The 72,089-nt window shown below is 47.6% G+C and overlaps 1 protein-coding gene and 1 long non-coding RNA gene across 8 annotated transcripts in view; one reads left to right on the top strand and one right to left on the bottom strand.

Annotated features, from left to right (window-relative positions):
* Window positions 1-1,874, bottom strand: part of TRIM8 (tripartite motif containing 8) — a 129,547-nt gene extending 127,673 nt beyond the window's left edge. Inside the window, exons 1-2 of one of the 6 annotated variants that reach the window (XM_063961931.1) lie at window positions 1,144-1,874; window positions 1,006-1,043 (exon numbers count right to left, since the gene is read on the bottom strand). The gene's annotated coding sequence lies outside the window, so the exon portion shown is untranslated. Of the gene's footprint in view, window positions 1-570 lie in introns of all 6 variants that reach the window. The other 5 variants (XM_063961928.1, XM_063961930.1, XM_063961927.1 and 2 more) reach the window with 5 other exon arrangements.
* Window positions 1,875-19,874: 18,000 nt separating this feature from the next.
* Window positions 19,875-40,218, top strand: LOC135058165 (uncharacterized). Of its 2 annotated transcripts, XR_010244651.1 has the most exons (5): window positions 19,875-20,544; window positions 20,701-20,743; window positions 35,901-36,400; window positions 38,358-38,473; window positions 39,923-40,218. It is a non-coding gene; the product is annotated as an uncharacterized LOC135058165 (long non-coding RNA). The 2 variants fall into 2 exon arrangements; XR_010244650.1 differs by lacking the exon at window positions 20,701-20,743 and having other exon boundaries at window positions 19,878-20,544.
* Window positions 40,219-72,089: the final 31,871 nt, after the last annotated feature.

The raw sequence follows: 72,089 nt of genomic DNA, 5'->3' as shown, positions 1-72,089 counted from the left end.
TAATAGGACTCCTTTAAAAATTAGCCAAGCAGCCAGATTCTTGAGGTGGTTTCCATAGAGAGTGATCCCGAATGTGGCTCTGAAAGACAGTTCAGTCTTGCAGATCAAATTCCAGCCTAGAGCAAGAAAAAACCCTCCCACCTCTTCCTTGTTTCGCAAATGAGAGGAGGGTAAAAAAATAAAATAAAAAAAAAAAGAGAGAAGAGAGGGTATACAAAAATTGCTTTTAAGCTCTGCGCAGAAGGCAGCTGGCTGATATACCTCTCATTTCTTATCACCTGTAAACAAAAGCCTAATAGAAAACAAAAATGCAAAATAACAAAAAGCAAAAAACAAAACAAACAAGTTGGATAGGGATCAGTGGATTAGGCTTTGCATGCCTTGATCAAACTGAAAAGGAATTTCTCAGCAGCTAATCACAACCCTCCCCCCTTCTGTCTCCCCCCTCCTGACATGAAAGCTATTTCTGATTTTGCATTGAATCTGCAAAGAGTAGTGTCAGCGGGCCAATGAGCGAGACAGACAGAAAATTAGCACATTCTGTATTTTAAAAAAAATTGCAATTCTTACCATGAATATTCAAAGTGCTCTTGATTAGAACTTGTGTAATGCACCATGCAAAAATGAATAGAAAAAAAAATTGTATATTTAAATTAATAGACAGGCGCCCCCTTTTCTATGCTCCTTTTATAGATGAATTCTGTTTAAAGGAAACTTCAAACTGGTCTCACAGCTGCCTAGTCTTTTGGGATTATCAACAGATCATCACAAAAAAAAAAAAAAACACCACACACTGCTACATTCAGCCATCTTGTTTCTAAATCCTTTTAATAAAATATATATCTATTGCCCTATCCCAGTGATAGATGTAAAAAAAAAGAAGAAAAAAAAGGAAGAAGATTAAAGGGTTACTGCCTCCCAGTCGTTGAGTAACAAAATAACAAAACAACAGCAAAAATCTAAAACAAAAAAATCAAAACACAATAATAATCCGTTTTAAATCACCGTTTCAGTAGAACAGAGCTGGTCAGCAGGGGGAGGCACTGCATAAAAAAAAAAAAGGTTCATAAATAAAAATATATTAGATTTAATAGAAAATATTTATGCAGGCCGAGCATGCAAATATTAAAAAAGGAGACGCACAACGCCCTTCCTGATGCATGGAGAATGATCAATATGATAGAATAGGGTTTCCGGTGTCTCCTTTCGCAGCAGGTTATTTGTTAAATTCCAAGAAATTAGTTGTTTTGTCTTTTTTGTTACAAAATGAGATTTGCAAAAAAAAAAAGTAATTATGTTTCTTGCAATGTCAAGATAGGGGGATATCAGATCACCATCTGTATTATTCCTCCAGCCAGAGAATCGCACACACATATAAAAACACAATCAGTCCCAGTTATTGTGCTTCCCTCGTTGGATTGTGAACGGGGATCCACATCTGCTGCAACCACCTTGATACCTGTCTATTTAAATGTCCCCCCAGGTCCAGTCACACAGGAGAGCCAGTCCAGCAGCACATGAAGGCACCTCTCTTTCCAGTGGAGAGATTGATATTACAGATTCCTCGGTGCAGTCTGCAGAGCTGCTCTGCTGCTGAGATGCCTGGGATTTCTCAGTGTGCCCCCCAGGCCAGAGGCAGATAGATCCAGAAGGAGGGAGGAAGGGGGGATCGAACCCGTGTCACCGCCTCAGCCAGTCTGTGCAGAGATCACCAGGGAAGAAGCAGCAGAAGCAGATTACTTCCCAGCCAGCTCCGCCCCCTCTGCTCTGCCTGCGTCACTGCTCTCCTCTCCATGCAATGCACGCTCAGCGCGGCTCAGCAGCGACCCCTATCTTTACTTTCAGTTCTGCCAGGGCTTCTGTCCTGCTGCCAGAGCTGTTTCTCTGCTCTTAAAGGAGCACTGACAGCCACGTTTGTTATTTTGTCTGGGATGATTTCCTGCAGCAAACATTGCAATGAACTGAACTTTGAGGAAGGACGGATGTAGGGGGAAAAAAAAAAAAGTCCCCCAGGTCAGACCCTCCAACATGACCCGCCCCACTAGGTACAAAATGCTCTGTTTCTGGACTTCCCTCTTAATTTATGATTTCCATCACCTGTGTTGAACTTGATAAGATGTATAAGAAAGCTGTTTCTTCACAGGTGATGGCAATAATAAATTAAGAGGGAAGTCCAGAAACAGAGCATTTTGTACCTAGTGGGGCGGGTCATGTTGGAGGGTATGCCAGGTATCTAAATTGACTTCACAAAAATAGATGCTGCCTGTTCTGATGTGTCCTGGAAAACAGGGAATAATAAGGACTCAAGGCCTAAGCTCTCCAGAAGGTTGCAGGACATGTATAGAAGTGGGTGTGGGTTAGCTGGAAAGTAAGGGTGGCGGTTTGTTCAAGTCAGCGTTGGGATTTAATCGGATAAATGTTTGGGGCTATGTGAAGGGGGATAATACATACATGCACAGTAAGTCACACAGAGTATACAGGCACTAGCTTTCATCTTGTAACTTGTGCTACATTCTAAGCTGCTAGGTTGCTGTGGATTACTCAGTGTTGTTAATAAATAATCAACCCTGATGTTTAATGCAGACTTTCATTTACTGTCAGGATGCACTAGCTGTAATGGGTTTTATGTGGCATGTCTTACATTAAAGCAGCACTCCCACCCTGTCTAGTGGAAGGGAGGGGGGAGGACTAGTCGGTTGCCACGATATTGCAGTTTTTATTGGTCCATCTTTAATTACACACTTTTGCTGCCCCACATTCCCTTTCATTGTCAGATAGCCGTACCTTAATATTTTTGTAGCCTGCCTGAAAGCTGTCTCTGTCATTGTCCACCCCCAGCCCTCCCCCTTTGGGTGTATGTTTACCATTGTCTCCAATATTTCATGTGTTCCACTTTTCTCTCATTTACTCCAACAAGCTACTGTCCACTTGCATCACCTCATCTCCCCCCTTAACTTCTTTTTCTCCCCTCTTTAAACTTTTGCTTCCTCCTTGAAGTGTCAGGCAAACCAAGTGCTGGTGGCTGCTGAGCAGGAGCTACATGGACAAATGGGAGACAACCATGTCACCAGCACACAGCTGAAGGACGATAGGCGAGCACAGTTTTCTTATTTAAAATAAGATTTTACTTACCGATAAATCTATTTCTCGGAGTCCGTAGTGGATGCTGGGGTTCCTGAAAGGACCATGGGGAATAGCGGCTCCGCAGGAGACAGGGCACAAAAAGTAAAGCTTTTCCAGATCAGGTGGTGTGCACTGGCTCCTCCCCCTATGACCCTCCTCCAGACTCCAGTTAGGTACTGTGCCCGGACGAGCGTACACAATAAGGGAGGATTTTGAATCCCGGGTAAGACTCATACCAGCCACACCAATCACACCGTACAACTTGTGATCTAAACCCAGTTAACAGTATGATAACAGCGGAGCCTCTGAAAGATGGCTTCCTTCAACAATAACCCGAATTAGTTAACAATAACTATGTACAATTATTGCAGATAATCCGCACTTGGGATGGGCGCCCAGCATCCACTACGGACTCCGAGAAATAGATTTATCGGTAAGTAAAATCTTATTTTCTCTATCGTCCTAGTGGATGCTGGGGTTCCTGAAAGGACCATGGGGATTATACCAAAGCTCCCAAACGGGCGGGAGAGTGCGGATGACTCTGCAGCACCGAATGAGAGAACTCCAGGTCCTCCTTAGCCAGAGTATCAAATTTGTAAAATTTTACAAACGTGTTCTCCCCTGACCACGTAGCTGCTCGGCAAAGTTGTAATGCCGAGACCCCTCGGGCAGCCGCCCAAGATGAGCCCACCTTCCTTGTGGAGTGGGCCTTTACAGATTTAGGCTGTGGCAGGCCTGCCACAGAATGTGCAAGTTGGATTGTGCTACAGATCCAACGAGCAATCGTCTGCTTAGACGCAGGAGCACCCATCTTGTTGGGTGCATACAATATAAACAACGAGTCAGATTTTCTGACTCCAGCTGTCCTTGCAATATATATTTTTAATGCTCTGACAACGTCCAGTAACTTGGAGTCCTCCAAGTCACTTGTAGCCGCAGGCACTACAATAGGCTGGTTCAGATGAAATGCTGACACCACCTTAGGGAGAAAATGCGGACGAGTCCGCAGTTCTGCCCTGTCCAAATGGAAAATCAGATATGGGCTTTTGTAAGATAAAGCTGCCAGTTCTGACACTCTCCTGGCCGAAGCCAGGGCTAGAAGCATGGTCACTTTCCATGTGAGATATTTCAAATCCACCTTCTTTAGTGGTTCAAACCAATGAGATTTTAGAAAGTCCAAAACCACATTGAGATCCCACGGTGCCACTGGAGGCACCACAGGAGGCTGTATATGTAGCACTCCCTTAACAAAGGTCTGGACTTCAGGGACTGAAGCCAATTCTTTTTGAAAGAAAATCGACAGGGCCGAAATTTGAACCTTAATAGATCCCAATTTGAGACCCATAGACAATCCTGATTGCAGGAAATGTAGGAATCGACCCAGTTGAAATTCCTCCGTCGGAGCACTCCGATCTTCGCACCACGCAACATATTTTCGCCAAATTCGGTGATAATGTTGCACGGTTACTTCCTTCCTTGCTTTAATCAAAGTAGGAATGACTTCTTCCGGCATGCCTTTTTCCTTTAGGATCCGGCGTTCAACCGCCATGCCGTCAAACGCAGCCGCGGTAAGTCTTGAAACAGACAGGGACCCTGCTGAAGCAAGTCCCTCCTTAGAGGTAGAGGCCACGGATCTTCCGTGATCATCTCTTGAAGTTCCGGGTACCAAGTCCTTCTTGGCCAATCCGGAACCACTAGTATCGTCCTTACGCCTCTTTGCCGTATAATTCTCAATACTTTTGGTATGAGAGGCAGAGGAGGAAACACATACACCGACTGGTACACCCAAGGCGTTACCAGCGCGTCCACAGCTATTGCCTGCGGATCTCTTGACCTGGCGCAATACCTGTCCAGTTTTTTGTTGAGGCGAGACGCCATCATGTCCACCATTGGTCTTTCCCAACGGGTTACCAGCAAGTGGAAGACTTCTGGATGAAGTCCCCACTCTCCCGGGTGAAGATCGTGTCTGCTGAGGAAGTCTGCTTCCCAGTTGTCCACTCCCGGGATGAACACTGCTGACAGTGCTATCACATGATTCTCTGCCCAGCGAAGAATCCTTGCAGCTTCTGCCATTGCACTCCTGCTTCTTGTGCCGCCCTGTCTGTTCACATGGGCGACTGCCGTGATGTTGTCCGACTGGATCAACACCGGTTTTCCCTGAAGCAGAGGTTCTGCCTGGCTTAGAGCATTGTATATTGCTCTTAGTTCCAGAATGTTTATGTGAAGAGACGTTTCCAGGCTCGTCCATACTCCCTGGAAGTTTCTTCCTTGTGTGACTGCTCCCCAGCCTCTCAGGCTGGCGTCCGTGGTCACCAGGATCCAATCCTGTATGCCGAATCTGCGGCCCTCCAATAGATGAGCACTCTGCAACCACCACAGAAGAGACACCCTTGTCCTTGGAGACAGGGTTATCCGCAGGTGCATCTGAAGATGCGACCCTGACCATTTGTCCAACAGATCCCTTTGGAAAATTCTTGCGTGGAATCTGCCGAATGGAATTGCTTCGTAAGAAGCCACCATTTTTCCCAGGACTCTTGTGCATTGATGTACAGACACCTTTCCTGGTTTTAGGAGGTTCCTGACAAGCTCGGATAACTCCTTGGCTTTTTCCTCCGGGAGAAAAACCTTTTTCTGAACCGTGTCCAGAATCATCCCTAGGAACAGCAGACGAGTTGTCGGCATTAACTGGGATTTTGGAATATTCAGAATCCACCCGTGCTGTTTTAGCACTTCTTGCGACAGTGCTAATCCCATCTCTAGCTGTTCTCTGGACCTTGCCCTTATTAGGAGATCGTCCAAGTATGGGATAATTAATATGCCTTTTCTTCGAAGAAGAATCATCATCTCGGCCATTACCTTTGTAAAGACCCGAGGTGCCGTGGACAATCCGAACGGCAGCGTCTGAAACTGATAGTGACAGTTTTGTACAACGAACCTGAGGTACCCCTGGTGTGAGGGGTAAATTGGAACGTGGAGATACGCATCCTTGATGTCCAAGGATACCATAAAGTCCCCCTCTTCCAGGTTCGCTATCACTGCTCTGAGTGACTCCATCTTGAACTTGAACTTCTTTATGTACAGGTTCAAGGACTTCAGATTTAGAATAGGCCTTACCGAGCCATCCGGCTTCGGTACCACAAAAAGAGTGGAATAATACCCCTTCCCTTGTTGTAGAAGAGGTACCTTGACTATCACCTGCTGAGAGTACAGCTTGTGAATGGCTTCCAAAACCGTCTCCCTTTCGGAGGGGGACGTTGGTAAAGCAGACTTCAGGAAACGGCGAGGTGGATCTGTCTCTAATTCCAACCTGTACCCCTGAGATATTATCTGCAGGATCCAGGGATCTACCTGCGAGTGAGCCCACTGCGCGCTGTAATTTTTGAGACGACCACCCACCGTCCCCGAGTCCGCTTGAGAAACCCCAGCGTCATGCTGAGGCTTTTGTAGAAGCCGGGGAAGGCTTCTGTTCCTGGGAAGGAGCTGCCTGTTGCTGTCTCTTCCCTCGACCTCTGCCTCGTGGCAGATATGAATAGCCCTTTGCTCTCTTATTTTTAAAGGAACGAAAGGGCTGCGGTTGAAAAGTCGGTGCCTTTTTCTGTTGGGGAGTGACTTGAGGTAGAAAGGTGGATTTCCCGGCTGTAGCCGTGGCCACCAAATCTGATAGACCGACTCCAAATAACTCCTCCCCTTTATACGGCAAAACTTCCATATGTCGTTTTGAATCCGCATCGCCTGTCCACTGTCGCGTCCATAAAGCTCTTCTGGCCGAAATGGACATAGCACTTACCCGTGATGCCAGTGTGCAGATATCCCTCTGTGCATCACGCATATAAAGAAATGCATCCTTTATTTGTTCTAACGACAGTAAAATATTGTCCCTGTCCAGGGTATCAATATTTTCAATCAGGGACTCTGACCAAACTACCCCAGCACTGCACATCCAGGCAGTCGCTATAGCTGGTCGTAGTATAACACCTGCATGTGTGTATATACTTTTTTGGATATTTTCCATCCTCCTATCTGATGGATCTTTAAGTGCGGCCGTCTCAGGAGAGGGTAACGCCACTTGTTTAGATAAGCGTGTTAGCGCCTTGTCCACCCTAGGAGGTGTTTCCCAGCGCTCCCTAACCTCTGGCGGGAAAGGGTATAATGCCAATAATTTCTTTGAAATTATCAGCTTTTTATCAGGGGCAACCCACGCTTCATTACACACGTCATTTAATTCTTCTGATTCAGGAAAAACTATAGGTAGTTTTTTCACACCCCACATAATACCCTGTTTAGTGGTACCTGTAGTATCCGCTAAATGTAACGCCTCCTTCATTGCCAAAATCATATAACGTGTGGCCCTACTGGAAAATACGGTTGATTCGTCACCGTCACCACTGGAGTCAGTGCCTGTGTCTGGGTCTGTGTCGACCGACTGAGGCAAAGGGCGTTTCACAGCCCCTGACGGTGTTTGAGTCGCCTGGACAGGCACTAATTGATTGTCCGGCCGTCTCATGTCGTCAAACGACTGCTTTAGCGTGTTGACACTATCCCGTAGTTCCATAAATAAAGGCATCCATTCTGGTGTCGACTCCCTAGGGGGTGACATCCTCATATTTGGCAATTGCTCCGCCTCCACACCAATATCGTCCTCATACATGTCGACACACACGTACCGACACACAGCAGACACACAGGGAATGCTCCTAACGAAGACAGGACCCACTAGCCCTTTGGGGAGACAGAGGGAGAGTTTGCCAGCACACACCAAAAGCGCTATATATAACAGGGATAGCCTTATAATAAGTGCTCCCTTATAGCTGCTTTATATATATCAAAATATCGCCATAAATTTGCCCCCCCTCTCTGTTTTACCCTGTTTCTGTAGTGCAGTGCAGGGGAGAGACCTGGGAGCCGTCCTGACCAGCGGAGCTGTGAGAGGAAATGGCGCCGTGTGCTGAGGAGATAGGCCCCGCCCCTTTTCCGGCGGGCTCGTCTCCCGCTATTTAGTGAATCCAGGCAGGGGTTAAATATCTCCATATAGCCTCTGGGGGCTATATGTGAGGTATTTTTAGCCTTTATATAGGTTACATTTGCCTCCCAGGGCGCCCCCCCCCAGCGCCCTGCACCCTCAGTGACTGCGTGTGAAGTGTGCTGAGAGGAAAATGGCGCACAGCTGCAGTGCTGTGCGCTACCTTTAGAAGACTGCAGGAGTCTTCAGCCGCCGATTCTGGACCTCTTCTGACTTCAGCATCTGCAAGGGGGCCGGCGGCGCGGCTCCGGTGACCATCCAGGCTGTACCTGTGATCGTCCCTCTGGAGCTGATGTCCAGTAGCCAAGAAGCCAATCCATCCTGCACGCAGGTGAGTTCACTTCTTCTCCCCTCAGTCCCTCGTTGCAGTGATCCTGTTGCCAGCAGGACTCACTGTAAAATAAAAAACCTAAGCTAAACTTTTTCTAAGCAGCTCTTTAGGAGAGCCACCTAGATTGCACCCTTCTCGGCCGGGCACAAAAATCTAACTGGAGTCTGGAGGAGGGTCATAGGGGGAGGAGCCAGTGCACACCACCTGATCTGGAAAAGCTTTACTTTTTGTGCCCTGTCTCCTGCGGAGCCGCTATTCCCCATGGTCCTTTCAGGAACCCCAGCATCCACTAGGACGATAGAGAAATAATGTTTACTTAGTATTATAATAGCAAACTTTTTGCTTAGTAGTGCCATTACAAAAATAGTAAAATTTCATGGGTGCTCTGATCTGGGAAAGATTAGGAACCACTGCCAGAGTCATTTTAGTGGGAACTCATTGTCTTACCGCATAGGATAAGTGGGAAATCACCAAGCATAGCCCAGCTGTTTAATGAAATTGCCTTCATTTCTTCCATAAAAACTCCATGCCATATACTCCCACTAAGGGGTCTATTTACTAAGCCTTGGATGGAGATAAAGTGGCCGGAGATAAAGTACCAGCCAATCACCTCCTAACTGACATGTCACAGGCTATATTTGAAAAAATAAGAATTTACTCACCGGTAATTCTATTTCTCGTAGTCCGTAGTGGATGCTGGGTACTCCGTAAGGACCATGGGGAATAGACGGTCTCCGCAGGAGACTGGGCACTCTTAAAAGAAAGATTAGGTACTATATCTGGTGTGCACTGGCTCCTCCCTCTATGCCCCTCCTCCAGACCTCAGTTAGGGAAACTGTGCCCGGAAGAGCTGACATTACTAGGAAAGGATTTGGAATCCCGGGTAAGACTCATACCAGCCACACCAATCACACCGTACAACTTGTGATAACTATACCCACTTAACAGTATGAATAACAACTGAGCCTCATTCAACAGATGGCTCAGAACAATAACCCTTAGTTAAGCAATAACTATATACAAGTATTGCAGAAAATCCGCACTTGGGACGGGCTCCCAGCATCCACTACGGACTACGAGAAATAGAATTACTGGTGAGTAAATTCTTATTTTCTCTGACGTCCTAGTGGATGCTGGGTACTCCGTAAGGACCATGGGGATTATACCAAAGCTCCCAAACGGGCAGGAGAGTGCGGATGACTCTGCAGCACCGAATGAGCAAACTCAAGGTCCTCCTCAGCCAGGGTATCAAACTTGTAGAATTTTGCAAAAGTGTTTGATCCCGACCAAGTAGCAGCTCGGCAAAGTTGTAAAGCCGAGACCCCTCGGGCAGCCGCCCAAGAAGAGCCCACCTTCCTCGTGGAATGGGCTTTTACTGATTTAGGATGCGGCAGTCCAGCCGCAGAATGTGCAAGTTGAATCGTGCTACAGATCCAGCGAGCAATAGTCTGCTTTGAAGCAGGAGCACCCAGCTTGTTGGGTGCATGCAGGATAAACAGCGAGTCAGTTTTTCTGACTCTAGCCGTCCTGGAAACATAGATTTTCAGGGCCCGGACTACGTCCAGCAACTTGGAATCCTCCAAGTCCCGAGTAGCCGCAGGCACCACAATAGGTTGGTTCAAATGAAACGCTGATACCACCTTTGGGAGAAATTGGGAACGAGTCCTCAATTCTGCCCTGTCCGTATGGAAAATCAGATATGGGCTTTTACAGGACAAAGCCGCCAATTCTAACACACGCCTAGCTGAGGCCAAGGCCAACAGCATGACTACCTTCCACGTGAGATACTTCAACTCCACGGTCTGAAGTGGCTCAAACCAATGTGATTTTAGGAAATCCAACACTACGTTGAGATCCCAAGGTGCCACTGGAGGCACAAAAGGGGGTTGAATATGCAGCACTCCCTTAACAAACGTCTGAACTTCAGGCAGTGAAGCCAGTTCTTTTTGAAAGAAAATAGACAGGGACGAAATCTGGACTTTAATGGATCCCAATTTTAGGCCCATAGTCACTCCTGACTGTAGGAAGTGCAGAAATCGACCCAGCTGAAATTCCTCTGTTGGGGCCTTCATGGCCTCACACCAAGCAACATATTTTCGCCATATGCGGTGATAATGTTTTGCTGTCACATCCTTCCTAGCTTTTATCAGCGTAGGAATGACTTTAACTGGAATGCCCTTTTCCATTAGGATCCGGCGTTCAACCGCCATGCCGTCAAACGCAGCCGCAGTAAGTCTTGGAACAGACAGGGCCCCTGCTGTAGCAGGTCCTGTCGGAGCGGCAGAGGCCAAGGGTCCTCTGAGATCATTTCTTGTAGTTCCGGGTACCAAGGTCTTCTTGGCCAATCCGGAACGATGAGTATAGTTCTTACTCCTCTCTTTCTTATTATCCTCAGTACCTTTGGTATGAGAGGAAGAGGAGGGAACACATAAACCGACTGGTACACCCACGGTGTCACTAGAGCGTCCACAGCTATCGCCTGAGGGTCCCTTGACCTGGTGCAATATCTTTTTAGCTTTTTGTTGAGGCGGGACGCCATCATGTCCACCTGTGGCCTTTCCCAACGATTTACAATCAGCTGGAAGACTTCTGGATGAAGTCCCCACTCTCCCGGGTGGAGGTCGTGCCTGCTGAGGAAGTCTGCTTCCCAGTTGTCCACACCCGGAATGAACACTGCTGACAGTGCTAGCACGTGATTCTCCGCCCATCGGAGAATCCTTGTGGCTTCTGCCATCGCCATCCTGCTTCTTGTGCCGCCTTGTCGGTTTACATGGGCGACAGCCGTGATGTTGTCTGACTGAATCAGCACCGGCTAGTTTTGAAGCAGGGGTTCTGCTTGACTTAGGGCATTGTAAATGGCCCTTAGTTCCAGAATATTTATGTGTAGGGAAGTCTCCCGACTCGACCATTGTCCTTGGAAGTTTCTTCCCTGTGTGACTGCTCCCCAACCTCGGAGGCTTGCATCCGTGGTCACCAGGACCCAGTCCTGAATGCCGAATCTGCGGCCCTCGAGAAGATGAGCCCTCTGCAGCCACCACAGCAGAGACACCCTGGCCCTCGGGGTCAGGGTGATCAGCCGATGCATCTGAAGATGCGATCCGGACCACTTGTCTAACAGATCCCACTGAAAGATCCTTGCATGGAACCTGCCGAAGGGAATTGCTTCGTAAGAAACTACCATCTTTCCCAGGACTCGCGTGCAGTGATGCACCAACACCCGTTTTGGTTTCAGGAGGTCTCTGACCAGAGATGACAACTCCTTGGCCTTCTCCTCCGGGAGAAACACCTTCTTCTGTTCTGTGTCCAGAATCATGCCCAAGAACAGCAGACGCGTCGTAGGAACCAGCTGCAACTTTGGGATATTCAGAATCCAGCCGTGCTGTTGTAGCACTTCCCGAGATAGTGCTACTCCAACCAACAACTGCTCCTTGGACCTTGCCTTTATAAGGAGATCGTCCAAGTAAGGGATAATTATAACTCCCTTCTTTCGAAGGAGTATCATCATTTCGGCCATTACCTTGGTAAATACCCTCGGTGCCGTGGACAGACCAAACGGCAACGTCTGGAATTGGTAATGGCAGTCCTGTACCACAAACCTGAGGTACTCCTGGTGAGGTGGGTAAATGGGGACATGTAGGTAAGCATCCTTGATGTCCAGCGACACCATAAAATCCCCCTCTTCCAGGCTTGCAATAACCGCCCTGAGCGATTCCATTTTGAACTTGAACTTCCTTATATAAGTGTTCAAGGATTTTAAATTTAGAATGGGTCTCACCGAACCGTCTGGTTTCGGTACCACAAATATTGTGGAATAGTAACCCCGTCCCTGTTGAAGGAGGGGAACTTTGATTATCACCTGCTGAAGGAACAGCTTGTGAATTGCCGCCAGTACTACCTCCCTTTCCTTGGGAGTAGCTGGCAAGGCTGATTTGAGGTAACGGCGAGGGGGAGATGCCTCGAACTCCAGATTGTATCCCTAAGATACCACTTGTAGAACCCAGAGATCCACCTGTGAGCGTACCCACTGGTCGCTGAAGATCCGGAGACGGGCCCCCACCGCACCTGGCTCCACCTGTGGAGCCCCAGCGTCATGCGGTGGACTTAGAGGAAGCAGGGGAGGATTTTTGTTCCTGGGAACTGGCTGTCTGGTGCAGCTTTTTCCCTCTACCCCTGCCTCTGGGCAGAAAGGACGCGCCTCTGACCCGCTTGCCTTTCTGAGGCCGAAAGGACTGTACATGATAATACGGTGCTTTCTTAGGCTGTGAGGGAACCTGAGGTAAAAAAGTCGACTTCCCAGCTGTTGCTGTGGATACGAGGTCCGAGAGACCGTCCCCAAACAATTCCTCACCTTTATAAGGCAAAACTTCCATGTGCATTTTAGAATCAGCATCACCTGTCCACTGCCGAGTCCATAATACTCTCCTGGCAGAAATGGACATTGCATTAATTCTAGATGCCAGCCGGCAAATGTCCCTCTGTGCATCCCTCATATACAAGACTACGGGGTAAATTTACTAAGGTCCCGATTTTGACCGAGATGCCGTTTTTTCTTCAAAGTGTCATCTCGGTAATTTACTAAGCAATAATCACGGCAGTGATGAGGGCATTCGTAATTTTTTGGAAGTCCAACAAAAAAATTACGAATGAATACACCATCGGTCAAAACGCGGCTGTTTAACTATGAATCTCGGTAATTTACTAAGAAGTGCAAAGCAAAAAACAAACAAACACTGCCGTGAAAAATTACAACTCGTAAAAAAGTGCTAAAAAAAAACAGACCTGCTTTTTTTTCCCGTGATTGGATAGGCATGCACGGATCCATGAGATCCGTGCATGTATATCAGTGGGAAGGGGTGGGAAAGTGGTTATTTTCCCAAAAAAAATTGCGTGGGGTCCCCCCTCCTAAGCATAACCAGCCTCGGGCTCTTTGAGCCGATCCTGGTTGCAGAAATATGGGTAAAAAATTGACAGGGGTTCCCCCATATTTAAGCAACCAGCATCGGGCTCTGCGCCTGGTCCTGGTTCCAAAAATACGGGGGACAAAAAGAGTAGGGGTCCCCCGTATTTTTAAAACCAGCACCGGGCTCCACTAGCTGGACAGATAATGCCACAGCCGGGGGTCACTTTGATATAGTGCCCTGCGGCCGTGGCATCAAAAATCCAACTAGTCACCCCTGGCCGGGGTACCCTGGGGGAGTGGGGACCCCTTCAATCAAGGGGTCCCCCCCCCCCAGCCACCCAAGGGCCAGGGGTGAAGCCCGAGGCTGTCCCCCCCCATCCAATGGGCTGCGGATGGGGAGGCTGATAGCCTTTTGTGATAATGAAAAGATATTGTTTTTAGTAGCAGTACTACAAGGTCCAGCAAGCCTCCCCCGCATGCTGGTACTTGGAGAACCACAAGTACCAGCATGCGACGGAAAAACGGGCCCGCTGGTACCTGTAGTACTACTACTAAAAAAATACCCAAAAAAAGACAAGACACACACACCGTGAAAGTAAAGATTTATTACATACATGCACACAAACATACATACATACTTACCTTATGTTCACACGAGGGTCTGTCCTCTTCTCCAGTAGAATCCAAGGGGTACCTGTTGAATAAATTCTACTCACCAGATCCCGGGTCCCAGGGTCCTCGGGGCATCCATTTGTAATCCACGTACTTGCATAAAATAAGAAAACGGAAAGCCGAGCCACGAACTGAAAGGGGCCCCATGTTTTCACATGGGACTCCTTTCCCCGAATGCCAGAAACCCACTCTGACTTCTGTCTAAGTGGGTTTCTTCAGCCAATCAGGGAGCGCTACGTTGTAGCACCCTCCTGATCGGCTGTGTGCTCCTGTACTGTCTGACAGGCGGCACACGGCAGTGTTACAATGTAGCGCCTATGCGCTCCATTGTAACCAATGGTGGGAACTTTCTGCTCAGCGGTGACGTCACTTTAGGTCAACCGCAGGGCAGAAAGTTCCCACCATTGGTTACAATGGAGCGCATAGGCGCTACATTGTAACACTGCCGTGTGCCGCCTGTCAGACAGTACAGCAGCACACAGCCGATCAGGAGGGTGCTACAACGTAGCGCTCCCTGATTGGCTGAAGAAACCCACTTAGACAGAAGTCAGAGTGGGTTTCTGGCATTCGGGGAAAGGAGTCCCATGTGAAAACATGGGGCCCCTTTCAGTTCGTGGCTCGGCTTTCCGTTTTCTTATTTTATGCAAGTACGTGGATTACAAATGGATGCCCCGAGGACCCTGGGACCCGGGATCTGGTGAGTAGAATTTATTCAACAGGTACCCCTTGGATTCTACTGGAGAAGAGGACAGACCCTCGTGTGAACATAAGGTAAGTATGTATGTATGTTTGTGTGCATGTATGTAATAAATCTTTACTTTCACGGTGTGTGTGTCTTGTCTTTTTTTGGGTATTTTTTTAGTAGTAGTACTACAGGTACCAGCGGGCCCGTTTTTCCGTCGCATGCTGGTACTTGTGGTTCTCCAAGTACCAGCATGCGGGGGAGGCTTGCTGGGCCTTGTAGTACTGCTACTAAAAACAATATCTTTTCATTATCACAAAAGGCTATCAGCCTCCCCATCCGCAGCCCATTGGATGAGGGGGGGACAGCCTTGGGCTTCACCCCTGGCCCTTGGGTGGCTGGGGGGGACCCCTTGATTGAAGGGGTCCCCACTCCCCCAGGGTACCCCGGCCAGGGGTGACTAGTTGGATTTTTGATGCCACGGCCGCAGGGCACTATATCAAAGTGACCCCCGGCTGTGGCATTATCTGTCCAGCTAGTGGAGCCCGGTGCTGGTTTTAAAAATACGGGGGACCCCTACTCTTTTTGTCCCCCGTATTTTTGGAACCAGGACCAGGCGCAGAGCCCGATGCTGGTTGCTTAAATATGGGGGAACCCCTGTCAATTTTTTCCCCATATTTCTGCAACCAGGATCGGCTCAAAGAGCCCGAGGCTGGTTATGCTAAGGAGGGGGGACCCCACGCAATTTTTGGGGGGGATTTTACAGTGTTTAATTTAAAAAAAAAAAAAAAAATGAACCCCAGCACGGATCACACAGATCCGGCCGAGATTCATTGTAAAAAAGTCGGCAGTGTTTTGCTAATCACTGCCGTAAAAAACTGAAAAAAAAAACGAATGACATCGACATCGGAAAACCCGAAAAGGCAAAATACGGCAGCTTAGTAAATCCATCGTAACAAATTCAAAAAGTTGCAGTTTTACACTTTCGATGTCATTCGTGATTATTCTCCCACCAAATCGGGAGAATTACGAATCTTAGTAAATTTACCCCTACGTCTTTAATATGCTCTATGGTTAGCAAAATAGTATCCCTGTCAAGGGAATCAATGTTATCTGACAGGGAATCAGACCATGCTGCTGCAGCACTACACATCCATGCTGAAGCAATAGCAGGTCTCAGTATAGTACCTGAGTGTGTATACACAGACTTCAGGATAGCCTCCTGCTTTCTATCTGCAGGCTCCCTTAAGGCGGCCGTATCCTGAGACGGCAGTGCCACCTTTTCTGATAAGCGTGTGAGCGCCTTGTCCACCCTAGGGGATGTTTCCCAACGCAACCTGTCCGTTGGCGGGAAAGGGTACGCCATTAGTAACCTCTTAGAAATCACTAATTTCTTATCTGGGGAACACCACGCTTCTTCACACAATTCATTTAACTCATCAGATGGGGGAAAAGTCACTGGCTGCTTTTTCTCCCCAAACATAATACCCTTTTTAGTGGTAACCGGGTTAATGTCAGAAATGTGCAACACATTTTTCATTGCCGTAATCATGCATCGGATGGCCCTTGTGGATTGTACATTTGTCTCATCCTCGTCTACACTGGAGTCAGACTCCGTGTCGAGACTCCGTGTCGACATCTGTGTCTGCCATCTGAGGTAGCGCGCGTTTTTGAGCCCCTGATGGCCTCTGAGACGCCTGGGCAGGCGCGGGCTGAGATGCCGGCTGTCCCAAAGCTGTTACGTCATCGAACCTTTTATGCAAGGAGTTGACACTGTCGGTTAATACCTTCCACATATCCATCCACTCTGGTGTCGGCCCCGCAGGGGGCGACATCACACTTATCGGCTCCTGCTCCGCCTCCACGTAAGCGTCCTCATCAAACATGTCGACACAGCCGTACCGACACACCGCACACACACACAGGGAATGCTCTGACTGAGGACAGGACCACACAAAGTCCTTTGGCGAGACAGAGAGAGAGAGTATGTCAGCACACACCAGAGCGCTATATAACAGAGGGATTTACACTAATACAAAGTGAATTTTCCCCCAATAGCTGCTTATATCACCTTTTGCGCCTAAATTTATGTGCCCCACCTCTCTTTTTTACCCTTCTCGCAGTGTATACTGCAGGGGAGAGCCTGGGGAGCGTCCTTCCAGCGGAGCTGTGAAGAGAAAATGGCGCTGGCTGTGCTGAGGAAGATAGCCCCGCCCCTTCAGCGGCGGGCTTCTCCCGCTTTTTTAATAATATTTATGGCGGGGGATTAGGCACATACACAGTTTATAACTGTATTATGTGCATTTTGCCAAGAAGGTATACATATTGCAGCCCAGGGCGCCCCCCCCCCCCCCAGCGCCCTGCACCCACCAGTGACCGGAGCGTGTGGTGTGCTGTGGGAGCAATGGCGCACAGCTGCAGTGCTGTGCGCTACCTTATTGAAGACCGGAGTCTTCAGCCGCCAATTTTCTCCTGGTTCTTCCGTCTTCTGGCTCTGCAAGGGGGACGGCGGCGCGGCTCCGGGAACGGACGATCGAGGTCGGGCCCTGTGTTCGATCCCTCTGGAGCTAATGGTGTCCTGTAGCCTTAGAAGCACAAGCTAGCTGCAAGCAGGTAGGTTTGCTTCTCTCCCCTCAGTCCCTCGTAGCAGTGAGTCTGTTGCCAGCAGATCTCACTGAAAATTAATAACCTAACAAATACTTTCTTTTTAGTGAGCTCAGGAGAGCCCACTAAGTGCATCCAGCTCTGGCCGGGCACAGATTCTAACTGAGGTCTGGAGGAGGGGCATAGAGGGAGGAGCCAGTGCATACCAGATATAGTACCTAATCTTTCTTTTAAGAGTGCCCAGTCTCCTGCGGAGCCCATCTATTCCCCATGGTCCTTACGGAGTACCCAGCATCCACTAGGACGTCAGAGAAATGACAGGAGGTGATTGACTGGTTTATCTCAGTCCATCTTATCTCCAACTGAGGCCTAGTAAATAGACCCCTAGCTCCTCTGAAATCTGGTATCTGTGGAAAATATACTCAGTTTATCAATAAACGCTGTTATAATATATTAGATTTTATTACAACATATAACATTATCAAATTGTTTTTGATATATGCATATTTCAACAGCCCGTTACCCAAAACGTTTAGAAAACAAGACATACTTGTAGCTAATCAGTTACTTTCATACACAAAGATATCATCAATTGATTTCTTCTGCAGTCACTTCGAGAAGCACTGCTAAAGAGTTTAGGGAGTAAAGCATGGGAATAAATGAATCACTAGCCAAGTTACACTTTTTATTTAGATGCTACAGTATGTACAAGGGGAACAGAAGCTTGTGCACAACTGCTTAATATTTCCAAAAGTTACGTATTCTAGTACTATGTGCATGATGAAATACCGACGCCAGAATCCTGACACTGATAGGAATGCTGGCGCCTGCAACCCTGAATGAGATCACAATGCTGGTGAGGTAAGCCGCGGGGGGTATTAGGTTTAGGCTGCAGTATGGGAGAGTTAGAGTTAAGGTGGGTACACACTATTAGATATATCTGCAGATCAATTGATCTGCAGATATATCTATGTACGGATCGGGCAGTGTGCTGTGCATACACACAGCCCGATCCGTCGGGGGACTGACGTCATGAACTGGGCGGGCGGGAGCTCGCACCCGCCCAGTTCACCTGTCAATCACCGCCGGCCGCCGCAGCATGTGTACGGGTGGTCGGACGACCGCCCCGTACACACACAGCGACGCGCCAATATATCGTTAGATATATTGGCTGTCGGCTGTGCTGCGCGGCCGACGCGATACGTCTGTGAATGACGGAGTTCACAGACGTATCGCCCGTACACACTGGCCGACGGTCCCGCGATGTATCGGCCGTTCAAGAGAACGGCCGATACATCGACCAGTGTGTACGGGCCTTTAGGGGGTAAGGGGTTCTAAACAGCGGGATGCCCCAATATTCTGATTGCCGGCATTCCAGCCCCAACGGTTCCAACACCATGTATACACTAATAAAGTCAATATTACGCTGGTGATTATAGACAGACCAAGAGAAATATAAAGTGTTCTGTTTCCTTCATGAATTCAGATAATCTTTTTTTCTTCTCTTTTTTATCTAAACAAAGGTTGGAAGTCTGAAGGTCATGTTATAATACTGTATATATGGCAGCTGAAGGATCTTTAAAGGCAATGTGTTGTTTGAGAACAAATAAAATAGATCAGTATGTCATCTACTACATGAAGAACAGAGTAAAAAGTTTAGAAATAAGCCATATGTTATCTACACCTTAGGCATGATATGTACTATGGCCCTCATTCCGAGTTGTTCGCTCGCAAGCTGCTTTTAGCAGCATTGCACACGCTAAGCCGCCGCCTACTGGGTGTGAATCTTAGCTTAGCAAAATTGCGAACGAAAGATTCTCAAAATTGCGAATAGACAGTTCTTAGCAGTTTCTGAGTAGCTCCACACTTACTCGGCCACTGCGATCAGTTCAGTCAGTTTCGTTCCTGGTTTGACGTCACAAACACACCCAGCGTTCGCCCAGACACTCCCCCGTTTCTTCAGACACTCCCGTGTTTTTCCCAGAAACGGCAGCGTTTTTTTGCACACACCCATAAAACGGCCAGTTTCCGCCCAGAAACACCCACTTCCTGTCAATCACACTACGATCACCAGAACGAAGAAAAAACCTCGTAATGTCGTGAGTAAAATACCTAACTTACTAGCAAATTTACTTGGCGCAGTCGCACTGCGGACATTGCGCATGCGCATTAGCGACTAATCGCTCCGTTGCGGAAAAAAATAACGAGCTAACAACTCGGAATGACCACCTATGTGTAGCTGGGGTTTCTTAAGGTCCTGCATATACTGTATGTGGCCATGAGAAACCTTCTTTAAAATGGGTGTAGCCATATAGATATCATTGTGCATTATCAACAATGCAGGGACATGGCACTGATAAGCTCATTTGAATGTATGTATCTCTGATTTATTTTTTTACCCCAATGATGTAGCAGCTATATAATGGGGGTAAGGTGCAATCAGGGAGATTGCTGGACTACTGAGGGAGGCAACTATGATTAAGATGTGTTAACAAAAATCTGTCTGGTTACCTGAAAGAACACACATTGTTTTTAGAACTTTTTTCTTTTGAGTTGTGATTCAAGGTGCTATTAACAATGTGCAGTTGGTTCATGGTCATGCAATTACCATGGCAACCAGTCACATGACATGATGTGAGTAGAAAGGCTTTTAGAAGCCATCTCTCCAGAGCAGGCCAAGCCCCCGCCCCCTTATCAGCCTGCATGATGCATGTGATTCATGTAGAACTTTGTGACTGTAACGCAGTTGTCGGTCATGAAAAATCTTCAGCATGGTGAACAGATGTGATCATTTGTACTCAGATATCTCAACAGACAAACCAATTATCTGACAGTGTATGGCAGGGGTATTGTACAAAGGCATGAAAAGGGAGGTGCGGACTACAACTGGCTGTCACCATTCCAAGGGTTGACACCTAAATGCCAGCTCCTCCACTGTGACATGGAGGCGGGTGCTGCACTGTGACATTATTGCATAGCACCAGGCTCCTGTCAGTGAAGAGGAGCTAGCAGTACAGGCAGAGTATGTGGGGGCAGCCCAGCATCTCTGCTGGGCACGCCCCCAAAATTATGATAAGGGGCTTCTGACGAGGCCACGCTCCTCCCTGTTAGTCCACAACCGGGATTAGAGTGAACGAGGACATCCCGTGAGGCCACGCCCCCTGACTGCAAGGTCATGCCCCTTTTCAGGCGCAGATTCTTTACTGCACCAGGTATTGCCACCCTCTGGTTTTATATGTTCCCAGCATGTCAGATAATTGGTCTGTCTGATGGTGAGTTTAATCTGACAGTGTATGGCCACGTGTGAGACAGATATTTTTGCAATGGCAGCCATTCAAATCTCTCACACATAATCAATTACATTATAGGAAAATATTATGGAAAAATGACCGTGAGCTTCATGTGACAAAGGTAAAAAGTAGATGTTTAAAAAAATAAAAGGAAAACGCAACCTACGTGGGATTAAATATGTACCGTATATTATTTTTATTACAGTAGAACAAAGGCGTTAATTAGGCAATAATAAGTATCTCCTTTTTCGACATATAACTTATTTATGTATTTATTGTATATGTTTTCACTCTTTAATAAATGCAATTATGTTTCTTTGTTGTAGCAACATGATCATTACCATTGTCTGCACTACATGAGTGCTGGCAGGTCTCAGATCTAATCACAGCGTATCCTGTTTTGCTTCATTACTTATAGTTACCTTATCATAAATGTGCGCTGCTCTCTGTATGTGGGGTAAATTAGGTCACATCTTACGGTCTGATTTGTTATAAATAAGAAAATATAAGTGCTTTTAAGGTGCACCTGCTACCTACCTATAATGAATGCAGTCTTTTAACTGGCTGTACTAAAATTCCACTTATTTATTCGCTGGTAACTAGGGTACGTCCCCATAGTTACGATTTAGTGGGAGTGTCTTTGGACACTGAAAAAGGGAAATGGCTTATGAGAAAGGTGGGTCTCATGTCTTCATGACATCACTAGCTCCTATTGAACTGATAGGCTGCATTCTCCTAAATATTGGTTAGTCCCACAAACAGGTGCGCCGACTCTGAGTGGGTGACGGGCACTTTATAGCAGCAGCAGCAGCGCTATATACTTATGATTTATAATAGTGTAGAAACGTTTACATAAGTATCTATATTTGCATATTACCTTTAATAAGAAAAATAAAATATCTATTATCAGTAAATTACTTAGAGCCACTATAGTATAATGTGAACGGCATGTTGACCAAGGACGCCCAGTTGGGTTACAGTAACAAGTGGCCACCTCCAACACGCTGCATACAGGTGCAGTCCTGTAGCCTGTTCTACCAGTTCCTGAAGCACAGAGGGAGAATAACAAAGGCTGGCTGCTATCAAGTGACTGAAATATTTTCATACACAGTGAATGCATCAGTCATTTGTTAATAATCAACATCAATAATAACTAGAGCTGGTGACCCTAATATGCACTGTAGTTACTGTGGTAGAGGCTGGTGGAAAACTATGTGAAAGGTGAAGATATTTTAGCTTCCCTAAAGTCTTATGTACTGGCAGAAATTATGGAGGAAGTCTTGTTCTCTGCCTGTCCCACATTGGGGCCTGTAACAGGGAAGCAGAATGACAGTGGACAGACTGAGCCCAGGAACAGAGCTCGAGACCAGCCAATGCCTCTGAACTGATGTGTCACTCACTGCGTCCTGCAAATTAGGTGGGCCTGAGGCAGCTGGCAGTAAGCAAAAGTTAGTGGTGGGGGCGGAGTATAGTACCAGTAAATAGAGGGGAAGAGGAGAGAATAATACATATTGGGCGGGGAAGCAGGGAATAATACAAGCAGCGGAGGGGAGTGTAATACAAACAGTATAGAAGAGCATAACATGGGGGAAGCAGAGCATAATACAAGTTGGGGTGGGGAAGAAGGGCATACTACAAGCAGGGGAGGGGAAGCAGGGCATAATACAAGCAAGGGAGGAGAAGTAGAGTATAATACAAGCTAGAAAGGTTAAGCAGATCATAAAATACAAGCTGGGGAGGGGAAGCAGCGCATAATACAGGCAGGGGAGGGGAAGCAGGGCATAATACAAGCAGGGGAGGGGAAGCAGCGCATAATACAAGCAGGGGAGGGGAAGCAGAGCATAATACAAGCAAGGGAGGAGAAGTAGAGTATAATACAAGCTAGAAAGGTTAAGCAGATCATAAAATACAAGCTGGGGAGGGGAAGCAGCGCATAATACAGACAGGGGAGGGGAAGCAGGGCATAATGCAAGCAAGGGAGGGGAAGCAGAGCATAATACAAGCAGGGGAGGGGAAGCAGGGCATAATACAAGCAGGGGAGGGGAAGCAGGGCATAATGCAAGCAAGGGAGGGGAAGCAGCGCATAATACAAGCAGGGGAGGGGAAGCAGGGCATAATACAAGCAGGGGAGGGGAAGCAGGGCATTATACAAGCAGGGGAGGAGAAGTAGAGTATAATACAAGCTAGAAAGGTTAAGCAGATCATAAAATACAAGCTGGGGAGGGGAAGCAGCGCATAATACAAGCAGGGGAGGGGAAGCAGGGCATAATACAAGCAGGGGAGGGGAAGCAGGGCATAATACAAGCAGGGGAGGGGAAGCAGAGCATAATACAAGCAGGGAAGGAGAAGTAGAGTATAATACAAGCTAGAAAGGTTAAGCAGATCATAAAATACAAGCTGGGGAGGGGAAGCAGCGCATAATACAGGCAGGGGAGGGGAAGCAGGGCATAATGCAAGCAAGGGAGGGGAAGCAGCGCATAATACAAGCAGGGGAGGGGAAGCAGGGCATAATACAAGCAGGGGAGGGAAAGCAGGGCATAATACAAGCAAGGGAGGAGAAGTAGAGTATAATACAAGCTAGAAAGGTTAAGCAGATCATAAAATACAAGCTGGGGAGGGGAAGCAGCGCATAATACAGGCAGGGGAGGGGAAGCAGGGCATAATACAAGCAGGGGAGGGGAAGCAGGGCATAATACAAGCAGGGGAGGGGAAGCAGAGCATAATACAAGCAAGGGAGGAGAAGTAGAGTATAATACAAGCTAGAAAGGTTAAGCAGATCACAAAATACAAGCTGGGGAGGGGAAGCAGCGCATAATACAGGCAGGGGAGGGGAAGCAGGGCATAATGCAAGCAAGGGAGGGGAAGCAGAGCATAATACAAGCAGGGGAGGGGAAGCAGGGCATAATACAAGCGGGAGGGGAAGCAGGGCATAATGCAAGCAAGGGAGGGGAAGCAGCGCATAATACAAGCAGGGGAGGGGAAGCAGGGCATAATACAAGCAGGGGAGGGGAAGCAGGGCATAATACAAGCAGGGGAGGGGAAGCAGGGCATAATACAAGCAGGGGAGGAGAAGTAGAGTATAATACAAGCTAGAAAGGTTAAGCAGATCATAAAATACAAGCTGGGGAGGGGAAGAATTGCATAATACAAGCTGAGGAGGGGAAGAAGAGCATTATACAAGCAAAGAAGGGGAAGAAGAGCATAATACAAGCAGGGGAGGGGAAGAAGAGCATAATACAAGCAGGGGAGAGAAGCAGGGCATAATATACAAGCTGGGGAGGGGAAGAAGGGCATAATACAAGCTATGGAGGGGAAGAAGGGCATAATACAAACTGAGGAGGGGAAGAAGAGCATAATACAAGCAGGGGGAGGGAAGACGTGCATAATACAAGCAGGGGAGAGAAGCAGGGCATAAAACAAGCTGGAAAGGGGAAGAGCATAATACAATCGGGAGGGGAAGCAGGGTATAATACAAGCTGGAGAAGGGAAGCAGGTCATAAAATACAAGCAGGGGAGGGGGAAAAGAGCATAATACAATCAGTGAAGGGGAAGAAGGGCATAATACAAGATGAGGAGGGGGGCAGAACATAATACAAGCAGGGGAGGGGAAGAAGAGCATAATACAAGCAGGGGAGAGGAAGCAGTGCACAATACAAGCAGGGGAGGGGAAGCAGAGCATAAACAAGCTGGAAAGGGGAAGAAGTGCATAATACAAGCAGGGGAGGGGAATCAGTTCTAAATACCAGCACAGGAGAGAAGAGTAATACTAGCTGGGTGAGTTAGGTATAATACAAGCAGGGAGGGAAAGCAGAGCATAATACAAGTGGAGAGGGGAAGCAGAGTATTAAACAATTGGGACGGGATGGAGCAAAGCATACTGTAATAAAACAGGTAGGGGAGGAAGAGCATGATACAAGCAGGGAGCATAATACCAGCATGAGATGGGAGCATAATACAAGCATGGTGGGGAAGCATGAAACAAGCAGGTGAGTAGAATATCAGCAGAGGAGAAGAGCATAATTTAAGCAGGGTGGAGGAGGCAGAACATAATTCAAGCAGGGTAGAGGAGGCAGAACATAATGCAAGCAGGGTATAGGAGGCAACTTATAATGCAAGCAGGGTAGAGGAGGCAGGGCCTAATGCAAGCAGGGTGGAGGAGGCAGGGCATAATGCAAGCAGGATGGAGGAGGCAGAGCACAATACAAGCGGGGGGGAGCATAATACAAGCAGGGCGGGGAATGCATAATACAAGCGGGGGGGGGGGGGGGGTGCAGAGCATAATACAAGCCGAGCAGGGGAGGCAGAGCATAATACAAGTAGGGTGGGAATGGTATAATACAAGCAGGATAGGGGAGGCATTATACCAGGAAGAAGGCATAGTACATGAAGTGGGATGATCAGTATAATACCAGCAGGGTGGTGGAGGCATAATTCAAGTAAGGGAGCATTATACCAACAGGGGAGGAAAGCGTAATATAAGCAGGGATGCACAATAAAAGCAGTGCGGGGAGTCAGAGCATAATACAAGCACGGTGGTGGAGGCAAAGCATGATATGCCTGGGGAAGCATGATGCCAGCAGGGAAGGAGAGTATAATACATGAAGTAATTTCCTGGATGGCAAAACTTTGAATTATCTTCAAAAATAGGATTTTGGTACCTACCGGTAAATCCCTTTCTCTTAGTCCGTAGAGGATGCTGGGGATTCCAAAAGGACCATGGGGTATAGACGGATCCGCAGGAGCTTGGGCACACTATAAAGACTTAAACTGGGTGTGAACTGGCTCCTCCCTCTATGCCCCTCCTCCAGACCTCAGTTAGAAAACTGTGCCCAGGAGAGATGGACAATTTCGAGGAAAGAATTTATTGTTATAAACACGGTGAGTGTCATACCAGCTCACACCTCAAACACACCGAAGAACGTGGCATTCAGTAGAATACCAGCCAACGGCATGAACAAAACACATATGTAACAACCCGTGTCTCCACAGACGCAAAAATACGACCCCGCATGCTATGTCATGAACAACCGTAGCAACCGCCAGACAGAGAAGACACACCACCAGGGTGTAACCAAAAGCAATAACTGCAGACCCCGTACGCACTGGGACGGGCGCCCAGCATCCTCTACGGACTAAGAGAAAAGGATTTACCGGTAGGTACCAAAATCCTATTTTCTCATACGTCCTAGAGGATGCTGGGGATTCCAAAAGGACCATGGGGTTTATACCAAAGCTCCAAAACGGGCGGGAGAGTGCGGACGACTCTGCAGCACCGAATGAGCAAACATAATGTCCCCAAAAATCAGAGTATCAAACTTGTAGAGCATCGCAAAAGCGTTTGACTCCGACCAAGAATCCGCTCGGCAAAGTTGAACCGCCGAGACTCCTTGGGTATTCGCCCAAGAAAAGCCCATCTTCCCAAAAGAAAGAACCTTCACCGACTTCGGTGACGGCAAAGCAGCCGTAGAACGAACATGCCAAGCCGCATTACAGATTCAGCATGTAACAAACTGCATAACGCAGTCTCCCAAAGTAAGCTGGGAACATACCAGACAAACCGGGCCTCTGTTCCTCCACACTGAGCCAAATTGATGACTTACATACTCAAATCCCTGGCTAGATCAAGGGAATTTGAACCAGCTAATGCCTAAGTAACCCTCGGCATCAAAATAGGCCGAATTCTGCGAAACCCAGAAATCACTCTTGGTAGCACTACCAACCTAGTATTTAATTCCTCTCTATCCACCTGAAAGATCAAACAAGGCTCTTGTGAGACAAAACCACCACTTCCGACACCCGCCTTGCGGACGTCAAAGTCAAAAGCCTGACCACTTTCAAAAGAGAAATTTCGTAAAGAAACTTATTAGGTTCGCCTCCACATTGGCTTGTAAAGTATGGATAAGCACTACCTAGCTGAAAGTCCTCCATAGGAGCCTTCCTGGATAGATACCGAGACACATAATTACTCCAACAACGGTGGTAATGCTGTGCCGTCAGCTCTTTCCTAGCCTGAAGAATTGAAGAAACAACTTCACTGGGAACACCCATTGGCTTAGGATACGACATTCAACCGCCCCGCCGTTAGACGCAGCCGCGGTAAGTCCTGATACACGCCCCAATCTTTTTGTAACATTACCTCACGTACAGGAAAAGGGCAGTAATTTTCTATGAGTAAACCATGAAAACTGGATAGCCAACCCTCTCTGGCTAGACCGGATTTCAGAGGATCATCGGAACCATCGAACATCTTACGCTTACCACTGTCAGAAAAGTGGAAGCGGAGAGGTCACCTAGACTGACTAAAAACACCCACGGTGTCACGAGGATGTCCGCTGCTATATCCTGAGTGTCCCTTAACCTGGAACAATCTCCTCGAGGCTTCTCGTTGAGGCGAGACACCAACATGTCCAATTGCGACACTCCACAAAGACCTTGTCACGTCTGGGAAAGCTTCTCGATGATGACAGTATTTTTCCCAGCTGGATATCATGTCCGCAAAGGAAATCTATTTCTCCGTTGTTTACCTCCGAAACGAAGACTGCTAACATAGCGTTTACCAGATTTCCCCCTCAACTGCAAACTGTGCAACTTCTGCCATTGCTGCTTTTTCCTTGTTCCGCCCTAGCGGCTTACTTACGCCATTGCTGACAAGTCTTTTGTCAGAATTAACACGGGCAGAACACGAAGAATACGTTCGTCTAAAATAGCTCTTAATTCAAGAAAGCCTACAGCAGACAAATTTCCCAACTTGACCACATCCTCTGGAAATACGTTCCTTGCAAAGGACTGCTCCCCAGCTTCGGAGATCTATATGCCCTGACACCAGGATCTAAACCTGGATCCCTAACCTTCATTCCTCTAGAAGGAAAGAACCGAGCAGACACCACAGGCGCGATGTCCTGCCCGTTTTGATTATATTTCGGTGCATGCGCAGGTGAGACCCGGAGCACATTTCCAACTGGTCCCATGAAAACCACTCTGGTATTAGACTTGCTCTTCGAAAAAGGCCTCTTATGTCGCATCCATCTGTCTTATTAATGGAACCTATTGATGAGGTGTCACCTCAAAGCCGATCCAACTCTGGATCCTCAGACCTCTTTCCACAGGAAAAACACCGAACCTTAACCGGTCAGTATCTACTCTGAAACCCACTTCTGACATCTACGTCGTTGGGAACAACAGGCCAATTCCTGCGCCGAAGAACAGTCAGAGATATTCACCCTTTTTACAGGGACAACCAGACAATGTCCTGAACGTGACGCACCTCTGTATGGCGTCGCGTGTTACCTCCCCTACCATAGGGGAGAGGCAAAAACTATTAGAAAAAACAGTAAGGGGAAACAACCATAACTCAGAATGTTCCCCTTTGGCTTCTATAAATAACTCACAGGTCCTAGTCTATTACTGGACTAACTAAAAATTAGTAGACAAGTGGTCACCGGAGTGGGGACCAGCCAGATAGACTCAGCGACAAGTGGTGTATGTAGTGGAAACAGAAACTACGTACACTTCTGCGAACCTAACCAGGCTGCAGAACACTTACCTTTTCACCTTCCACTGTCTACACAGAAAAGGAAAAAGGAACGGTATCGAACCGGTTAAACGACTGCATCCCACAAAAGAATGCGTCATCAACCGTTGTGAAGGAGGTTAACTCACGAATTTAGACTTACCAGCGGATACCGCCGAGATTGACTGAACAGAGGCCACACCAAACAGCTGTATACCTCCCTCCAGCATCTCCCGGAGACCTCCTCCGCATTTTTCCGGTCACACCACCTGCTGTCACGTGGCAGCCTGTTGCAATGTAATAAGGAAAGATAAACATAGGCAAGCCTACCCACTCTGTGTAGGGTAATTCTATCGGATGCTTACCCAACTACCACACTCCCTCAAGTGCATACATTGCAAATAAGGTCAAAGTATAGAAATAAAATATCACTTAGCTTCCTGTGTATGATCCTTTGCGACCGGGCTCTGCGTCGACCAGGAGTTGACTGTCATAATTTACTCTCCGCGTTGTGAAGAGACTAATATTCGGACTCCTTGAGAGGATCGAAACCAACTCGTCCCGGCCAATCTAGAGCTTAATCAACAGAGCGACCAGCACATGAGAAGAATACCATTATTTCAGCATTCATGGATATACATACTGTAACACACAGTAAAACACCCATATCGTAATCATGCATATATAAAGTTATATTTACACATATATACATATAGAAACAACCTATACGCAAGTGGATTGTCCAGACCCGTCAGGTCCCTAGTGACAGTAATGTGTTGTGAATGTGTATGACCATGTACTGACGTGCTCCCGATGTGGATCTACCAGGAAGTTTCCGGCCGACAGAAACTGAGTAAATGTCGACAGCACGGAATATTAAGCGGGCAAAAATAATAATAACCCTGGAACCCCAAGGGGTCTGAGGGAAGCATACATCTATAATTGTAATAACACTCCCCCTCCTTATATATATATATAACATATATATATACCAATACAGGTACAAGGCAATAACAGCCTGTTAATTCTTTTACCCAGGAATTACCGTTGATACCAACAAGGCATCGACCGACCGCCGTGTCTCCCCTGGCGTGTCCTTGTTTTTAAGCACACAAACGCAAACTGCTAATACTTAGTCGTTTGAATCAAGTACCGGCAAGCGTCGGCGAAACCGACAGTTATCCCCACAGGAGCTTTTGACAAAGCCCTCACACCTGTCGACACATGTCGACTACCCAATAGTGGGTAAATAAAAAGGGAAACAGTGACTTTATGTTAACACAACCAGGATTATGCGCCCATTAAGTAACCGAATGCTATATTACAGCCATATAGCATTAAAAGCACTGTGTCCCCCATCCTTCAGTAAATTTTGTCGGGGACCTGAGGGAAAATAGCGCCCACTCCTGTGTAAGGGCTAAGCTCCGCCCCCTCCCGGCGCGCTTAAGCCCGCCCAACATATATCTGAAATTTAGCTAGGGACTTATATACAGGGATTAATCCCCTGTATATATCCCTATATATCCAACACGCAGCCCAGGGCGGCCCCCCGCACCCACGGAAAACGTTGGTGTGTGGGAGCGATGGAGCGCAGCGCTCACGCTGCGGTGCCCTGGCGGGGTGAAGACACCCGGAGTCCGGGTATGCTCCCCCCGCCCGGGAAGAGTTAAGAAATGCTGCCCAGGATGCTCCCCCCCAGCGTCCTGCACCCATGGGGCCGGTGGCGGTGAATAGATAGCGCACAGTGCGCTCTAACACGCTGGCGGGGTCCGAGACACGGAGCCCCAGCCCCACCAGCTTACCTGTGGAAGTTTTAATCCGCTGCCCAGGATGCTCCCCCCCAGCGTCCTGCACCCATGGGGCCGGTGGCGGTGGAGAGATGGCGCCCAGTGCGCTACACCACGCTGGCGGGGTCCGAGACACGGAGCCCCGGCCTCGCCAGCTTACTCTGCAAGTCGGGGGGAAATGGCGCCTAGTGCGCTATACATAGTGTCGGGTGTCCGGAGCACGGAGCTCCGGCACCTCCAGAGTCACAGAGGCCTTAACCCATCTGCCCAGGGCGCTCCCCCCCAGCGGCCCGCACCCATGGAAGCCTGCGGCGGGGGAGTAATGGCGCGCAGTGCGCAGTATATGCTGGCGGGGGTATGGGACACGGTGCTCAGGCACCCAGATACTTTTTTGCCAGCTACAATAAAAAAGACATCAGCAACCTGCTGCCCAGGGCGCTCCCCCCTCAGCGCCCTGCACCCTGTGAGTGCGTTGGTGTGTGGGAGCATGGAGTGTAGCACAATCTGTTACCTCCGTTACTGAAGTCTTCTGCCGTCACTGAAGTCTTCTGTTCTTCTCATACTCACCCGGCTTCTTTCTTCTGGCTTCTGTGAGGGGGGTGACGGCGTGGCTCCGGGAACAAGCAGCTAGGCGCACCAAGTGATTGAACCCTCTGGAGCTAATGGTGTACAGTAGCCGAGAAGCAGAGCCTTTGAACTAAGAAGAAGTAGGTCCTGCTTCTCTCCACTCAGTCCCACGATGCAGGGAGCCTGTAGCCAGCAGGTCTGCCTGAAAATAACAAACCTAACAAAGTCTTTCAGAGAAACTCAGGAGAGCTCCCCTAGTGTGTGACCCATCACTCCTGGGCACAAAGTCTAACTGAGGTCTGGAGGAGGGGCATAGAGGGAGAAGCCAGTTCACACCCAGTTTAAGTCTTTATAGTGTGCCCAAGCTCCTGCGGATCAGTCTATACCCCATGGTCCTTTTGGAATCCCCAGCATCCTCTAGGACGTATGAGAAATGATGCTATCGGTTCCAGATCTAATTTATGTTCCTGTCACTCTCTTGACCTCAACCGTGACGGAACGGCAACAAACTCTCTCTCCATAGGATGAAACACATTGGGTATAGGATGCCGGTGGCCGGGAAACCGGTTGTTAGCATATTGACGCCGGGATCCCACCGCTAGAATGCCGGCGGGGGGTTGGCGAGCGCAATGAAGACCCTTGTGGGCTTGCTGTGTTCTCCACAGGTTCTATTCCCACTCTATGGGTGTCGTGGACACCCACGAGTGGGAATAGCCCCTGTTAGTTGGGATTCCGGCTGGCAGCATTGTCAGTGGTCAGGTTTCCGGCATCGGTATCCTGACCGCCGGGATCCTGACTGCCACCAATGTAACTACATCCTGATGAAACCATCTAACTACACCAGGGCTTTCCATGTGTATCTCTATCTGAATCACAGGTGTATCACATAGACCTTACTCGCTGGTGCACCTCTAGGGTGGCGAATCCCTGGCCAATTTTTCAATCCCGGGTATCAGGATTGAAAAATGGTCAATCCTGGGATATCTGGGATTGGCTCTTTTACTTTAAATCCGCCCGTCCCCGCCCCGCTCCACAATGCCCGCCTCTCCCCGCCCGCAAACATAACTCACCTAACTGCTGGGGCAGGCGGGTGGGAAAAACTTGATCCACCTTTGCGGCGGCCAACAGACGGCTTTCCAGCCTCGGCGGCGGGTGATGGGCTGGTGAGTGACTGCGCAGCGTGACCTCAGAGTTACAGGTCACGCTGCGGCGTGCGCAGGGGGAGCTGGGAGGAGGGAGACGGGCAGCGTCTGAGCGTCCTGAGGACACTCAACGCTGATCCCTCAATCCCCAGGATTGAATCTCAGACGTTTTTTGGTCTGAATTCCGGGATCCCACCGATACCGATCCCAGGATTGGCCACCCCATGCTGGGAAGTAAGAGGACTTGTACCAACCCAACATATGTGGAGCTGAGTTGGCTAATTTACATGTAGCACTTGGAGCATATCACAATGCTTTTCTTTTGGATCTTATTAACAGTTTCTTATATAGTATCAAATATATGCAGTAGAGCATACTCCCAATGCCAATGGACTAGCATCCAGCAACTGAAACCACTAACAACCGGGTTTGTATGGATGTTATTTATGACTTGAAAGTAGCAACAACTAATAATTACTTAACTAATCTATTGAAAACTGGGTATTAGTATGTTATGAACTGTTTATAATTAATGGACTCTCACAACCAATATCTAAGGCCACCGGACTTAAGTGGTTTATGCAAAATATGTGGAGCTCAACTAGCTTAATTACATGCAGTTATCTGGAGCATAATCTAATGTTAAGTGCAGCCTTCCCGGCTCCCTGTGGACCGGATCGGCCAACCAGACCATCGGCCCTTCTGGCATGTGCCAGAAGTGCCAGATGGCCAGTCCGGCCCTGATTGATTACAAAAAGAGCGTGCATTAAAAATGTCACATTTAAGTGGTTTAGAGAGTGATGGGAATCACATAATATTTATGAGATTAGCTAAATTTATATACCATTGTGAATTGGCTGTATGTGATTAGGACATGTGTCAGGGTTCTGATTTTGTGATATATCACTAGCTGAAAGAATGAGAGAGAGATACATATATTTGTAAGATGTGAGTGAACGTTTTTTTATGATGAAAGGTTGAGGATGTTACAGTCAATGTATAAACATAAGAAAAAAGCTCATGAGTGTTAATAAGAGAAGGGTGGATTATTGAGATAGGTCAATTTGCCCCGAGGGGTGAGATGCTGGACAAGTAAAGGCTGTTAAAGCCTGAGAGATAATACAATGGAGTGGTATGAATAAAAGCAATTTGTGGTGCATGGTGATTTTTGAATCAAAGGCAAGATATTTAGGGCCAGAACATATGGAAATTCCTATTAAAATGAAATTACCTATGATGAGATATTGTTCAATGTTTGTTCAGCTGTTTAACACCTTTCCCTTTTTAATTTTTGTGACTTAAACACTTTGCACGGTATTCAATTCTTTCAGCCCCCTTCCACACCCGTTCTGTTTCTGCTGACGGGTGTTGTATCATCATTTCAGCTCGCTCCCCAAGGGGGAGCGAGGCTCCCTAACCCTTTACGCAGCTAAACCTGATTACTATGGGCCCGATATGCGCAATAATAGGGATCACCTTAGAAAGGAGATTGGGCGTGATATATAATTTAAATACCCTTTGTGTATTTAAATGCACAGCTGTCACTATAATGAATATTAAAATATAGGGCTTAATTCAGACCTATTCGCTCGCTGGTTTTTTTTGCAGTCCTGCGTTTGCATAATCACCGCCCATAGGGGAGTGTATTTTCGCTTTGCAAGTGTGCGAATGCATGTGTAGCAGAGCTGTACAAACAGATTTTGTGCAGTATCTGAGTAGCCAGGGACTTACTCAGCCACTGCAATTACTTCAGCCTGTCCGGGATCGGAACTGATGTCAGGAACCCTCTCTGCAAACGCATGGACACGCCTGTGTTTTTCCAACCACTCCCAGAAAACGGTCAGTTGACACCCACAAATGGCTTCTTCCTGTCAATCTCCTTTCGAATGCCCGTGCGAATGGATTCTTTGCACAAGCCCATTGCTGAGCGGCGATCCGCTTTATCCTGATTCTCACACCCTAGTACACCCCCCAACCATCGGCATTTCAATCCCCACCCCTCTGGCCTCCTGCGCCCTATTGCACATTGGCTCAGCTGGGTCCACCACCACCACCACCACACACCCTGCTTAAACATGTTACACCACAGTAGAGCTGCTTATACATGTTACAGAACAGTAGAACTGCTTATACATGTTACACCACAGTAGAGCTGCTTATACTTGTTACACCACGGTAGAACTGCTTATACTTGTTACACCACGGTAGAGCACCTTATACATGTTACACCACAGTGGGATTGCTTATACACGTTACACCACAGTACAGCCGCCTATACACATTACAATACAGTGTAGCTGCATATACCTGTTACATCACAGTAGAGCTGCATATACACACACAGATTGCACAGGGACCAGAAGCATACTGGACCACACACATTACTGAGTGATAGAACTATCTCTAAATGACACAACTTGTTCTTCTATCCTCCCTAGTGTAATGCAGGTGTTCCACTCTGTCCATTTTCCTGCGGTATGGGTGGGTGCGCAGCGTACCAAAAACTTCAGGTGTGGTAGAGGCAGTGGGTCCATGGCTCCCATCCGTCTCTCAGATGGACAGAGCAGGAACTTCCAGACGTGGGGGTTCCCAATACGTCACTTCCACCTGGCATGCAGTTGTAGTAACTGCCTTAGGTTGCAGTGCAGCATCCAATAGTAGCAGCTGAAAGACAAGAGCAGGCGGGCACCACGAAATTAGATGCTACAAGCAAAGGGACTGTGAGTGCACCCCGGGCAACTGCCCTGCTTGCCTGCCCCTAGAACCACCACTGATACCCAGCAGTAAAGTTATTGCATAAGAGACCACCACTTTTTAGCCTTGACTGACACAGGTTCTTTTTGGAACCATTTCCCAGCAAGAGTCATTTGCTACTAAATATGAAATGCAAATCGCTTTATGTACAACTTTTACTAATATCCATTTTCGCTGACATGAAATGCGCACCAACCCGGAATTTTTGTCAGTGGAAACAGCTCTACCTGGGTCTAGTCACCCAGGAATCCCTCCCAGGTACCTAGCAGGGTTTTTTTACCAGGAAAAACCTGGGTGAGTTGCAGTGGAAACGAGTTACCGGGGTCATCTGACCCGGGTAACCCATTTACAATGTAGTAATTGGCTCAAAAACCCATAATCCATGATAGCCATTACCGGGGAGGGAGAGATTGCAGCCTCCCCGTATGGTCCAGACTGTTCTGCATTTTATGGCGTCCCCGCTTACCATGCAGGTAGGCTATAATCTCTCCCTGCTTGTCTCCAGTGTGGCAGCATCCATTGAACGCGCCCTGCCTGTTGGCAGCCATCTGCCGCCCGTCGTCTCCCGGCCGGCCGGTGTGGTGTTCTGGGAGTTTTGCGGCGCTTGGAGATGACGTCATCTCCAAGCGCTGGCACTGCACCCCCATTCAGTGTAAACTGTGCCATCCTGGATATATGCTAGATCGGCGCCGCATTGGAAATGGGATAAATCCTGGGTCTGAACCAACTTGGAACCGTGTTCCAAATCACGGGGTCAGACAAAGGATTTTGGTGGACAAGGGGTAAAATATAAAGTAAAATTCCCACACATGTACACCACCGGAGATGTTTGACAGTCTATTTACATTTCTACATTAGCTGTGCAGTTGAATGTAAACCATTGTTTTCCGTTATCAGTTATTTTCTGACAAATGTGGCTGAGAGAGGCTGATTGTGTCCTTCAAAGGAATTCCTGATAGGAAATCTAGAATATTGTATCTCCCCATTCCCCATGGTTATATTTTTTATTACAAATATCTTCTGTACTGATATGCTTCTGAAACTTTTATAAACTGTGTTTTGTTTTTGTCTTTAACGGGGAGATTTATCATAGCTTGGAGAGAGATCAAATACCAGCCAATGAGATCCTAACTGTCATTTAACAGGCTGTGTTTCAAAAATGAGTTAGGAGCTGATTGGTTGATACTTTATCTCTCTCCAAATTTTGATAAATCTCCCCCTGATTCCCTTAAGGGTAGATTTACTAAACTTTCTAAAAAGAAAATGTGGGGATATTGCCTGCGACAAACTATCAGATTCTAGCTATCATTAATCAAGCACCTTCTAGAATGATAGCTAGATTATGATTGGTTGCTGTGGGGAGTACCTCCAGGTTTCCTTATTAGACCCTTTAGTAAATTTGTTTTATTCATATGGTTTATATACAGTAAGTAGTTAATTGGAAGAAAAGTAACAATTCAATTTGATGAAGAGGGAGACATTACTAATCTTTGCCCTTCTTTGTTCTCTTTTGTGCAGGGGATGCTCATTGTATGACACTATTGGAGCCCCTTGGGAAATGTATGTACACTGGAGCATAAAGCAAAGTGTACTATACGTGTAACATGGTGCTAAATGAGACACACAATTATGCACTGTACTGTACTGCTGTCACTGACTCACAGTGTGCTTATTTATAGCTGTTTTCTAGATGCATGGTCCTCAATAAAATAATGCCATAGTGTTATACTTAGTTTAAGTTACTGCCTAACATTGATTTACGGTGCTCTCCTGTCCTTGTATATAATAGTGCATTATGAAATATCTGTCTATATAGTGACAGTATTAGAAAAAAATGTCTTCATCACTCGTAGTCATGCCCTTGACAAGACAATGAGAGCAGGGCCTTTTCTGTATAACCTTGAACACTGTGGGAAGAAAGTGTCAGGATTACAGCACTCATTACTGGAAAAGGTACAAAAAAACATATAACATCTCCACATTGCTTTCACCAAGGCTGGAGTATGATAACATTGCAGGTAGGTAACAATATATTTAACACTTTAATGACCTGTCGCCAATCAATAATACTTGCATTAAACCATAGTAAACAATCAGTTAGTAGCTTATTTTCTGTCTAAAGAAAGGTATATAATATAAATATCTACTTGGTTGCCAGCCATGGCTATAACGCCGGTCTGCACTATTGTCAAATGTTAGTAAATAACCTTTTAAAAATAAGCTCTTTATTTTCACCCATCCTCCGTTAAAACACGCACCAATAGCAGTGAATTTGATCATTTTATTAGGGAATCCTACCGTGACCAGAATCACCTCGCTGCCTGCGCCAATCAATCACAGACTTATTTCAGGCCACCAGACCTGGGCCAATAGGGGATTCCCTCTTACCATCACTAACCGCCTGTTACTGACTCCACACACTGCACAGTGGGAAGATATATTGCTGCCACCACCAAGCTTCTCTCACCGAAACCTGGAACCGCTGATTACGACTTAGGCTCCTACCATCAGCACCTGATACCCTTGCTGCTGTGTATGCATAAACATGCTGCTGACACACATTTCCTAATTGGCGTCGGATTATTCCCACTGGTCTCTCAACATGACCAGGCCCTGCATGGTCATTAGTAGAGGGTGGACCTTGGAGACGCTGGGCTCAACCCAGAGCAGCCTGAAAACAGAATCGCATTGGCGTAGTTCTGCTGGTGGCAGGATTTCAGATGTAGTTGTCTTAAAGGCAAGATGTTTATTGCTCAAATAGTTTTAGAAAAGACTCTTCCCTTTTTAAGTATTGTTTAGAGGGTACAGCATGCAACACTTCTTGATGTCACAGAAGTTATATATAAAACCAGGCTCGCAAGCATCCTTTTTTATCTTACTCCATCTAGAGATGAGCGGATTCGGTTATACTCGGATTTACTCGGTTCTCAAAACGGCATCTGATTGGCTATCCAAAACACGTGACATCCGCGAGCCAATTAGATGCCGTTTTGAGAACCGAGTAAATCCGAGTAAAACCGAATCCGCTCATCTCTAACTCCAACACACAATACCACAGGGGCTAGTTTCGCCCTGTAGTTTTTACCCAATCAGCTTAAGTGCATGGGTCTGGCATGCTTACCCATAACATTGTCCCCAATGGACAGTGGGGAGTGGTCACTCCTCTGTGGCTTAGCCCACCTGTGGACTTAGTAACCACCCAGGTGCCGGCATGTCTGGAGTGGGGGAAAGTTCCCTCCAAAACTGACTTCAGTGATGCTGCTAAGAGTCCCGGCTCACCAGCTGTAGCCTGAATCTGAGCTCCAAGACGGGCAGACAAGATTCACCAGCAAAGTTTCCTTGCCACGAGTAGAAGCTCTTTGCTGCTCCTTGAAACTACTTAGCTGGCTTTGTTTGCCAGTTTTCTCCCTATCTCCTCATACCTCTTTTATGGAGGAGGCTTTATGGGAAGGCATTCCAGTTTCCCTGGGAGAAGGGCTAGGGGACCCAGCAGCACACAGAGAGCTTCAGAGTCACCCTAGACCACCAGGGATGCAAGCGATTTTTTTTCTTTAAAACCACATTTTATAAACCGCATCGGCTATTTTAACCACGTGAGTCGAATCTTGTACCACACCTACATTGCTGTATTTTTTTTGTTATGGGGGAGATATCTAAAACCTTCTAAAGAGGGCAAGTGGAGAAGTTGCCCAGAGCAACCAATCAAATTATAGCTATCATTTATCTAGTAATGCTCACCCATACTCTTGCTGAAGGAATTAGCAAATTAACTGCCCTGTAAGTAAACTGACCAAGATACAGACATGCCCAAGACAAGGAAACTGGATTGTGAGCTCCAATGGTACAGGGACTGATGTGCCTGAATAAGTCTCTTGTTGTACAGCATCCTATAATGGTGTGATACAATTGAAACTGTAGTAATACAATATAATACATTTGCTTCAGTAATCTTCCTATTCCATGTTACCAATCCAGATTTGAAAAGCTGAAGTAAGGGGACCGTCCCGCCATCCCGCGGCAGGCATGTTCATTACCCCATGTGAGAAGTTGGGGTGCATGTTCTTTGTGAGTGGATGCCTCAAGTAGTAGACGTGAGTACTTCCAATGCATGCAGTAATTCATATTAACTTCAGGAGCAGGCAAGAGAGGATGGTAATGGCTTATCACTACAGTAGTGCTGATTGCTCCCACCGAGAGTGTGTCCATGCATACTGTGATGTGGATATACCCCATACATGACTTAGGGGGACATGTACTAAGCAATGATAAAAGTGGAGAAGTGAGCCAGTGGAGAAGTTGCCCATTGCAACCAATTAGCAGCTCTGTATGCTCTTATAGTATGCAAATTATAAATGTTATGTCACTGCCGATTGGTTGCCATGGGCAACATCTCCACTGGCTCACTTCTCCACTTTTATCACTGCTTAGTACATATCCTCCTAAATCGGAGGAGTTGTATTCCTGTTCCAGCTTTGGTGGCGTTTCTTAATGTTGCAAGTTAGGATTTGACACATACAATACTTGGAATCTAAATGAAAAAAACTCTACATGTATAATGGAAAGAAGCTTCTAGAATATTGAGTCAGGGCCATAACGGGATGTGCGAACAAAACCACCACCCAGGGCCTGAATTTGCCTTGCAAGGTACCTGGTATAGACCCGTCCTGGAACGTCCTGCTTCTTCCTGGTCCTGCTGGCCGCACCCCCTGTGATGTCATGAAGTCATTAGTGTGGGAAGTAAGGGGGCACAAGGCTATTCCAGACTGCATTATCGCCCTGCTATGGCTCTGCATTGAGTTATACATTGAATTGATGTAAATCAATAGAAATTGATTTTTATGTTCATATTATTTAAATCAAGATGGCCAATACAAACATCTAGCTTTTTTTTTTGTTGTTGCCCTGAGATACAAAATCTTTAATGATCTACCATTCTGTGGGTTTTTTTTCCATCACCACTTTATTACAAAATGCATACCTTCGCTGCGCCTGCCCAAAAAGGGGGCATGGCTTTGATAAAAGGGCGTGGTTTTGCTGGAATGTCGCAATCGCCTGCCACGCCTCCCATTTACCTCACAGTGGGGGTATGGCCAGCTCTTTATGAGCTGCTGGTATGCCCCCAGTCCCTCTGTATCCTGTGAACAGACACTGTGTGCATGCGCACAGCGTCTATACACGCTGCTCTGCTATGAAGAGTAGTGATGAGTGACACGAGCCTCCAACTTACCCCCTCCACCACCACCATCACAGGAGACTGCAACCCGCAGCGGGGACAGTGGGACAGTCCCAAAAAATGGTACTGTCTTGCAAAAATCGTGACAGTTGGGAGGTATGAAAATTTAAATTGTTTAGACATTTTCAGTTCTTATAACCAGATAAATTACAGCAATTTCCATGTGTCTCAGACTGCACTGAATTCTCCAGTAACTGCAGAAATGTTTCTGCAATGCCATATGCCATTCCAATCCTCTTATATGAACATTTTTACACATATATTTGTGAATGCTATTAACAGCCCTTTCATACTTCTATTATTTTAGCTGGAATTTTCCATTACAGCACTGTGTAAAAGAAGTTCGAACGTCAGGCAAGTTCGCTGTGATACATCCACATTCTCTTTGGTGAGCACATTTGCTACGGAACGTGTCCCCAGAGGCCTACTCGGTAACTTTCAACTGTCATTCAAGCCTTATCATCACTGGCTGACATAGAATATGCCTTTGTCATTTACTCTCCATGAAGGAATTAATGTGAGAGAATTGCTGAATATGCTGTCATTGTTACTATGTATTCATTCTGCTTCCCAGCTTTCATGTCTCATAAAGCTTGCAGTGCCGCTGTGGTTGGAGTGTTCATCATTAATTTCTCTTATTATTTCCCACTGTACTAGGCGGTCAAATAACTACAGCTTTTAGGCCCCAGTGCCAGTGGCGTAAGTTCGTCACAGTCGCCCGGAGGCAAGATAAATATTGGTGCCCCCCTATTTCCTATATTAAGATAAATATATGTATGTATGTATGTATGTATGTATGTATGTGTACGTGTGTGTGTGTGTGTGTGTGTGTGTGTGTGTGTGTGTGTGTGTGTGTGTGTGTGTGTGTGTGTGTGTGTGTGTGTGTGTGTGTGGTGTGTTCTGGAAAAAAAATTATATACTGTATTTATACATTTAATTGTCTTTTATTTTAAATCACACATTTCTTCGCAGTCATACCCAGGATTAGAACCCATGACCTGTTACACTAACAGCAGACACTTTACCGATGGAGTTATTTGCTCCTGTAGAGGAAGCATGAGAATTCTAACTATATGAAGTTACGTGTAATTGTCAGAGAAGTATCTTCATATTCTGTAGTTAAAATTCTCATTTCTCTGACGTCCTAGTGGATGCTGGGAACTCCGTAAGGACCATGGGGAATAGCGGCTCCGCAGGAGACTGGGCACAAAAGTAAAGCTTTAGGACCACCTGGTGTGCACTGGCTCCTCCCCCCATGACCCTCCTCCAAGCCTCAGTTAGATTTTTGTGCCCGGCCGAGAAGGGTGCACACTAGGGGCTCTCCTGAGCTTCTTAGTGAAAGTTTAGTTTTAGGTTTTTTATTTTCAGTGAGACCTGCTGGCAACAGGCTCACTGCATCGAGGGACTAAGGGGAGAAGAAGCGAACCTGCCTGCTTGCAGCCAGCTTGGGCTTCTTGGCTACTGGACACCATTAGCTCCAGAGGGACCGAACACAGGCCCAGCCTCGGAGTCCGGTCCCAGAGCCGCGCCGCCGGCCCCCTTACAGAGCCAGAAGCAAGAAGAGGTCCGGAAAATCGGCGGCAGAAGACATCAGTCTTCACCAAGGTAGCGCACAGCACTGCAGCTGTGCGCCATTGCTCCTCATACACACCTCACACTGCAGTCACTGAGGGTGCAGGGCGCTGGGGGGGGGCGCCCTGAGCAGCAATAAAAACACCTTGGCTGGCAAACATACATCACATATAACCCCCAGGGCTATATGGATGTATTTTAACCCCTGCCAGAATCCATAAAAATGCAGGAGAAAAGTCCGCGAAAAAGGGGCGGAGCCTATCTCCTCAGCACACTGGCGCCATTTTCTCTCACAGCTCCGTTGGAGGGAAGCTCCCTGGCTCTCCCCTGCAGTTACTACACTACAGAAAGGGGTTAAAAAAGAGAGGGGGGCACTAATTAGGCGCAGTATTAATAAAACAGCAGCTATAAGGGGAAAAACACTTCTATAAGGTTATCCCTGTATATATATAGCGCTCTGGTGTGTGCTGGCATACTCTCCCTCTGTCTCCCCAAAGGGCTAGTGGGGTCCTGTCCTCTATCAGAGCATTCCCTGTGTGTGTGCTGTGTGTCGGTACGATTGTGTCGACATGTATGAGGAGGAAAATGGTGTGGAGGCGGAGCAATTGCCTGTAATGGAGATGTCACCCCCTAGGGAGTCGACACCTGAGTGGCTGAGCTTATGGAAGGAATTACGTGACAGTGTCAGCTCTTTACAAAAGATTGATGACATGAGACAGCCGGCTACTCAGCCTGTGCCTGTCCAGGTGTCTCAAAAGCCATCAGGGGCTCTAAAACGCCCGTTACCTCAGATGGCAGATACAGACGCCGACACGGATACTGACTCCAGTGTCGACGATTAAGAGACGAATGTGACTTCCAGTAGCGCCACACGTTACATGATTGAGGCTATGGAAAATGTTTTACATATTTCTGATAATACCAGTACCACTAAAAAGGGTATTATGTTGGGTGAGAAAAAACTGCCGGTAGTTTTTCCTGCATCTGAGGAATTAAATGAAGTGTGTGATGATGCATGGGTTTCCCCCGAAAAAAAAACTGTTAATTCCTAAAAAGTTATTAGCATCATACCCCTTCCCGCCAGAGGATAGGGCACGTTGGGAAACACCCCCTAGGGTGGATAAAGCGCTCACACGCTTGTCTAAACAGGTGGCACTACCGTCCCTGGATACGGCCGCCCTTAAGGAACCTGCTGACAGAAAGCAGGAAAATATCCTAAAAATGTATATACACTCACACGGGTGTGATACTGCGACCAGCAATCGCCTCAGCCTGGATGTGCAGTGCTGGGGTGGCTTGGTCGGATTCCCTGACTGACAATATTGACACCCTAAATAGGGACAGTATATTACTGACTATAGAGCATTTAAAAGATGCATTTCTATATATGCGTGATGCACAGAGGGATATTTGCCGACTGGCATCAAGAGTAAGTGCGCTGTCCATTTCTGCCAGAAGAGGGTTATGGACAAGACAGTGGTCAGGTGATGCTGATTCCAAAAGGCATATGGAAGTATTGCCTTATAAAAGGGAGGAGTTATTTGGGGTAGGTCTAACAGACCTGGTGGCCACGGCAACGGCTGGGAAATCCACATTTTTACCCCAGGTAGCCTCTCAACATAAGAAGACGCCGTATTATCAGGCGCAGTCCTTTAGGCCCCATAAGGGCAAGCGGGCAAAAGACTCCTCATTTCTGCCCCGTGGCAGAGGGAGAGGAAAAAGGCTGCAGCAGAAGCCATTCACAAGCTGTATTCCCAGCAGGTGATAATCAAGGTACCCCTCCTACAACAGGGAAAGGGGTATTATTCCACGCTGTTTGTGGTACCGAAGCCGGACGGCTCGGTGAGACTTATTTTAAATCTGAAATCCTTTAACACTTACATACAAAGGTTCAAATTCAAGATGGAGTCACTCAGAGCGGTGATTGCGAACCTGGAAGAAGGGGATTATATGGTGTCTCTGGACATCAAGGATGCTTATCTCCATGTCCCAATTTACCCTTCTCACCAAGGGTACCTCAGGTTTGTGGTACAGAACTGTCACTATCAGTTTCAGATGCTGCCGTTTGGTTTGTCCACGGCACCCCGGGTCTTTACCAAAGTAATGGCCGAAATGATGATACTCCTTCGAAGGAAGGGAGTTTTAGTTATCCCTTACTTGGACGATCTCCTGATAAGGGCAAGATCCAGGGAACAGTTGGTAGTCGGGGTAGCACTATCTCAAGTAGTGTTGCGGCAGCACGGTTGGATTCTCAATATTCCAAAATCGCAGCTGATCCCGACGACACGTCTTCTATTCCTAGGGATGATCCTGGACACAGTCCAGAAAAAGGTGTTTCTCCCGGAGGAGAAAGCCAGGGAGTTATCCGAACTAGTCAGAAACCTCCTAAAACCAGGCCAAGTGTCAGTGCATCAGTGCACAAGGGTCCTGGGAAAAATGGTGGCTTCCTACAAAGCAATTCCATTCGGCAGATTCCACGCAAGAACTTTCCAGTGGGACATGCTGGACAAATGGTCCGGATCGCATCTTCAGATGCATCAGCGGATAACCCTGTCACCAAAGACAAGGGTGTCTCTCCTGTGGTGGTTGCAGAGTGCTCATCTTCTAGAGGGCCGCAGATTCGGCATTCAGGACTGGGTCCTGGTGACCACGGATGCCAGCCTGCGAGGCTGGGGAGCAGTCACACAGGGAAGAAATTTCCAGGGCTTGTGGTCAAGCCTGGAGACATCACTTCACATAAATATTTTGGAGCTAAGGGCCATTTACAATGCCCTAAGCCAAGCAAGACCTCTGCTTCAAGGTCAGCCGGTGCTGATCCAGTCGGACAACATCACGGCAGTCGCCCACGTAAACAGACAGGGCGGCACAAGAAGCAGGAGGGCAATGGCAGAAGCTGCAAGGATTTTTCGCTGGGCGGAAAATCATGTGATAGCATTGTCAGCAGTGTTCATTCCGGGAGTGGACAACTGGGAAGCAGACTTCCTCAGCAGGCACGACCTTCGCCCGGGAGAGTGGGGACTTCACCCAGAAGTCTTCCACATGATTGTAAACCGTTGGGAAAAACCAAAGGTGGACATGATGGCGTCCCGCCTAAACAAAAAATTGGACAGGTATTGCGCCAGGTTAAGGGACCCTCAGGCAATAGCTGTGGACGCTCTGGTAACACCGTGGGTGTACCAGTCAGTGTATGTGTTCCCTCCTCTTCCTCTCATACCAAAAGTACTGAGAATTATAAGACGGAGGGGAGTAAGAACTATACTCGTGGCTCCGGATTGGCCAAGAAGGACTTGGTACCCGGAACTTCAAGAGATGCTCACGGAGGACCCGTGGGCTCTACCTCTAAGAAGGGACCTGCTCCAGCAAGGACCCTGTCTTTTCCAAGACTTACCGCGGCTGCGTTTGTTGGCAGGGCGGTTGAACGCCGGATCCTGAAGGAAAAAGGCATTCCGGATGAAGTCATCCCTACCCTGATCAAGCCAGGAAGGATGTAACCGCAAAGCATTATCACCGCATTTGGCGAAAATATGTTGCGTGGTGCGAGGCCAGTAAGGCCCCGATGGAGGAATTTCAACTAGGTCGATTCCTGCATTTCCTGTAAACAGGAGTGTCTATGGGCCTAAAATTGGGGTCCATTAAGGTTCAAATTTCGGCCCTGTCAATTTTCTTCCAGAAAGAACTAGCTTCAGTTCCTGAAGTTCAGACGTTTGTAAAAGGGGTACTGCATATACAGCCTCCTTTTGTGCCTCCAGTGGCACTTTGGGATCTCAATGTAGTTTTGGGGTTCCTAAAGTCACATTGGTTTGAACCACTTGAATCTGTGGAGTTAAAATATCTCACATGGAAAGTGGTCATGTTGTTGGCCCTGGCCTCGGCCAGGCGCGTGTCAGAATTGGCGGGCTTTATCCTGTAAAAGCCCTTATCTGATCTTCCATTCAGACAGGGCGGAATTGAGGACTCGTCCTCATTTTCTCCCTAAGGTGGTTTCAGTGTTTCATCTGAACCAACCTATTGTGGTACCTGCGGCTACTAGTGACTTGGAGGACTCCAAGTTGTTGGACGTAGTCAGGGCCTTGAAAATATATGTTTCCAGGACGGCTGGAGTCAGAAAATCTGACTCGCTGTTTATCCTGTATGCACCCAACAAGCTGGGTGCTCCTGCTTCTAAGCAGACTATTGCTCGTTGGATTTGTAATACAATTCAGCTTGCACATTCTGTGGCAGGCCTGCCACAGCCAAAATCTGTAAAAGCCCATTCCACAAGGAAGGTGGGCTCATCTTGGGCGGCTGCCCGAGGGGTCTCGGCTTTACAACTTTGCCGAGCAGCTACTTGGTCAGGGGAAAACACGTTTGCTAAATTCTACAAATTTGATACCCTGGCTGAGGAGGACCTGGAGTTCTCTCATTCGGTGCTGCAGAGTCATCCGCACTCTCCCGCCCGTTTGGGAGCTTTGGTATAATCCCCATGGTCCTTACGGAGTTCCCAGCATCCACTAGGACGTTAGAGAAAATAAGAATTTACTTACCGATAATTCTATTTCTCGTAGTCCGTAGTGGATGCTGGGCGCCCATCCCAAGTGCGGATTGTCTGCAATACTTGTACATAGTTATTGTTAACTAAATCGGGTTATTGTTGTGAGCCATCTATCCAGAGGCTCCTCTGTTATCATGCTGTTAACTGGGTTCAGATCACAAGTTGTACGGTGTGATTGGTGTGGCTGGTATGAGTCTTACCCGGGATTCATAAATCCTTCCTTATTGTGTACGCTCGTCCGGGCACAGTATCCTAACTGAGGCTTGGAGGAGGGTCATGGGGGGAGGAGCCAGTGCACACCAGGTAGTCCTAAAGCTTTACTTTTGTGCCCAGTCTCCTGCGGAGCCGCTATTCCCCATGGTCCTTACGGAGTTCCCAGCATCCACTACGGACTACGAGAAATAGAATTATCGGTAAGTAAATTCTTATTATTTCCTATACAGGAGCAAACAGCTTCATCAGTAAGGTGTCTGCTTCCAGTGTAATAGGTTGTGGTTTCTAATCCTGGGTGTGACACTTGTAAAATGTGTATCTACAGTATAATAAAACAGGGTGTGATTTGTAGCGTGCAGGGACCAGTGAGGAAGTTGGCCACTGAAAAGACAGCAACAGCTATCAATTAACTTAATTCAATGGTGTCACAGAATGGGAGAAGAGGTGCCCCCTTCAGAGCAGGAGCCCGGCGGCAGATGACTCCGTTGCCTCCCAGAGTTCTGCCTCTGCCCAGTGCAATATGTAATGAGGGCCCCCTAAGCTGTATGTATTGGCATATGGCATCTCAGGATATCATATAGCATGCAACACATACCAGCATATAGTGGGATATGTTGCTGAAAAAAAAAAGCTTTTAACATTTGGTGGAAAAAAAGACAAAATTAACCCAATGGCTTATACTGAGATCCCCATGGCAATTCCACAATCTGCTCACCTACGGTCAGTAACCATTCATCCATGTATCCTTTTTGATCTGATGAAAATGGAGGAACATCCCAAAAAACATAGCCACCAGGACGCTATAAGGCAACATGGTTTTGATATAATATAGCACTGGTTGAGCCACTAGGAGAGACACTTAATAAGGAATACCACAGATTGCTTATTTCTTAATGCATTATATTAGATTGTTCCAATGAAAATCTTTATATGAACGTAAATTGTAGAACAAAAGGTCTAATTCAGAGTTGATCGCAGCAGCAAATTTGTTAGCAGTTGGGCAAAACCATGGCCCTCATTCCGAGTTGTTCGCTCGCAAGGCGATTTTAGCAGTATTGCACACGCTAAGCCGCCGCCTACTGGGAGTGAATCTTAGCTTCTTAAAATTGCGAACGATGTATTCGCAATATTGCGATTGCACACCTCGTAGCAGTTTCAGAGTAGCTTCAGACTTACTCGGCATCTGCGATCAGTTCAGTGCTTGTCGTTCCTGGTTTGACGTCACAAACACACCCAGCGTTCGCCCAGACACTCCCCCGTTTCTCCAGCCACTCCCGCGTTTTTTCCGGAAACGGTAGCGTTTTTATCCACACGCCTATAAAACGCCGTGTTTCCGCCCAGTAACACCCATTTCCTGTCAATCACACTATGATCGCCGGAGCGAAGAAAAAGCCGTGAGTAAAAATCCTATCTTCATAGCAAATTTACTTGGCGCAGTCGCAGTCCGGACATTGCGCATGCGCACTAAGCGGAAAATCGCTGCGATGCGATGAAATTTACCGAGCGAACAACTCGGAATGAGGGCCCATGTGCACTGCAGGTGGGGCCGATATAACATGTGCAGAGAGAGTTAGATTTGGGTGGGGTGTGTTCAAACTGAAATCTAAATTGCAGTGTAAAAATAAAGCAGCCAGTATTTACCCTGCACAGAAACAATATAACCCACCCAAATCTAACTCTCTCTGCACATGTTATATCTTCCACATCTGCAGTGCACATGGTTTTGCCCAACTGCTACCAAATTTGCTGCTGCGATCAATTCTGAATTACCCCCTAAGAGAACAACACATAGGATATAGGGATTTTGTGTCCCAAAGAGGGGAATCAGTACATTATGTAGATGTCGGCAAAGGATTCTGACCCGATCGCAAGCTGCAGTTTAGCGCAGCGGTGCGATCGGGTCAGAACTGCGCCGGTGCTGCGCTACGATCGCCTCTGCCTGATTGACAGGCAGAAGCGGTCGCTGGGGAGGGGGTGGCGGAACGGCAGCGTTTGGCCACCGCTTCGTAGGTGCGGTCCGGCCAACGCAGGCATGGCCAGACCGTGCGGGGGTCGGGCCGCAGCAGCTACGTGACGTCACATGCAGCCGCTGCGGGCTGGGGAGCAACAAGTAGCTCCCGGCCAGCACGCTAAAGCTGCGCTGGCCGGGAGCTACTCCTAAAGTGCAAAAGCATCGCCACTGTGCAATGCTTTTGCACTTCTGCCGGGAGGAACCAGCACTGACATGCGTGGCGGGATAGCCCTGTGCTTGGCATCCCCCTGCATGTCTATGGTCATGATTGTAGCCCTGTAAAATTTTGCAGGGCTACGATCAACTCGGAATCACCCCCAATGTGGTCTTCAAATCAGTAGCCCTTTTTTTACATTCATAAGGGTTGTAATTTAATATTACTTTGCATGTGTCATTCATTTGGAATCTGAATAAAGGAAATGGAGGGAGGGTGCTGCAGCCACTAAACAGCTGTGGTCAGCTGCCATCTTTGTTAGGCTGGATCTTGCTAACACGTGTTTAACTAAACTGTCACAAGTCTATCTATGGACATGCACCCACAGCCTGCAGCACACATTATAAGACCCTTGCATGGCATGGCTTGCAGGGAGCCTTCGTATGCAGTAGCAGAGTGCCTGGAGCTGGACAACTCATATGCTCCAGCCTTGGCACAATTGTGTCTACAACTAATACTCAAATCTATATTAGTCCAGGTTTGGCTTCAATGTGATGCCAATAATATATTCTATTTGTATTAGCCACCTTAGTGTATTGGTGGGATAGTTTCTGCTGACCGCTGCTTTCTCACTGACTCACAATTGCTGCTGCCTCACTTGACGTCTGCGTGTTACTGACCAAGATTCCTCCTGCTGGTTTTGTCTTGTCTTGCTCTGTTTCTTTTCTTCACCAGACATGTTAAACTATGGGGGAGATTTATCTAACCTTTTAAAGAGGGCAAGTGATATTGTTTACCCTAACAATCAATCAGATTCTATAACTGAATTAGTACATTTTATAAAATGATAGTGACAATCTGATTGTCTGCCAGGGGCAACACCTCCATTTATCCTTTTCAGACTCGGGATTGGTAAATCTCACCATATATGTGATTTGCTTAGCGGTTAGGTTGACCCAAGGGAAAGGGGTCCTCTATTGAGAGATGGCTAGGTTGAGGCCACAAATAGCTTAGTTATAGTTACTGATCTACTAGAGACAGTAACTTGGATTATACAATTGTATTATGGCTTCTTTTTATGCACATTGGTTTACTTATATATTTTTTATTTCTCTAATGTCCTAGTGGATGCTGGGGACTCTGTAAGGACCATGGGGAATAGACGGGCTCCGCAGGAGACTGGGCACTCTAAGAAAGATTTAGTACTACTGGTGTGCACTGGCTCCTCCCTCTATGTCCCTCCTCCAGACCTCAGTTAGAATCTGTGCCCGGCCAGAGCTGGGTGCTTTTAGTGGGCTCTCCTGAGCTTGCTAATAAGAAAGTATTTTAGTTAGGTTTTTTATTTTCAGAGAGCTTCTGCTGGCAACAGACTCTCTGCTACGAGGGACTGAGGGGAGAGAAGCAAACCTACTAACTGCGGCTAGGTTGCGCTTCTTAGGCTACTGGACACCATTAGCTCCAGAGGGATCGAACACAGGACCTGACCTTGTCGTCCGGAGCCGCGCCGCCGTCCCCCACGCAGAGCCAGAAGACAGAAGCCGGCGGAAGCAAGAAGACATCGAAATCGGCGGCAGAAGACTCCTGTCTTCACATGAGGTAGCGCACAGCACTGCACCTGTGCGCCATTGCTCCCGCATTACACCCACACACTCCGGTCACTGTAGGGTGCAGGGCGCAGGGGGGGGGGGGCAGCAATTAAGTACCTCCTGGCAAAAGCAGCATATATACAGTTGGACACTGTTATATGCATGAGCCCCCACCATTAATTTTACACAAAATCGGGGGAGAAGCCCGCCGCTGAGGGGGCGGGGCCTTCTTCCTCAGCACTCACCAGCGCCATTTTCTCTCCACAGATCCGCTGAGAGGAAGCTCCCCAGGCTCTCCCCTGCACGATAGAGAGGGTGTAAAAGAGAGGGGGGGCACATAAATTTGGCGTAAAAACAATATATACAGCAGCTACTGGGTTAACACTAAGTTACTGTGTGATTCCTCGGGTCATATAGCGCTGGGGTGTGTGCTGGCATACTCTCTCTCCGTCTCTCCAAAGGGCCTTGTGGGGGAACTGTCTTCAAATAGAGCATCCCCTGTGTGTGTGGTGTGTCGGTACGTGTGTGTCGACATGTCTGAGGTAAAAGGCTCCCCTAAGGAGGAGATAGAGCAAATATGTGTGTGAGAGGGTGTCTCCGTCGACAACGCCGACACCTGTTTGGATATGTGACTTATGTGTAAGAGCTGAGGTGAATTTATTGCACAAAAGATTAGAGAACAGACAGGAAATCTACCCATGTCTGTCCCTATGTCACAGAGACCTTCAGAGTCTCACAATGCTCACTATCCAAAATTATAAACACTGATATCGACACAGAGTTTGACTCCAGTGTCGACTACGATAATGCAAAGTTACAGCCAAGATGGCTGAAAGGTATTCAATATATGATTATTGTAATAAAAGATGATTTGCATATCACTGATGACTCATTTTTCCCTGACACAAGGGTACACATGTTAAGGGGAAGAAAGCTGAGGTAAATTTCCCTCCTCTCATGAGGAAAAAGAGCGGGAAACTCCAGACAAGAGACTGCAGCTTCCCACAAAAAATTCTCAAGCAGTATCCTTTCCCCACTAGGGCCAGGATGTGATGGGAATCTTCCCCTAGGGTGTCCCGTTTGCCCAGAAGGTAGCACTAGCATACCCTCCAACATTTTACACAGAAAAATCGGTACAAATCCGAAAAAGGGGCGTGGCCGCGTGTAAAGGGGGCGTGGCCACGCCCCTTTTCCTATACTTTCAATGGAAGTTTGGAGAGGCAAAAATCGGTACAGACCATGAAAAAAAGGTACTGTACCTATTAAAAAGGTACAGTTGGAGGGTATGCACTAGCTATTCTCAGGGATCCTGCAGATAGCGTGCACATTCTAGTATACTACTCAGACCGGCGATTGTGTCGGCATGGGTTTATAGCGCTGTGGCAGCGTGGACAGGTACCTTATCAGCAGAGATTGAGACCCTGGTATGCATATAGATATATATATATATATATATATGTGTATATATAGAAATATATATATATTTCTCTGACGTCCTAGTGGATGCTGGGAACTCCGTAAGGACCATGGGGAATAGACGGGCTCCGCAGGAGACTGGGCACTCTAAAAGAAAGATTAGGTACTATCTGGTGTGCACTGGCTCCTCCCACCATGACCCTCCTCCAGACCTCAGTTAGATTTCTGTGCCCGGCCGAGCTGGATGCACACTAGGGGCTCTCCTGAGCTCCTAGAAAGAAAGTTTATTTTAGGTTTTTTATTTTACAGTGAGACCTGCTGGCAACAGGCTCACTGCATCGAGGGACTAAGGGGAGAAGAAGCGAACCTACCTGCTTGCAGCTAGCTTGGGCTTCTTAGGCTACTGGACACCATTAGCTCCAGAGGGATCGACCGCATGGAACTGGCCTTGGTGTTCGTTCCCGGAGCCGCGCCGCCGTCCCCCTTACAGAGCCAGAAGCAAGAAGAGGTCCGGAAAATCGGCGGCAGAAGACTTCGGTCTTCACCAAGGTAGCGCACAGCACTGCAGCTGTGCGCCATTGCTCCTCATGCACACTTCACACTCCGGTCACTGAGGGTGCAGGGCGCTGGGGGGGGCGCCCTGAGGGCAATATATGACACCTTGGCTGGCAAATCTACATCATATATAGTCCTAGAGGCTATATAGATGTAAAATTACCCCTGCCAGTATTCCAGAAAAAGCGGGAGAAAGTCAGTTGAAAAAGGGGCGGGGCTTCTCCCTCAGCACACTGGCGCCATTTTCTCTTCACAGTGCAGCTGGAAGACAGCTCCCCAGGCTCTCCCCTGTAGTTTTCAGGCTCAAAGGGTTAAAAAGAGAGGGGGGGGGTACAAAATTTAGGCGCAATATTGTATATACAAGCAGCTATTGGGAAAAATTCACTCAATATAGTGTTAATCCCAAAATTATATAGCGCTCTGGTGTGTGCTGGCATACTCTCTCTCTGTCTCCCCAAAGGGCTGTGTGGGGTCCTGTCCTCAGTCAGAGCATTCCCTGTGTGTGAGTGCGGTGTGTCGGTACGGCTGTGTCGACACGTTTGATGAGGAGGCTTATGTGATGGCAGAGCAGATGCCGATAAATGTGATGTCGCCCCCTGTGGGGCCGACACCAGAGTGGATGGATAGGTGGAAGGTATAAACCGACAGTGTCAACTCCTTACATAAAAGGCTGGATGACGTAACAGCTATGGGACAGCCGGCTTCTCAGCCCGCGCCTGCCCAGGCGTCTCAAAGGCCATCAGGGGCTCAAAAACGCCCGCTCCCTCAGATGGCAGACACAGATGTCGACACGGAGTCTGACTCCAGTGTCGACGAGGTTGAGACATATACACAATCCACTAGGAACATCCGTTACATGATCCCGGCAATAAAAAATGTGTTACACATTTCTGACATTAACCCAAGTACCACTAAAAAAGGGTTTTATGTTTGGGGAGAAAAAGCAGGCAGTGTTTTGTTCCCCCATCAAATGAGTGAATGAAGTGTGAAAAAGCGTGGGTTCCCCCGATAACAAACTGGTAATTTCTAAAAAGTTACTGATGGCGTACCCTTTCCTGCCAGAGGATAAGTTACGCTGGGAGATATCCCCTAGGGTGGATAAGGCGCTCACATGTTTGTCAAAAAAGGTGGCACTGCCGTCTTAGGATACGGCCACTTTGAAGGTACCTGCTGATAAAAAGCAGGAGGCTATCCTGAAGTCTGTATTTACACACTCAGGTACTAGACTGAGACCTGCAGATAGTGCTGCTGCAGCGTGGTCTGTAACCCTGTCAAACAGGGATACTATTTTGCGAACATAAGACGTCGTCTTATATATGAGGGATGTACAGAGGGATATTTTGCCGGCTGGCATCCAGAATTAATGCAATGTCCATTCTGTCAGGAGGGTATTAGAGACCCGACACTGGACAGGTGATGCTGACTTTAAAAGGCATATAGAGCCTTATAAGGGTGAGGAATTGTATGGGGATGGTCTCTGGGACCTCGTATCCACAGCAACAGCTGGGAAGAAATTTTTTTACCTCAGGTTTCCTCACAGCCTAAGAAAGCACTGTATTATCAGGTACAGTCCTTTCGGCTTCAGAAAAGCAAGCGGGTCAAAGGCGCTTCCTTTCTGCACAGAGACGAGGGAAGAGGGAAAAAGCTGCACCAGTCAGCCAGTTCCCAGAATCAAAATTCTTCCCCTGCTTCCTCTGAGTCCACCGCATGACGCGGGGGCTCCACAGGCGTAGCCAGGTACGGTGGGGGGCCGCCTCAAAAATTTCAGCGATCAGTGGGCTCGCTCACAGGTGATCCCTGGATCCTTCAAGTAGTATCTCAGGGGTACAAGCTGGAATTCGAGGCGTCTCCCCCCGCCGTTTCCTCAAATCTGCCTTGCCGACAACTCCCTCAGGCAGGGAGGCTGTGCTAGAGGCAATTCACAAGCTGTATTCCCAGCAGGTGATAGTCAAGGTGCCCCTACTTCAACAAGGACGGGGTTACTATTCCACACTGTTTGTGGTACCGAAACCGGACGGTTCGGTGAGACCCATTTTAAATTTGAAATCCTTGAACACATACATAAAAAAATTCAAGTTCAAGATGGAATCGCTCAGGGCGGTTATTGCAAGCCTGGAGGAGGGGGATTACATGGTATCCCTGGACATCAAGGATGCTTACCTACATGTCCCCATTTACCATCCTCACCAGGAGTACCTCAGATTTGTGGTACAGGATTGCCATTACCAATTCCAAACACTGCCGTTTGGACTGTCCACGGCACCGAGGGTCTTTACCAAGGTAATGGCAGAAATTATGATACTCCTTCGAAAAAAGGGAGTTTTAATTATCCTGTACTTGGACGACCTCCTTATAAAGGCGAGGTCCAAGGAGCAGTTGTTGGTCGGAGTAGCACTATCTCGGGAAGTGCTACAACAGCACGGATGGATTCTATACATTCCAAAGTCACAGCTGGTTCCTACCACACGCCTACTGTTCCTGGGGATGGTTCTGGACACAGAACAGAAAAAAGTGTTTCTCCCGCAGGAGAAAGCCAAGGAGCTGTCATCTCTAGTCAGAGATCTCCTGAAACCAAAACAGGTATCGGTGCATCACTGCACACGAGTCCTGGGAAAAATGGTAGCTTCTTAAGAAGCAAAATTCCATTCGGCAGGTTCCATGCAAGAACCTTTCAGTGGGACCTCTTGGACAAGTGGTCGGGATCGCATCTTCAGATGCATCGGCTGATAACCCTGTCTCCAAGGACCAGGGTATCTCTACTGTGGTGGCTGCAGAGTGCTCATCTTCAAGAGGGCCGCAGATTCGGCATACAGGACTGGGTCCTGGTAACCACGGATGCCAGCCTTCGAGGCTGGGGGGCAGTCACACAGGGAAGAAATTTCCAAGGACTTTGGTCAAGTCAGGAGTCGTCCCTACACATAAATATTCTGGAACTGAGGGCCATTTACAATGCCCTAAGTCTGGCAAGGCCTCTGCTTCAAAACCAGCCGGTACTGATCCAATCAGACAACATCACGGCAGTCGCCCATGTAAACCGACAGGGCGGCACAAGAAGCAGGATGGCGATGGCAGAAGCCACAAGGATTCTCCGATGGGCGGAAAATCACGTCTTAGCACTGTCAGCAGTGTTCATTCCGGGAGTGGACAACTGGGAAGCAGACTTCCTCAGCAGACACGACCTACACCCGGGAGAGTGGGGACTTCATCCAGAAGTCTTCCAACTGTTGATAAACCGTTGGGAAAGGCCACAGGTGGACATGATGGCGTCCCGCCTAAACAAAAAACTAGATATTGCGCCAGGTCAAGGGACCCTCAGGCATAAGCTGTGGACGCTCTAGTGACACCGTGGGTGTACCAGTCGGTTTATGTATTCCCTCCTCTGCCTCTCATACCAAAGGTACTGAGAATAATAAGAAAACGAGGAGTAAGAACGATACTCGTGGTTCCGGATGGGCCAAGAAGAGCTTGGTACCCAGAACTTCAAGAAATGATATCAGAGGACCCATGGCCTCTACCGCTCAGACAGGATCTGCTACAGCAGGGGCCCTGTCTGTTCCAAGACTTACCGTGGCTGCGTTTGACTGCATGGCGGTTGAATTCCGGATCCTAAAGAAAAAGGGCATTCCAGAAAAAGTCATTCCTACGCTGATAAAAGCCAGGAAAGAAGTAACCGCAAACCATTATCACCGTATTTGGCGAAAATATGTTGCGTGGTGTGAGGCCAGGAAGGCCCCAACAGAGGAATTTCAGCTGGGTCGTTTTCTGCACTTCCTACAGTCAGGGGTGACTATGGGCCTAAAATTGGGTCCATTAAGGTCCAGATTTCGGCTCTGTCGATTTTCTTCCAGAAAGAACTGGCTTCACTGCCTGGAGTTCAGACATTTGTAAAGGGAGTGCTACATATTCAGCCCCCTTTTGTGCCTCCTGTGGCACCTTGGGATCTCAACGTGGTGTTGAGTTTCTTAAAATCACATTGGTTTGAGCCACTTAAAACTGTGGATTTGAAATATCTCACGTGGAAAGTGGTCATGTTATTGGCCTTGGCTTCGGCCAGGCGTGTGTCAGAATTGGCGGCTTTGTCATGTAAAAGCCCTTATCTGATTTTCCATATGGATAGGGCAGAATTGAGGACTCGTCCCCAGTTTCTCCCTAAGGTGGTATCAGCTTTTCACTTGAACCAACCTATTGTAGTGCCTGCGGCTACTAGGGACTTGGAAGATTCCAAGTTACTGGACGTAGTCAGGGCCTTAAAAATTTATATTTCCAGGACGGCTGGAGTCAGGAAAACTGACTCGCTTTTTATCCTGTAGGCACCCAACAAAATAGGTGCTCCTGCTTCTAAGCAGACTATTGCTCGCTGAATTTGTAGCACAATTCAGCTGGAGCATTCTGCGGCTGGATTGCCGCATCCTAAATCAGTAAAAGCCCATTCCACGAGGAAAGTGGGCTCATCTTGGGCGGCTGCCCGAGGGGTCTCGGCTTTACAATTTTGCCGAGCTGCAACTTGGTCAGGGGCAAACACGTTTGCTAAATTCTACAAAATTGATACCCTGGCTGAGGAGGACCTTGAGTTCTCTCATTCGGTGCTGCAGAGTCATCCGCACTCTCCCGCCCGTTTGGGAGCTTTGGTATAATCCCCATGGTCCTTACGGAGTTCCCAGCATCCACTAGGACGTCAGAGAAAATAAGATTTTACTCACCGGTAAATCTATTTCTCGTAGTCCGTAGTGGATGCTGGGCGCCCATCCCAAGTGCGGATTGTCTGCAATACTTGTATGTAGTTATTGCCTAACTAAGGGTTATTGTTGAGCCATCTGTTGAGAGGCTCAGTTATATTTCATACTGTTAACTGGGTGTAGTATCACGAGTTATACGGTGTGATTGGTGTGGCTGGTATGAGTCTTACCCGGGATTCAAAATCCTTCCTTATTGTGTCAGCTCTTCCGGGCACAGTATCCTAACTGAGGTCTGGAGGAGGGTCATGGTGGGAGGAGCCAGTGCACACCAGATAGTACCTAATCTTTCTTTTAGAGTGCCCAGTCTCCTGCGGAGCCCGTCTATTCCCCATGGTCCTTACGGAGTTCCCAGCATCCACTACGGACTACGAGAAATAGATTTACCGGTGAGTAAAATCTTATTTAAAGATGCTGTCTTAAGTGATAGGTAGGTATATATATATATATATATATATATATATAAAATATATTTATATATATTAAACATGCCCAAAGAGACATGAGTATACTGGGTCCTAGAGTCAAAGCTATGTCGATTTCTGCTTGACGTGTCCTGTAGAATATGCAATGGACAGATGATGCCGACTTAAGAGGCATGTGGAAGGCTGAGGATTGTGTGGAGAAGGGTTCTCGGACCTGGTCTCCACAGCTATAGCTGGTAATTCTGATATTTTGCCTTATATTCCTGCACAGCCTAGGAAAGCACGACATTATCAAATGCAGCCTTTCGAATAAAGAAACAAGATGTTAGGGTCTCCTGCTCTGTGCTGCCACGTCGTCATGGCAACCGGGAGACAAGTGCTAGCGGAGTAACCTGAGCGTAGCTGATACTCCGGTTCGGGTCTTTTGCTGTGCAGTGGTTACAGGCTCTGTGCACGGCAGGGGATCCGGTGCTGGTTTTTGTGCTCACAGTCTGTGAGGTCTGAGTGGGGCGTGGACAGCACCTGCTATATAAACCCTCTTCTCAGGTTAGGCAGATGCTGCTGAATCTTTGTTGGTTAGTCAGTTCCTGAAAGCTAGCTAGTACTGTGTAAACTTTGTATTTGTTTGTTGCTTACTGCAAATAGGCCTTGGGATTTGGTATTACACTCTGCCAATCCAGACCTAGCAGTAAGACTGGAGTCAGTCGTTTAACCTGCTGGGGTTCTTTTGTTACTCTGTGAACCTAGCAAGTTTGCGGCTGTATTCTCAGACTTGCCTGCCAAAATCCTTTCTCACTGTGCAAGGTGTTCAGGTGTCAGTTTAGTGGCAGTAAGCTGAACCAGTGCACTGCAAGTGAGGACTAGGATTGTGGAGACTCTCCTTGTGTCTATTATTCCATTTCTGACCAAGGAGTTTACTGCCACACCCGTTGGTAACCCTTTAGGGTTTTGCTGTTGCCCATAGCAACAGCATTTCGGGTTCTCTACGTATTAAATCACTACATCTCGCTTCTTTCCATCTGAGCATTCCTAATACTAGGGAGACACCCAGTTTCTTAGCCTTTGGGCTTCTCTGTTCACTTTGTGTTTATTTTGTTACCCTATCACCTTCTGTGTATGTAATGTCATATTCCCCAGTCTGTCTGTGAGTTTATTTGTTTTGCATCCCTCACCGTTCAGACACAAGTACATTCCTGCTGGCACTGGTGTGCATAACATATTCAGCAGCCCAATACTCCTGTTGAAATTTTGTGGGAATATGGAGCATACCCCTCAAAATACTTTGCAACAGGTGGTCGATCAGGTGCAGGTCCTGACTCGACAATTTAATGATTTGTCCATTAAAATGCACACCTCACAGGCCGCTGGCGGAGCTCCCGCAGCAGCAGTACCTTCAGGGGTTAAGGAGCCGAAAGTAAATCTCCCGGATCGTTTTTCTGGAGATCGCTCGCAGTTCTTTTGTTTCAAGGAGAGCTGCAAGCTATATTTCCAGCTTAGGCCTCAGTCTTCTGGGTCGGAGATTCAGCGAGTGGGCATAGTGATTTCCTTGCTACAAGGAGACCCACAGGTCTGGGCATATGGGTTGCAGCCTGACTGTCCGTCGCTTAAAAGTGTTGATGTTTTTTTTACGGCACTGGGCATGTTGTATGATGACCCTGACAAGACGGCCTCAGCGGAGGCTCAGATTTCGATCCTTAAGCAAGGGCGAAGGCCAGTTGAGGTTTATTGTACGGAGTTTCGGAGGTTGGCCCATGATACCCAGTGGAATGACCCAGCCCTGAGACACCAGTACCGAAGAGGTCTTTCTAACCAGTTAAAAGACCAACTGGTACAATATTCCTTGCCTGATAGCTTGGATCAGCTCATGCAGTTATCCATTCGGGTGGATAGACGGCTGAGAGAGTGCAGGCTTGAAAGGGAGACCGAGGTTTCCTTCTTTCCCAAGGGAACCTCAGACTCTGAGGAATTTTCTGAGGAGCCTATGCAGATTGGGGCTACCCGCCTCTCCTCGCGTGAGAAGACGCGGAGGAGACAGCAGGGGTTATGTTTGTACTGTGGGAATAAAGGTCATGTGGTAGTATCATGCCCAGAAAAGCCGGAATACTTCAGGGCCTGAGGGTGATGGGAAATATCCTGTCAGGCCAGAAGTCAGAATTTCCCAAGAAGACTTTTATCATTCCGGTGACCTTGAAGATCCTCGGTCAAACTGTCAAGACTAAGGCCTTTGTGGACAGTGGGGCCGACGGGGTTTTTATGGACCGCCAATTCGCCCTGAAACACTCTGTTCCCTTAGTACCCTTGGCATCGGAAATTGAGATTTGTGGGTTAAACGGGGAACCATTATCCCTGGGTAAAATTACCTCTTGCACTAGCCAGATTTCTTTGTTTATTGGAGCCACACACTCTGAAAAATTGTCCTTTTATGTGACTGTCTGTACTTTTGCCCCATTGGTGTTGGGGTTACCCTGGTTAAGGGCCCACAATCCTCAATTTGACTGGGTCTCTGGGGAGATTCTTAGTTGGGGTACTGATTGTTTCAGGAGTTGCTTGAGCCTTCCAGTCAGGCTTTCGCAGCTAAGTTTGCCAGGATTGCCAGGATGTTATGCAGATTTTGCGGACGTGTTCTCCAAAAGAGTTGCAGAGGTACTACCTCCCCATCGCCCCTATGACTGTGCCATTGATTTGTTGCCGAATGCTAAGCTTCCCAAGAGCAGGTTGTACTCCCTGTCACGTCCTGAGACTCAGGCTATGGCAGAGTACATTCAGGAGAACTTGGCTAAGGGATTTATCAGACCTTCACAGTCTCCAGTTGGGTCGGGGTTCTTCTCCGTGGGTAAAAAGGACGGTTCGTTGCGACCCTGCATCGACTTCAGGGAATTGAACCGTATCACGATTAAAAACTCATACCCACTGCCTCTCATTTCGGTCTTCTTTGACCAGCTTCGTACTGCCACCATTTTTTCTAAGATTGACCTACGCGGTGCGTACAATCTAATCCGAATAAGAGAGGGGGATGAATGGAAGACTGCCTTTAATACCCACTCAGGGCATTATGAATATTTGGTGATGCCTTTTGGGCTCTGTAATGCCCCGGCAGTCTTCCAGGACTTCATGAACGATGTGCTCAGGGAATATTTGGATAGATTCTCAGTTGTGTACTTAGATGACATCCTAATCTTCTCCCATTCCCTGGAGGAACATCGGAAGCATGTACGCTTAGTCCTCCAGAAACTCAGAGACCACCGGCTTGGGGCGAAGCTGGAGAAGTGCGAATTTGAAGTTCAGCAAATCGCATTTCTAGGATATATTATCTCCCCAGAAGGTTTCCAAATGGAGGGTTCCAAGGTACAGGCAGTCCTGGATTGGGTGCAGCCCACTAGTTTGAAGGCGCTTCAGCGTTTTCTGGGCTTTGCAAATTTTGATAGACGATTTATCGCTGGATTTTCGTCTATAGTGGCGCCCTTGGTGGCACTCACTAAGAAAGGGGCGGATGTTGCTCACTGGTCTTGTGAGGCCAAAGCGGCTTTTGCCCGTCTCAAAAGGGCATTTGTCTCGGCCAAGGTGCTGCGACACCCAGATACAGAGCGTCCTTTTGTGGTGGAGGTGGATGCCTCTGAGATGGGTATTGGGGCAGTGCTCTCTCAGATGGGGGTGTCTGATAATCGCCTTCATCCATGTGCTTACTTTTCCCGTAAATTTTCGCCTGCCGAGATGAATTATGACGTGGGTAACCGGGAATTGTTGGCTATTAAGGATGCACTCGAGGAGTGGAGACACTGGCTTGAGGGGGCTAAGTTTGTGGTCTCAATTCTCACCGACCATAAGAATCTGGCATATTTAGAGTCAGCGAAGCGCCTCAATGCCAGGCAGGCACGATGGGCTTTGTTTTTTGCTCGCTTTAATTTTTTGATAACATATCGCCCTGGGTCAAAAAACATCAAGGCTGATGCGCTCTCGCGGAGTTTTGCTCCAATCCAGGAGACCACCGAGGAGCCATTGCCCATTGTGTCCCCATCATGTATTAAAGTGGGCATTACCCAGGACCTCTTGTCATTAGTCCTTAGAGCACAGGAGCAGGCTCCTCCAGACCTTCCGGTAGGTCTTTTGTTTGTTCCTCCTAGGTTAAGACAGCGAGTGTTCCTGGAATTCCATGCCAAGAAGTCGGCAGGTCACCCGGGTATTGCCAGAACTCGGAAGTTGCTATCTAAGGCGGTGTGGTGGCCCTCGGTGGCTAGGGATGTGGATCAGTGGGTTCGGGCATGTGACATCTGTGCCCGAAATAAGACTCCTAGAGGGGTTCCTGTTGGCCCATTACATCCACTCTCTATTCCATCTAAGCCATGGACCCACATTTCAATGGATTTTGTGGTGGACTTGCCCAAATCCTCGGGGATGACAGCCATCTGGGTTGTCGTTGACAGGTTTTCGAAGATGGCGCACTTTGTTCCATTGGTTGGGCTGCCATCGGCCAGACGCCTGTCTGAATTATTTATGCTGCATGTTGTGCGCCTCCACGGGTTGCCACTTGATGTGGTCTCTGACCGCGGATCCCAGTTTGTGGCCAAATTCTGGAGGGCATTTTGTTCCGATCTCCAGATTTCTGTCAGCTTGTCATCAGGCTACTATCCGCAGTCTAATGGGCAGACTGAAAGGGTGAACCAGTCCTTGGAGCAGTTCCTCAGGTGTTATGTCTCCAAGTGTCAGACTGACTGGGTTGCTCATCTGTCCATGGCGGAGTTTGCCTATAACAACGCGGCTCACTCTGCTACAGGGATCTCTCCCTTCCTTTGTGTGTATGGGCATCATCCTAAGGCCAATTCTTTTGACCCCCTGGACTCCACGCCTGGTGGTTCCTCTGTGGTTTCGGTCCTTAGAGGTATTTGGAGGAAAGTGAAGAAAGCCCTTGTGTCTGTGTCATTAGTGACCAAAAGGGTTTTTGATAAGCGGAAAAGACCCTGCAGCTTCAAATTAGGAGACTTCGTCTGGTTGTCTACCAAGAATTTGAAGTTGAGACAGCCATCTCATAAGTTAGGCCCCCGGTTCATCAGTCCTTATAAGATCACTAGGGTTATCAATCCGGTGGCATTTCAGTTAGATCTACCCCGTTCTTTGGGTATCAATAAAACATTTCATTGTTCCCTTTTAAAACGGGCGATTAGTAATCCTTCTTCCAGTGGAAGACCTTCCCCTCTTCTGATACGTGGCCAGAGGGAGTTTGTTGTTGAAAGGATTCTTGACTCCAAGATGGTTCGGGGTCGGCTGTCATTTTTGGTGCACTGGAAGGGGTATGGCCCGGAGGAGCGGTCGTGGGTGCGCAGTTGTGATCTTCATGCCCCCAGACTGTTACGCTCTTTCTTCTCGCAGTTCCCCGATAAACCCGGTGGTAGGGGTTCTTTGACCCCTCGTCAGAGGGGGGGTACTGTTAGGGTCTCCTGCTCTGTGCTGCCACGTCGTCATGGCAACCGGGAGACAAGTGCTAGCGGAGTAACCTGAGCGTAGCTGATACTCCGGTTCGGGTCTTTTGCTGTGCAGTGGTTACAGGCTCTGTGCACGGCAGGGGATCCGGTGCTGGTTTTTGTGCTCACAGTCTGTGAGGTCTGAGTGGGGCGTGGACAGCACCTGCTATATAAACCCTCTTCTCAGGTTAGGCAGATGCTGCTGAATCTTTGTTGGTTAGTCAGTTCCTGAAAGCTAGCTAGTACTGTGTAAACTTTGTATTTGTTTGTTGCTTACTGCAAATAGGCCTTGGGATTTGGTATTACACTCTGCCAATCCAGACCTAGCAGTAAGACTGGAGTCAGTCGTTTAACCTGCTGGGGTTCTTTTGTTACTCTGTGAACCTAGCAAGTTTGCGGCTGTATTCTCAGACTTGCCTGCCAAAATCCTTTCTCACTGTGCAAGGTGTTCAGGTGTCAGTTTAGTGGCAGTAAGCTGAACCAGTGCACTGCAAGTGAAGACTAGGATTGTGGAGACTCTCCTTGTGTCTATTATTCCATCTCTGACCAAGGAGTTTACTGCCACACCCGTTGGTAACCCTTTAGGGTTTTGCTGTTGCCCTTAGCAACAGCATTTCGGGTTCTCTACGTATTAAATCACTACATCTCGCTTCTTTCCATCTGAGCATTCCTAATACTAGGGAGACACCCAGTTTCTTAGCCTTTGGGCTTCTCTGTTCACTTTGTGTTTATTTTGTTACCCTATCACCTTCTGTGTATGTAATGTCATATTCCCCAGTCTGTCTGTGAGTTCATTTGTTTTGCATCCCTCACCGTTCAGACACCAGTACATTCCTGCTGGCACTGGTGTGCATAACACAAGAAAGTCCGAGGTGCGTCCTTTCTTGCCAGAGGCGGGGGCAGAGGAAAGAAGCTGCACAACATAGCTAGTTCCCAGGAACAGAAGTTCTCCCCGGCCTCTACAAAAATCCACCGCATGTCGCTGGGGCTCCACAGGCGGAGCTAGGCCCGGTGGGGGCACGCCTTCGTAAGTTCAGCCACAAGTGGGTTCACTCCCTGTTAGATCCCTGGGCAATAGATATTGTGTCTCAGGGATACAAGCTGGACTTTGAGAAGATGCCCCCTCACCGACGGCCCTGCCGGCTTCCCCCCACGAGAGGAAAACAGTGTTAACTGCAATTCATAAATTGTATCTTCAACAGGTGGTGGTCAAGGTTCCCCTCCTTCAACAAGGAGGGGGTTATTATTCGACCATGTTGTAGTCCCGAAACCAGATGGTTCGGTCGTACCCATATTGAATTTAAAATCCCTGAACATATACCTGAAAGGGTTCAAGTTCAAGTTGGAATCGCTAAGAGCGGTGATTGCAAGCCTGAAAGGGGGAGATTTTATGGTGACTCGGGACATAAAGGATGCATTCCTTCATGTCCCCATTTATCCACCTCATCAGGCGTACCTCAGAATTGCGGTACGGGATGGTCATTACCAATTTCAAACGTTGCCGTTTGGTCTCTCCACGGCCTTGAGAATATTCACCAAGGTAATGGCGGAAATGATGGTGCTCCTGCGGAAGCAAGGTGTCACTATTATCAGGTACTTGGACGATCTCCTCATAAAAGCGAGATCAAGAGAGCAGTTGCTGAACAGCGTATCGCTTTCTCCGGAAGTGAAACGGCAACACGGCTGGATTTTATATATTCCAAAGTCGCAGTTGGTTCTTACAGCTCATCTGCCTCTCCTAGGCATGATCCTAGACACAGACCAGAAAAAGGTTTATCTCCCGATAGAGAGAGCTCAGGAGCTTGTGACACTGGTCAGGAATCTATTAAAACTAAAACAGGTGTCAGTGCATCACTGCACTCGAGTCCTGGGAAGGAGGGTGGCATCATACAAGGCCATTCCCTTCGGCAGGTTCCATACCTTCCAATGGGACTTACTGGACAAGTGGTCCGGATCACATCTTCAGATGCATCGGTTAATCACCCTATCCCCCAGAGCAAGGGTGTCTCTCCTGTGGTGACTGCAGAGTGCTCACCTTCTCGAAGGTCGCAGATTCGGCATTTAGGACTGGGTCCTGGTGACCACGGATGCAAGCCTCCGAGGGTGGGTGGCAGTCACACAGGGAAGAAATTTCCAAGGGCTGTGGTCAAGGCAGGAGACTTGCCTTCACATCAATATCCTGGAACTAAGGGCCATATACAACGCTCTAAGTCAAGCGGAGACCCTGCTTCGCGACCAACCGGTTCTGATCCAGTCAGACAATATCACTGCAGTGGCTCATGTAAACCGCCAAGGCGGCACAAGGAGCAGGGTGGCGATGGTAGAAGCCACCAGAATTCTTCACGGGGCGGAGAATCACGTAAGCACACTGTCAGCAGTGTTCATTCTGGGAGTGGACAACTGGGAAGCAGACTTCCTCAGCAGGCACGACCTCCACCCGGGAGAGTGGGGACTTCACCAAGAAGTCTTCACGCAGATTGCAAATCGACGGGAACTGCCACAGGTGGACATGATGGCGTCCCGCCTCAACAAAAAGCTAAAATGGTATTGCGCCAGGTCAAGGGACCCTCAGGCGATAGCTGTGGACGCACTAGTAACACCGTGGGTGTTCCAGTCGGTCTATGTGTTTCCTCCTCTTCCTCTCATACCAAAGGTGCTGAGAATTGTAAGAAAAAGAGGAGTGAGAACAATACTCATTGTTCCGGATTGGCCATGAAGGACTTGGTACCCGGAACTGCAAGAAATGCTCACAGAGGACTCATGGCCTCTGCCTCTCATACAGGACCTGTTGCAACAAGGGCCCTGTCTGTTCCAAGACTTACCTACGCTGATAAAGGCTAGGACGTGACAGCAAAGCATTATCACCGTATATGGCGAAAATATGTTGCTTGGTGTGAGGCCAGGAAGGCCCTACAGAAGAATTCCAGCTGGGTCGATTCCTGCACTTCCTACAGTCAGGAGTGACTATGGGCCTAAAATTAGGGTCCATAAAGGTCCAGATTTCGGCCCAATCCATTTTCTTTCAAAAAGAACTGGCTTCGCTGCCTGAGGTTCAGACGTTTGTTAAGGGAGTGCTGCATATTCAGCCCCCTTTTGTGCCACCAGTGGCACCTTGGGATCTTAACGTGGTGTTGGGTTTCCTGAAATCCCACTGGTTTGAGCCACTTAAGACTGTGGAGCTAAAGTATCTCACGTGGAAAGTGGTCATGCTGTTGGCCTTAGCTTCGGCTAGGCGTGTGTCAGAATTGGCGGCTTTGTCATGTAAAAGCCCCTATCTGGTTTTCCAGATGGACAGGGCAGAATTGCGGACTCGTCCGCAATTTCTGCCAAAGGTGGTGTCATCTTTTCATTTGAACCAACCTATTGTGGTGCCTGCGGCTACTTGTGACTTGGAGGATTCCAAGTTGCTTGACGTAGTCCGGGCTTTGAAGATTTATGTAACCAGAACGGCTGGAGTCAGGAAGACTGACTCGCTGTTTATCCTGTATGCATCCAACAAACTGGGTGCTCCTGCTTTAAAGCAAACTATTGCTCGCTGGATCTGTAACACGATTCAGCAGGCTCATTCTGCGGCTGGATTGCTGCATCCAAAATCAGTGAAAGCCCATTCCACAAGGAAGGTGGGCTCTTCCTGGGCGGCTGCCCGAGGGGTCTCGGCAATACAGCTTTGCCGAGCTGCTACTTGGTCGGGTTCAAACACATTTGCAAAATTCTACAAGTTTGATACCCTGGCTGAGGAGGACCTTGTGTTTGCCCATTCGGTGCTGCAGAGTCATCCGCACTCTCCCGCCCGTTTGGGAGCTTTGGTATAATCCCCATGGTCCTTACGGAGTCCCCAGCATCCACTAGGACGTTAGAGAAAATAAGATTTTACTCACTGGTAAATCTATTTCTCGTAGTCCGTAGTGGATGCTGGGCGCCCGTCCCAAGTGCGGACTTTCTGCAATACGTGTATATAGTTATTGCTTAATAAAGGGTTATGTTATGTTGGCATCCATTGGTTGATGCTCTGTTGTTTGTTCATACTGTTAACTGGTTAAGTTTATCACAAGTTATACGGTGTGATTGGTGTGGCTGGTATGAGTCTTACCCTGGATTCCAAAATCCTTTCCTTGTAATGTCAGCTCTTCCGGGCACAGTTTCCTTAACTGAGGTCTGGAGGAGGGGCATAGAGGGAGGAGCCAGTGCACACCAGTAGTACTAAATCTTTCTTAGAGTGCCCAGTCTCCTGCGGAGCCCGTCTATTCCCCATGGTCCTTACGGAGTCCCCAGCATCCACTACAGACTACGAGAAATAGATTTACCGGTGAGTAAAATCTTATTTTTATTTATTACCAGTTATTTATATAGCGCACACATATTCTGCACCACTTTAGAGAGAATATTTGGCCATTCACATCAGTCCCTGCCCCAGTGGAGCTTACAGTCTATATTCCCTATCACATGTACATGCACACATTCATGCTAGGGTTAATTATTGTTGGGTGCCAATTAACCTACCACTATATTTTTGGATTGTGGGTGGAAAGCCGAGCACCCGGAGGTAACACCTGCAAGCATGGGGAGAATATACAAACTCCACACAGTTAGGACCATGGTGGGAATAGAACCCATGACCTCAGTGCTGTGAGGCAGTAACGCTAACCATTACACCGTCCAGTATAATCCCGGATTTGGCTCCTATTGAGTGAAATGTTATTTGTGCTCACACCAGGATCAGCCGCTCCTTGTCCCTTGGTTCTCTGAATGTGACTCTACTAAATCATTTCTATAGCACAACTCTTATCTTATCAACATGAAGGACTTTGCCTGTTTCTCCTTCTGTGGGATATTCATTTATACCCACGAGGTCATAACACGGCACCCTTGCTGCAGTCAAGGACTCATGGAGATTAATAATAAAAATAATAATGTTATTTATATAGCACATTTCTCCTAATAGGACTCAAAATGCTTTACATTTGCCTTGACAGCACAAAATACAAAGCTTAACAGTAGATATTAGTGAAATGTTTGAGTACATAAGTAAGTCTTCAATTGTTTTTGAAGGATTCTAGAGTGGGGGCTTCTCAAACTGTGCGGAGAAGTCAGCTTCATAGAGTCAGAGCCACAAAGTTGAAAGCTGGACCCCAGATGAATTGAGGTTCATTCTAGATATTGTTAATAGTCCTTCATCTACAGATTGCAGTAATTGAGCGGGAAATCCAGGGAAAGTAAGGAATCAGAAGCTGCTTCAGGTACCTTGGGTCCTGTTCATGTAGGGCTTTGAAATTGAGTAAGACAACCTTGAAAATTATTTGCCATCTTAGAGGCAGCTGGTGGAGGGAGTAGAGAATGGGTGTTATGTGGCTGGAACGTGGCAGGTTGGTTAATAGCCTGGCAGCTGCATTTTGTACCATCTGCAAGCGGTGCAATTCTTTTGCTGGGAGACCCAGGCAGTGCAGTAGTCTAGGCGTGATGATACAAATGCATGTATGACTTTAGGCAGATCTTCTGAGGGAACGGGGTGCTTGATTCTGACAATGTTCCTCAGATGAAAGAATGAGGTTATGATTGGCTGATACCTGATGTTTGAGTGTCAAGCCACTATCCAAGACAATGCCAAGATTCCGCACATGATCAGTGTTTTGTAATTCTGAACCCCGAAGCGTAAGTCTTGTTGGTTGGCTATGCTGCAGTCTTGTCCTTTGACCTAACTGTAGTCTATTCCATCTCTCTGGGTCCCATTTATCTAGAAGTGTATTAAGGCTGATTTTTTATTTACCTATTGCTGTATGAGTTAACTTACCGCTTTGCCGGGGCCAGTCTCAGGACAGGGGGATAGTCGTCTGTCACCTGGCTAGCTGGTTCATGTATGTGTAGTGGACCTTACAAATACATATACCAGATGTGGAAATGAACAGGAACTAAAAGTAGCTAAATGTGCTGTGATCAATGGAACCTTAATGAGTAATGTCTCTACATCAAGTTATTTTAAATATACTCGTGTATGTAAATGCATGCATTCTGGGTAAAGGTGAGCAAAATCGTGGTGAAATTAGTGTTAAGTCGAAAAAGGTATGGGGACTGTGAAAAATATCAGGGGAGAATTGTAACCAATAGATATCAGCGATGAATGGCACTGACACTTAATTTATACAAAAGTAATTGAAAATTTACATTTTCACCAGCTTTTGTACAAATTAAGTGAATATGAATAGACCCCTTAGAGAGGCTTCAATCTCTAACTTCTGCACCACCTTATCACAGTGGGAAATGGACATGTTCCAGAAAGACCCGGCTATTACTGCTGATCCCACCGGCTACAACCGCTGGTACGGCTTGCATCCCGTCCCATGCATAACGCCTAACTGTGAGTACGGCTGTACAAATCACATTACTCTTGAATAAACCACCCACTGGTTAAGTATTGGGCTGTTCACTGACTCAGGGCATCCACTGGTGTGCAGGGGCGGAACTGCCGGAGACAACGGAGTCGGATGCCGCCGGGCTCCTGCCTTGGAGAGGGCACCTGCTCCATTGTCCCCCGTTCCGTCCAGAGTACCCATTTTACACCTGTCCTGCAGCCGCTGGAGGACCCGCCAAGCGCATCGCCTATCAAACTCAGCGGCGCTCGCTCGCTCCTCCCCTGACGTGTTTAGGAGCTACTGTATCTCTCTGGCTCTGCTGATTGCTCTGGTCACGTGACATCCGTCCGCGACTCAGAGCCTGAGTGAGCAGCCGGCCAGGACGCAATGCGGGCGAGTGGTGTCTTCAGAGTATGTACACTGCTCTGTGGGACTCCGTTGGTGGGGAGAGGGGGGGGGGGGAAGACTGCAGCTTCGGGACTCGGTGGGGAAGGGGGGAAGAAATCTGCAGCTGCGGGGCTCAGTTGGTGGGGGGGGGAGAAATCTGCAGCTGCGGGGCTCAGTTGGTGGGGAGGGGGGGGGGGAGAAATCTGCAGCTGCGGTGCTCAGTTGGTGGGGAGGGGGAGGGAAGAAATCTCCAGCTGCGGGGATCAGTTGGTGGGGAGGGGGAGGGAAGAAATCTGCAGCTGCGGGGCTCAGTTGGTGGGGAGGGGGTCTTAATTGGTTTCTCTGAACTATTATTGGCAGTAGATTATAGGTATTAGATAGTGGGTATGAGTATTGATACCCCTTTTTTTTCTACTAATAATAGATCCCAATTGAAAATACATGTTGTATACTATTGCAATATAGCACAGATACATGTTGTATACTATCACCAATAATTTACTCATGTTTCGTTACGTATTTCTCTATGTATTTCTTCTTGTAGTAGTATGTGCCTTATAAGAAGTAATGATGGTGACATATGAAATGTATTCTTTAGAATTAGTACTTAATGAACCGTACTATGCTTTTTTTGCCAGCTATGCGTCACAGTTACTATGGTTATGGGGGGGGGTAATGACGACATAGAGCCCCGCCTTGATGCGGTACGTGGCCTGTTTGCGTCATCAGCAGTGTGGCGCCAGGCGGGTGGGAGGTCCCGTTTACCGGCGTATATGGGGATGAATCTTTTATATAAGTGAGTGTTTTGTAGTGTGTTTTATTGTCTGAGGAAAGTGCCATGTTGTTAATAAAGAGGCACTGAAACGTTACTGTATATGCTGACTACAGCCTGAGTTTGTGAGCTTGTGAGTGACGCATTTGGAGTTATTGTATATGTATGTATGCATGTATGTATGTATGTATGTATGTATGTATGTATGTGTATATATATATATATATATCTATATATATATATATATATAATCTATGGGGGTAATTCTGAGTTGATCGCAGCAGGAACCTTGTTAGCAGTTGGGCAAAACCATGTGCACTGCAGGGGAGGCAGATATAACATGTGCAGAGAGAGTTAGATTTGGGTGTAGTGTGTTCAATCTGCAATCTAATTTGCAGTGTAAAAATAAAGCAGCCAGTATTTACCCTGCACAGAAACAATATACCCCACCCAAATCTAACTCTCTCTGCACATGTTATATCTGCCCCACCTGCAGTGCAGGTGGGGCAGAGCTGGATTAAGGCCTCAGGGGGCCCGGGGTACTTAAGACAGGGGGGCCCTAAGATCTAAAATGTATTCTCTCTCTCTCTCTCTCTCTCTCTCCAGAAAAGAAGGCGGCACTCGGAGACTTGTAGAATAAGGTGAATCAGAACAGCATGTGTTTAATCAACGTTTCAGGGGTCGCAACTCCTTCTTCAAGAAAACAACACACATTCTACAAGTCTCCAAGTGCCGCCTTCTTTTCTGGACATATTGTGGCAGCAAACACCCTTTAGGAGGGCACCAGAGCCGGCATCCAGGTGGGGAGGAGAGTGCCGGACTGCACTGAGGAATAATAAATATATATATATATATATATATATATATATATATCCCACATCAGACAAGCAGCGGCACTCGGAGACTTTGTTATGGTGAAAAATAAAGTGCAAATTTATTCCATATCACAGCAAGGCCAACGTTTCGGGGCTCGTCTGCCCCTTTGTCAGGGTGAGTACAAAGTGAAATATACATAAAAATGCATTACCTTTATGGTGTGAAGAAGCCCGCGTGCGGGAACTGCGGTGTGAGGTCGGGAACGCGCCATACTTCCGTCCCGAGTATTGGGTGCACAGTGATGACGTCAGCCCGCAGTGCCGTAGTGCGTCCCCCTTCCATTGGTGCGTCCCCCTTCCATTGGCTGTCTGTATCTCCATGGCAACCTGGACGTGGACGTGCTAAAGTTCCCCCGGCGTCCTCGTCTCCTAGGTTACCCGGTTCACACAGGCAACCAACGTCAGAGTCCCCACTTCACCACTGCGGCGCTGCATACACCATCTGCTGCACTGCGTGAAAAACATATGTATTTGTTGACAGTGGACATACTAATGTTAAAACCTAGCTAACATACAAAATGTGTTTGTAACTACGCAACCACATATCTATATTATGCAATAAATAAGGCTTTACATCTATCACATTGTGCCTATATAAAAAAATCGAATTAAGGAGAAATAAAATCGATTTAAGTAGAAAAAACTGCTATCTGAACTATACAAGTTCCTTGCTATCTCATGTTGGGGATGTCATTCTGCTATAAATATTCCAATGGATGTGAATCCTTCTGTGAAGATGCCAAACTTCCACTGACTAAAAGACACTCCACTGCATTTTGTCATTCAGACCTTTGGGTTTCATAGTGTCCAGTATATACATCCATTTGGCCTCCATACGCAGTAGAGGCCCATGTCGATCACCTCCTCTTAGCCTTTTGGGGACATGATCGATCAGGGAAAAGTGTAAGTCCTTCAAATCATGCCCATATTCCGCGAAATGTTTGGCTACGGGCTGGTCCGTCGGTTTGCCCGTGAGGGCCGCTTTTACCGATGATTTGTGCATGGCGAACCGCTCTCTTATGTTGCGGATTGTTTTGCCCACATACTGGAGCTGGCATGGACATGTGATTAAGTATATTACATGCGTTGTTGTACAGGACAAGACATGGTTAATTTTAAATGATCTCCCTGTAGAGCAGGATACGAATGTGGCACCAGTACTCATGAACTTGCATGTGTCACACCCCAGGCACCGGTAGCACCCTGGAGTTTTAGTTAGAAAAGTAGAAGGTGTTGCTTTATCAAATCCAGTAATGTCGGTGTGTACCACCATATCCTTGATGTTTTTTGCTCTGGTGTAACATGTCATGGGCCTCTTGTGTCTAAGTGTGGACAACTTGCTGTCAGTTGATACAATAGGTCACAAGGCATTGAGTGCCCGAGGAACCACCGGGCTGGAGCTGTTGTATTTCGTGACAAATGGTAACATTTGCGTACTGGC

Source organism: Pseudophryne corroboree, chromosome 3 (assembly GCF_028390025.1).
Source record: "Pseudophryne corroboree isolate aPseCor3 chromosome 3, aPseCor3.hap2, whole genome shotgun sequence".
In the NCBI taxonomy this organism is placed as follows: Eukaryota; Metazoa; Chordata; class Amphibia; order Anura; family Myobatrachidae; genus Pseudophryne; species Pseudophryne corroboree.
The sequence above is the reverse complement of the archived record's forward strand: the minus strand, read 5'-3'. Positions and strand labels throughout refer to the sequence as shown.